General features: G+C 34.6%; 1 protein-coding gene across 1 annotated transcript; it reads right to left on the reverse strand.

The window, feature by feature from the left end:
- Nucleotides 1–19,613: 19,613 nt before the first annotated feature.
- On the reverse strand, nucleotides 19,614–55,974 carry PPP1R3A (protein phosphatase 1 regulatory subunit 3A; the record flags this gene model as incomplete). Its single annotated transcript, XM_079711791.1, has 4 exons — nucleotides 19,614–21,992; nucleotides 23,904–24,028; nucleotides 24,125–24,183; nucleotides 55,187–55,974. 4 exons carry the CDS (start codon nucleotides 55,972–55,974, stop codon nucleotides 19,614–19,616), a joined length of 3,351 nt encoding a protein of 1,116 aa, XP_079567917.1.
- Between the last annotated feature and the right edge of the window lie 16,115 nt (nucleotides 55,975–72,089).

Consider the following 72,089-nt stretch of genomic DNA (forward strand, 5'->3'; position numbering starts at 1 on the left):
GCCCTGCAGTTCTGGAAACTAGAAGTCTGAAATCAAGGTGCCGGCAGGGCCATCCTTCCCCTGAAATCTATAGGGGAGAATCCATCCTTGCCTATTCCAGCTGCTGCTATTTGCCAGCGGGCCTTGGCATTCCTTGGCTTGTAGACATATTACTCCAGTCTCTATCTCTGTTGTCACATGGCCATCTTTTCCCTAGTGTCTCTGTTTCTGTGTTCTCCACTTCTTATAAGGATACCAGTAATATTGTACTAAAGGCCCATTCTATTCCAGAATGAACTCATCTTAGCTACATCTGCAAAGACCCTATTTCCAAATAAGTTCACATTCTGAATTACATATCTTTTTGAAGGACACAGTTTAAGCCATACAATTCTCAATTATTTTCCTCCTAAACCTGATACATTTTGAATCATATATTTAGATGGGAAGTACATTTCAGGCAGGAAAAAAATTGTAGGAGTACTTGAAGTTATGTTTGACTTTCACCACCTCTCTTACCTTCTCAATCTAATTACAGCATTCTTCTCACATTGTTATATTTTTAAAATTGTAGAATATTTGAAGCACAGAGTTTATTAGTTTATGATTTGTTTGATGGAATTTTTTAAATAACCTGAAATTTTTTTAACATTGTATGACAATTATACTTCAATGAAAAAACAAAACAAAAGAAAGCCCACAAACTTAATTCTGTACTGCTTAAAAGAGATAAAGACACAAAGATTGAATATAAAAAGGTATAAGTAGATATAACAGAAAAGATTAGCCAAAAGTAAGCTGGTAGTTATATTAATATCATACAAAGTAGGTTTTTAATTTTTTAAATTTTATTTATATATATTTTTAAATTTTTATTTTATATTGGAATATTAATGAATCAGCGGAGCTTCTATAACCTCTAATTCTATCTGTCATTCAGATTCTCTTTAGATGGGCCTGTAACTCTAGTTATTAACCAAATGCCTACTATGTGCCAGGCTCTGGGCAAGAAGCTTTTCATACAGTTCTCCCTAAAATCCCATTATACTGGCATTATTCTATCCATCTTACATATAATTGAACAAAGTAATTATAGTTACATGAGGCCAACTGCTTCTTATAAAGTGTTAAATGCAGAAAACCCACCCTTTTGAATTCTCCCTGAAGCTAAATAAGTGGCTTCCCTAATTTTTCCTCACTGACTTGAGTGGTTGGTTGGCATTATGTACAGACTGACTCATTACTGTTTTATGCTTGGGCTATGTTTATTATAGAGGGAAAAATTCATCCTTAATTTACGTTTTGGAAGATTTATTTCTCCACTAGTCTTTCAGAAGACTGGTAAAATATTTTTCTGCTTTTTTTAAAGATAAAAAGGGATATAATTTTATTTTACTTGATTGTAGAGCACACACTTAGCATTTAAAACCATTATAATATGACAATGCATTTGTTTACCTGGTATAACCAATATCGAATTCAATTCAAGCTATACAAACCTTTGCTTTTAGAATTAATATGGCAATCTGATATTTTTAAGACAATATCCCTAGATCTGGTCCATTTACAGGAACCTGAATAAATTATTTGTTGTAATGGTAAGATTTAGCTTTTGTCTACTGTATTATCCTCTTTCTTCTCTCCCTATTCCAATCATCTCCATCCATGAATTATTACTACACAGCAGCAAGGGAAGGTTCTGTTAGTCTCTAGCTGAAGCCCATTACACATTAAATGAGATTCAAACTCCCCATCATGGTTCATTAGATACTGCCTCGTCTTAACTCAATTCTTTTGTCCTGCTGTCCAGCACACACCATACTGCCACACCAGCCACCCTGTAGTTAGTTCCTCAACAAGAGCAAGTTGTTTTCCTTCCTGGATCATCCACTTACGCTGTTCCCTCTGCTCTTCCAGGGCTGTTCCTTCTATTTACAGGCCTCAGCTCAAATTGCAACACTTCTTCACGGATGCCCTCCTGGCTTACTCTTTGTATATAGATTCCAGCCGTGTCATTCTCTAACATTTTGCACTGTTTACTTCCTTAAGAACACTTAACACCTTTTACTATTTATTTGTTTACCTGTTATTATCAGTTCCCCCTTTAGACTGTAAGCTCTGTGAATACAGAGAATATGTCTGTTTTTTTTGACCACAATACACCCAGTTTCTAAGTCATTGGCTGGCATATATTAGGTGTTTATTAAATATTTGTGGAAAAAATAAATAGACATATAATACTTCGTTTCCTTGTGAAACCCTGGTGCGTTTTTAATACTATTTATGTTTTTGTCAGTCTGCTTACTACTGTGTGACAGAAGTCAAAGAAATACCAAGATACTGAATGCTCTGCTTTTATTTCTTGTTATGTGGTTAAGTAACAACATTAAGATTTTAGGAGTTTTATAGTTGATTGATAGCTCTTTTAAAAAAAATATTTGACCACACCCCTCCGTCATTATATTCTAAAAGTAACAAAAATCATCATTCTTCTGTGTGTGCATTACATTTTACATGAAGTAATTGGGAACATAAAAGAGAAAAATATACTTAATTGTAAGCTCCAAAGCACATATTTTTAAAAAAAGATAACTCTTTATATTTTCTGAAAATAATACAAGAAATCAGGTGAAAAAAATGTGTAGCTATAAAAATTGTTCATACCTTTCATAGGTTGCTGGGGAATTTTAATGTTGATATAAGTACTACAAATAATGACTCAATTATATATACGAAATAGTTGGATTGGTGTCTACTCTCTTTATTACCATCAGTTAGAGTATCAAACTGCATTTATTTAAACTATGAATGTGATAGATTATTGTTTTAAAAAAATCCCCCATGCTTAATTTTGGCTATTTTTCATACCTCTTCAGGACACAGCCCATAATGACATATTAAGTAAGCATTCCCTACATGTTAAATAAATGAGTGGCCATTGAATGTATGCTATTAAGTTGAGAATTGAAGTATACGTAGTGGCTGTGTGACCTTTCCTAAACCTGACCTTCACCCTGTCCCTGTAGTATTATGCTCAGGAGCAGATACTTTGGGGATGTTTTCCAGCTTTGCAACTTATTGCCACTTAGCCATCTTTTTCTATAATGTGTGAATAATATTATTTATCTCACTGGGAATTCTTCAGACTGCATATGCAATACTTCGTATCATAAGCACCCAGTGAGCTGGTTACTGAAACTAATTATCAGGCATGCCGATAAACCAGATGGCCATTTGTGATCTCTTCCAAAACCTTAATCAAGTAACTCTAAACAGCTTTTTAAAGGCCCTATCCGGACAAGGTTCTCTAGAAACTATAGTGATATGCAAAATGTAAATGAGTTCAATAATAGCTAATAAAATCCAAAAAGGTATGCTTGGTTTATTCCACAGTTTACAAAATCTCCAATGGCAATTAGAAAATAATAATAAGTCTTATGGGGAGTTACTGATAAATGTTATGCTTTGGCATTATCTAGCTACATTCAGATATGCAGTGGTATCTTTTGTCCAATTACAGTGTACTTTTTTTCCTTAATTTTACCTGTAGGGGTCACTGGTGTCACAGGGCAATCTTCCTCTCTGTTTAGGTTTTGATGGGTAATTACCTGCTGACAGGTAATGTGTTAGAGGAATAAGGTAATATATTCTTACAATTTACTATTCAGTAAGGAATTCATTAACATAAAGATTATGACCTAGAATATACCCTTGGGAAACTTTCATGTTGATATGCTTTTATTTGGAAGGTGAGTCACTATGTTTGCTAGTGGAAAATAGTTGACAGAAACTTCATTTTTAACTTAGTTCTTATTGGATATAACTGTGGGGTTCAGTCAAATGACAATGAACCAAGAAAAAATGAGTCATTCATTTAAAATTTATTAAACACATGTATCTTTGAATGTCATAAGAGGTATGATTGTCATAAGAAAAATACATTATGTAAACCTAGTTAATAGAACTAACTTTACACATTTTACTGGATATGTTAGTAAATTCTAAGTAGTAGCCTTCATTTCATTCAGGTAGTTAATATATTAGAGGCCACAAGAGATGCTTTCCATGAATTATTTAGTTGAGATGGTGACAATAAACCTTTGCATTTCACAGTCTAACACAAACTCAATTTTTGTATTCATATAATTCTTATATATATGGTATTTACCTAAGTATCAAATGTTGATTTTTGAATAACAAGTTTCTAGTTGGTGAAAATGGCCCAATTAGACTTATTATTGATTCTGCTTCTTCTCTTTGACCAAATGTTAAGATACCGACGTTAGAGACAAATTGAACTAAGTCCAATTTTCTTCCTTTTCTAGAACAAAAAAGTGATGTCAGCCAGAGACACCTTAAATGTAGAAAGTCTCCACCCAACTCCTGACTGATGAGATATGTCATTCACAGGCAATTCTATATCAGCTGTGTTGGTCAGAGAACAGTACAGGGAATCCATTGCTGCTATGTTTGTCTTCTGTGGGGAAAAATAATAAATGTAGCCAAAAGAATAAAGGATGTTTAGTAATTTTCTACTAAAGTTTAGATTGGAAATACAGTCAGTTCAGAGAATTTTTTATGAACCTGATTTTGTTTTCTTCAAAGCCCAAGTTGGCAATGAGACCATTCTAAATCTATCAGATAATTATGTAACTCTATTATGGTTAGGACTGGGCCTATTAAGTTTTTGCAAAATTAAAATAGGATTTTAAGAGTTAATTTTTTAATTCCTTGGAAATTTCTTCCTAACCTTTCTCTGTTTCACAATGAAAGGCAAACACTATCTTGAAGTTGAAATGCAAGTGAATAATTCTGAAAAAAAAAATAAATGTATTTGTACTAGAACTGCAAATGTTTGACAGAAATTGGAAAGTGGCTCTTGAAGAAACTCTCAGCAGGAAAACCATAATTAGTTTTAAGATTTACTTCTAGCGGCTTCTCAGACCAACAGGACTTTGTTTGCTATAACATCTTAAAGTATCTAGGGGACATTCAGGCTTCAAATATCAGGGGATATTATGTCTTACTCTAGTCCAAAAAGCTATGTGAAAATATGGTCATACTGTAAAAATCATAGAAAAAGTTCCCAAATAGAAGCCATTTAACTTGAGGTTAGTTCTCCTTACTTGGAATAGATAATATATTTAGACTTTTCATAATCTTAAGAGTAATCTTTGTATAATTGTTTCTTACTCTATGGATTTGTATATTTATTTTGAGAAAAAGAAAATATATCCTCTTCCACTCTTTTTTGTAGTATGTCTTCTGGTTTTGGATATGAGATATAAAAATACACACAATGGAAATTAATATCAATTTTTTAGTTTACATAAGCAGTGATGGCAAAATAAATTATCCTTTTAATTTCACATATAAAATTTGTTCTAAAAGCTGGATTTGGTAAATTTTTCACCTCACTGGTAAAGGAACATAAAGCATATATAAAAGTATAAAATATGGTCTTTTTCTCAATGAACTAGCAGTTGAGAAGAAATGAACATAAGGCAAAAGTAATAATACAGTATGTGCTAAATGAATAGAAATATTAAATAAAAATAGGTATTTACTAAGAGAGGGAAGATATTCATATTTGTGACCACCATCATGAACAAAAATTACATTTGAAAATATTTAGGCCCAAAGTCAAGCCACAGAGAGTCCATGACTTCTCAAAGCTGTTGATCATATACTTATCAATTCAGCTCCCTTATTCTGTAAGTGAGGAAACAGAGGACTGAAATAGTAAGTGGCTTGTCCAGCACACACAAAAAATTAATAATAGAGTGTGCTGTTAGAATTATGAAGGTGGAAGAAAACGGTGGCAGCAAACCTGAATTAGTTTTCATGTCTGTAGTGATAGCCCTGCCCTCCTTTCCTCCAATCTGTGCCTTGTTACTAAAATGTGTTCCAAAAATGCCTTTGAACTGTCACTGATTTGTTTAAAGACCTCTTCAAGGCTCCATGAGATATGAACTTAAGGCTGCCTTCCTGCCTTTCCTCTCACTGCTCTTCCCTCTCTTATACAAAGTAAATATAAGCTAACCTATTCTCCAAACACATTCTGAACATTGTGCCTTTGTGTACATGGTCCTTTCACCCTGTAAGCCTTCCCTCTTATCTCTTCAACTGCAAGCATATCCATTCTATGTTCAGTTCAAAAACCACCTCTGGGGTTTTCCTTAATCTCTTCCAGTTGAAATTAATCTCCCCCATATTTAGCCTATTATACCTCTGGGGTATATATCTATTGCTCCCAAAAAACTGAAAGTTCATTGAAGACTGAGACCTCCAATCTAGCATATTTGCATCATCTACAATACATTGAATAACTTACACATAGCCACAGAGAAGTAGCAATGACAGAGCAGTTCATTAGTAATAACAATAAACATATTTAAAATAGTTAACATTTATTAGGCACTTACCCAGTGGTGGTAGGCACTAACCTAAGGGTTATAGATGAAGTCAGAATTTGAAGGCAGGTAGTTGATCCTTGTTTTTAGCAGTGTGGGCTCTGGGGTCAGCTGCTCGGGATTGAATCCTGATTCTACCACTTAACAGCTGAGTGATCTCTCTGTGCCTCAGGGATTTATCTATAAAATGAAAATGTTGATAACATCTAACTCATGGGTTTTTTAATAGATTAAATTAGATAATTCATGTTAAATATTTAGAGTAGTGCCAAGCACATAGCAGTGCTGATTAGGAGTTAACTATATTTATTATAGCTTGTTCTAAGTATTTGTTGAGTTAAATTAATTCAACCCTCTTGGGTAAAACACTTCTTACTTTCTCACCTCCTTTCAAAATCCTATTCTAGATTTAAGAGCCTGCCCGTGAGCTAACTCCTCTGTGAAATCATTCCCAATGCCACCAGGATTATTATTTTCACAGAGTTGTACACTTGTAACCTTATATAGCAGCTGACTATAAAGTTACTTCAGGGGGTTGGGCTTCCCTGGTGGCGCAGTGGTTGAGAGTCCGCCTGCCGATGCAGGGGACACGGGTTCGTGCCCCGGTCCAGGAAGATCCCACATGCCACGGAGCGGCTAGGCCCGTGACCCATGGCCGCTGAGCCTGCACATCCGGAGCCTGTGCTCCGCAATGGGAGAGGCCACAACAGTGAGAGGCCTGCGTACTGCAAAAAAAAAAAAAAGTTACTTCAGGAAATAGTTATGGTCAACTATAGTTGCAATAATGTAAGAAATTGCTATAGAGTTATCAACTTTTTCTCATGATAAAAACATGATTGTCTAAACTCTTGTGTTTTGAATTCAATTTTTCTACTGACTTGCCTAAGTTATTCTAAAAACTGTTCTTGCAGTAGGTAGGATACTCTGAAAAACCTGAGTGGGAATATACAAAACTCTATACTTGGTCACAACTACAGCAGAATTTTAATTTATAAATTGGAAGGAAAAAAAATCTCTCAAGGTACCCAGGTAGCATTAACATATCAAAGATGAAGTGTTTACTCAATACTCTAGTAAAATCCCAATTTAATTCAATCTTTTCCCATTCAGGAATTGTTTTGGTATCTGAGGAACCATACTCAATTTTCTAGGTAATATTAAGGCATGTTTTTGATGAGGTAATCCATAAAAATGTATTTTCCTATAATGAAAAGTAAATATATACCAGGCATTTTCCCTGAATAAGATGAAAGGGATTTTACAATTGTCAGGACTTGATAGCTTATTAGCTCAGCCATACTCCATGATGTGGTTCAGGAGAGTGGCACAAATAATCAGCAGTGAGGTTGCAATGAAGTATTTTGATGTTGCCGGATTTGGTGATGCCTTTTGAAACTGAAACATAAGAGTAATCTAAGTCAATCATTGGCTAATGTGGTTTTTAGCACTGAAATAATTTTTCATCTCTTTTCTCTAGTTATTTAATGAGAATAATCTATATACTATTAGGTATTATTTCATATTTTAGTGAGATCATACTTTAGTTGCACAATAGCAAACACAAATCTGCCTTGACCCAGTCCTAAATCTTGTGAGATTGCATGTGTGTATATATATATATATATATATATGTGTGTATACATATACACATATATATATTTAATGTCTGAGATCATCTTGACTTGTAAAATACTCATAGTGGCAAAGATAGAAAGAAAAAAGAGGAGAGTTGGATGTAAAATGAAAGTGGAAAAGATAAAGCCTAAGAATCCAAAAGCTGAGTTTTCTCTCAGGTTTCTCAATGAAATTGTTTTCTCTTGCACAGGCCACTTTCAGTTTCCCTGCTACAAGTGTGAGGAATATGAGAAAAATAATGTCAGTTACTTCAAATTCATGTACCTGGATTTCATGACAAAAGGGTGTTTGATTCCAACAGTAATTCAGACATATACCTTTCAAGCCCTAGAGAATCCTTGGATCACAATGAAACAAGCATTTTATCAAGTGTCTAAGAGCCCCTAATAATAGGTCATTTCCTTCTCTTTCAAACATAATGATTTTCAAATATAAGCTCTACATGTTTTGAAATCCATAAAAGGACATGTAGTGGTATGATTTATGGATACATCATAAATATTTGAGAAATTAATTTCACATTATCATCTTTGATCTAATTCTAAATTCTTATTAATTTTAGGATACTCTTAGCACCTGTCAAAGAGAATAAGAGACAACACACTCAACCACTATCTCTTACTACTGTTAAAATTGGCATTGATCAATTAAGCCTTCTAAACAGATGCTTTCTTTGGAGTAAACTGGGCTATAAGGTAATCCTAAATATACAGTATTGAAACAGAGACAGCCAGTGCACCTAATGTCTTCATATCCTTTTTAGCTTATACACAGGGCTGAAATTTTCTCCCTCCTAATTCTCACTCCTGCCATTTCCTAGGATATGACACATACAAAATTACAATAGCTAAAAACAACGATTAACAATGTGACTCAAGGCATGTTAATTTTTTTAATTAGTTTTTATTGGAGTATATTTGCTTTACAGTGTTGTGTTAGTTTCTGCTGTACGGAAGGCATGTTCAATTTGAAACCATGGATTGAAGTGGTCGCTCCTTTTCATGAATAAACACAAACTAAAACCTAAAATGTAACTTTAACAATCTCCAGGCCTAAGGAGAATACAGACATATCATATCCTCCCTACTAAGAATAGCACAAAACAACCAGCTGACTTTGCAATTGACAGAATTTGCAGTATTTCTATTTTCCCCATAGTACAGAAGCCCCCACTTCTGGTAATATTATTAGGCTCCACATGTGAGGATCAAGAAGCCAGGTGAAGACAATGACGAACAGAGTTGAGACAGGGAGAAATAAACTCAGAGAAGGAGAGAGACAATGAATTTATAAACAAAAATTCTAAAACACATGAAGGAATCAAATGCCAAATACAGCTAAAACCAAATCAAGAATTGGCACATTCACTTCAAACTAATGGGATATTCCACTACAGATTTTAAATATCTACATTTGAGATACTCAAAGTGATAAATGGAGGAATAACTTTTATTTTTTAAATGGGAAAGAATTACTTTTTTATTGAAGTATACTTGATTTACAATATTGTGTTAGTTTCAGGTGTACAGAATTATTTTTTTAAAGAAGAAAAAAATGGCTATGTATGAAAAAGAACAAATCCTATATATTTAAATAAAAGTCATGGTTATTGAAATGAAAAATAATTCTATATTAGACCAAGTAGAAGAGAGAACTAGTAAATTGGAAAGATAATTCAAGAAATTAGGAATGAAGGACAGAGAACAAGGAGAGAAAAATATAAAATAGAAACTCAATATAACATGGTAAAAATAAGTCCAAATGTATTAGCTTATCGAAATACCATAAATGGCTCAAACTCCTCTATTAAAGGACAGATTATAGGTTGAATTTTTTGAAATATAGCTATAAGTTTCTGGCAAGAGGTATGATAAAGTTATGAGGAAAGCTCTGTTATGTCAATATTAATCATAAGAAAACGAGTGCAGCAATATTAATATCTGATGGCATATAATTTAAGGTGAATATTAATAAGAATATCATGTACAATAATAAAGGATAAATTCACTAAGAAATGGTAACAATAATGAGCTTATTTGCAACTAAGAATTAACAGTCTTAAATATTTAAAGCAACACTGACACAATTACAAGAAGAAATGGATACTTTCATAATATTAGGAGATTTCAAGTAATGGTAGTCAAAGCACACTAAATATTAGCTGGAATACCGTTTTTTCAATTAATTAATTTTTATTGGAGTATAGTTGATTTACAGTGTTGTGTTAGTTTCTGTTGAACAGCAAAGTGAATCTGTTATACATATACGTATATCAACTCTTTTTTAGATTCTATGCCCATTTAGATCGTTACAGAATATTGAGTAGAATTCCCTGTGCTATAAAGTAGGTTCTTATTAGTTATCTATTTTATATATATAGTAGTGTGTATATGTCAATCCCAATCTCCCAATTTATCCTTCCCTCCCTTTTCCCCCTTGGTAACCATAAGTTTGTTTTCTACATCTGACTCTATTTCTGTTTTGTAAATAGGTTAAATGAACGTATTTTTTTAGATTCCACATGTAAGCAATATCATATGATATTTGTCTCTCTCTGTCTAACTTACTTCACTCAGTATGACAATTTCTAGGTTCATCCATGTCACTGCAAATGGCATTATTTCATTCTTTTTATGGCTGAGTAATATTCCATCATATATATGTACCACATCTTCTTTATCCATTCCTCTGTCGATGGACATTTAGTTTGCTTCCATGTCCTGGCTATTGTAAATAATGCTACAATGCACATTGGGGTACATGTATCTTTTCAAATTATGGTTTTCTCTGGATATATGCCCAGGAGTGGGATTGTTGGATTATATGGTAGCTCTATTTTTAGGTTTTTGAGGAAACTCCATACTGTTCTCCATAGTGGCTGTACCAATTTACATTCCCACCAACAGTGCAGGAGGGTTCCCTTTCTCCACACCCTCTCCAGCATTTATTGTTTGTAGATATTTTGATGATGGCCATTCTGACTGATGTGAGGTGATATCTCATTGTAGTTTTGATGTGCATTTCTTTAATAATTAGTGATGTTGAGTAGCTTTTCATGTGCCTGTTGTCCATCTATATGTCCTTTTTGGAGAAATGTCTATTTAGGTCTTCTGCCCATTTTTGGATTGGGTTGTTTGTTTTTTTGATATTGAGCTGCATGAGCTGTTTGTATATTTTGGAGATTAATCCCTTGTCGGTTGCTTCTTTTGAAAATATTTTCTCCCATTCTGTGGGTTGTCTTTTCATTCTGTTTATGGTTTCCTTTGCTGTGCAAAAGCTTTTACTTTTGGTTAGGTCCCATTTGTTTATTTTTGTTTTTATTTCCATTTCTCTAGGAGGTGGGTCAGAAAGGATCTTGCTGTGATTTATGTCAAAGAGTGTTCTTCCTTCATTTTCCTCTAAGAATTTTATAGTGTCCAGTCTTACATTTAGGTGTTTAATCCATTTTGAGTTTATTTTTGTGTATTGTGTTAGGGAGTGTTCTAATTTCATTCTTTTACATGTAGCTGTCTAGTTTTCCCAGCACCACTTATTGAAGAGACTGTCTTTCCTCCATTGTATATTCTTGCCTCCTTTGTTGTAGAGTAGGTGACCACAGGTGCGTGGGATTATCTCTGGACTTAGAATATAGTTTTGAACAACAAACTTATGAAGCATGACCTAATAAATATATAAAGAACTCTGTACCCCCCAAAAGAATGTGTACATAGAATAATAATTACATTGACAATGCAGTAGATCACAAAGGAAGTATTATCACATTTCAAATAATTGGCAGTCAACCACATTCTATGACAATAGTCTAATGTAATTTGTACCAATTATTAAAGATCATAAAAAATTAAACGTCCTATTAAATAACTCGTGTTAAATTACAGTGGGAATTATAGAGGGAAACAGGAAATAAAAGGGAATAAAAATGTTTAAAATGTTATATATATGTATTAACACATATATTTTTGAGTTATAGGTAATTATCTCAAAATCAATTCAATGCAGTTAAAAATATTTGGTTTATTTTATAGTATTATATGAACTTTTTTAAGGGAAAGGATTAAAAATAAATAAGACATACATTTACCTCAAGAAGACAAGAAAAAGAAAATAAAAGCAAGTGAATTAAAAATAATACCAACTAGTTGTATTAATGATAGAATTTGCAAGCTGCATAAAAGAACATAAAAAATCAATACTGTTCTTATACATTATTGGCATAATGACCAAAATATCAAACTAATAACTAGTAGAACTAATGAGAAACTTTGGCAAAATAGTTGAATAAGTGACAAATAAAAATCAAGTGTTACGAAATATCAGTAATTTCCCTAAAGAAAATATAATAGGAGAAAGTGATTCATTCAAAATAGTAACAAAATCCATGAGGTACTTAGGAGTATATCTGATAGTAAATATGCAGTGTATTCATGGAGAATGTTATAAATCATAATTGAAGGAACAAAAAATGAATAAGAAATATACTATTCCCATGGGTGGAAAGACTCAATATTTTTAAATGTCAATTCTCCTCAAATTAATGTACACATTCAGTAAAATTCCATTAAAAATCAAGTTTTTCATGAAACTTGGTAAGCTGATCCTACAATTCATATGGAACAGCAAGGGCCCAAGAGTTACAGAGTTTTAAAGAACAATGTATAGGAACTTGCCTCACCTAATATCAAGATCTACTATAAACCTATAGAAATTTGGGCCATGTAGATCTACAAAAGGAAAAAGAGAAGCAGAAATATATCCATAAATATATGACAATTGGCATGTTAGAGATACACATTACAAATTCCATATTCCCACCTACCCTTCGAGAACCTACAAACATTTCCTTTACAGTGTACTAGCTGATAGCCACTGCTCGCATATATCTCTGGAACTCATTCAGGCAGTGCTCTGCCTTCTGTGGGCAGACAGGGAAGGAATCCCCTCTCCTCACACACCACAAAACAATGGTCTCCTGCCTTTTTGGCAGGTCCAGAGTTTATCCCGGACTCCCTCAGATAGGATTATCTGTGCAAGATATATGGTATACTCATATCTCATAGTATGTAATGTACTTATATATTAGTATAGCACCATGCAGCATGCTAACATATAACTGCAATTTGTAAGATAACTTAGTATATCTGAACTGAAGGAACAACATGGTACAATGTTTAAGAGGATCAGCTCTGGGGGAAGACTGGTGGAGTCTGAATCTAGACTAGCATGTGACCTTGGGAAAACCAGCCTTTGTACATCTATCTGTAAAATGGGAAAGTAATAACACTTCTCTCATGAAGTCATAAAACATAAATGAGTTTTTCACATGAAGAGTTTAAAACAGTGCCCAATTATTGTAAACACTCAAAAGTTGGCTATTGTGTTATTATAACAATAATAATTATTAAAACTACTATTATTATTATTAAAGGTTGAACCTCACATGCATAGGTCAATAAAGATACAGATGTAGCTGTTATACTCAAAGATTCAGGCTGCAACTGTTGTCCTTACTTATTCACATAATGAAAAATCAACATGTTGCACTTAAATATTAATTTAAGCATGGGAGTAAGATCATGTAGGCCAAAGAATTTATATGGGAGAAGACAACTGACTTAAATTGAAGTCTATATGCCTGATCCCAAATATTAAAGACTATGAAATAAATATGAAGGACATTTATAATCTCTTATCTCATTTTCCTTTCCAACTTTCAAAGTGTAGAAATGTATTTAAAATATACCCACTCATATCTGTGAAGGTAGGAAATAAATGATCCTTTCTTTAACCTTTATTCTCTTTCTTAGGCAGGACTGAGAAGTGAGAAACACAGGGAAAGTTTATGTGCATAATAAAAAATGACAATTGAATTTTCCCAAAGATTTATGGATTAACTGGGAAGAGTCACTTAATGTGTAGTAACAAAATATCAATATCATTTGTAGAATGTATGTGCAAAAATGATTTACATGTGTGATATATTCATAAATACCCCACACTAAAAAATTTTATAAGCTGTTCATTAAAAGCTACATAGAATTATTAAAAGTAGGTTATGGGTTATTTAAGTGTTTACAAAGAGAATTTCTAACCTCGTATAGTGATTTTTAAACTCTCTGCTATTATGTTTTATAGAGTGTGTCTTTAGGAAATTTTAAATGTTTCCACTCAGAACCAACTCAACCGATGCATGATACTGATGAATTCTACAATAGACTAGATATGTATCTGGCTTTTCTTTAAGTCTTAAGAGACTAATTGCTAATGGTCTTAAGCTTTTATATGGCATGCTACTACATTTCTAGGCCATATACTGCTTTCGTTTAGACTCTGCCCCCCAAACAGGCGTATCTTTGTGTTATCATTTTAGTTTCATATCTAAATATGATAGAGTGAATCTCTTCAAAGAAAGGATAAACCCTTTATATATTACATTATATATATTCACTATGCATAGTATTAGTAGACTGTTTACTGCCATATTGTCATTTATCAGATCTTGGAATACATGTATGTATGTGTGTGCCTTTGTGTGTATGTGTGCATGTATATGTGTGTGTGTTTCAGTATATATAGATACTCTCATAGGCTAATCAGGCAAATGTTTCCTTTTTAAAAATCCACTTACTATCTTTGCTAGTTGTTCTGTTTGCTTATCCTAAAAGTTGACATGCAGAACAGGTGTGAAATTCAGAGATCAGCCATTTTCAAAGGGCATGGCAGCAGTTAGGAAGATTGAGTTTCTTACACTTCATATCTTGTGATGTTTGTTGGTTTTTAATCTACTAAGCTTCTTTATCTGAAGACATGCCTTGTTCTCTTAATTTTCACATTAGCCAGCAAATTAAGTTATGCGTTATTATTCTTTTAATATATAATCTGTATAGTATTTCCCATGAAATAGAATGAAGGGAATGTTTCCTGTGCTAGGAATAATTAATAAATATAGAAAACTAATTTAATTGTTAAGAAGAATGGAGAGGAAGGATTTTTTTCTTTCTTTCCCACATCCCAGATCCACTGCACCACTCTGTCTTGTAGCTACATTCTCTTTGCCTTTTTCTACATTGTCTTTGGTAGTTTATGAAAACATTCCAGCTTTGCTTTGATTGTTTATTCATTTTAAAATCAGACCTCAAAGTATCCTGTCCACATTTCAGGGACAGCATAGGAAGGAGACATCACTGCAATTCAATTCTATCCACAAGTATTGACTGAGGATTCCTATAAACTAGACCTTGTGAGGTGATTGTAGGGAAGAAGCCACATTCCTGTCTTGAACAAGCAGATGGTCCAGTTAGTATAATCAGTCAAATACCTAGCGCATGCAAGACGGTTAGTGTCATAAGAGACCTGAAAACGAAGAGATCCCACCAACAGAAATATTAGGAGACTTCAAAAGGATGGGGACTAAAACAGTACATAGAAAAATGTACAGAGTGGGGTAGGAAGAGAGGAGGAAAGATAACTGAAAGCGATTTCTAGACAGGGGCATGCACGAGCAGTCACAGAGGAATGGATGAACATGGCACGTTCTAGGGACAGTGTGACTTGCTTGACTGACAGAAGACTTGAAGCAAAGAGCAGTGGGAATTAGGGCTGCGTGGTTCAGATGGGGTGATAAGAAGGACGATGCACTGACTCCAACCAAGACCAGTAACTTAATTAGGCATTGAAATATGCTGCAAAATCAGATCTTTGCATCGTCTCAGACAAATAAAAGTGATTTCTTGGTGATCCACTATTGATTTACCCATGATACTCTTTACTTTATTATTATGAATATAAAGAGCTGAATATATTAGGAAAAGACTTAGGGAATTTTTCCTTAAATTTTCACATACTACTTTGCTTCATATTTGACGAATGAAGGTAGTATGTATGCATCTAACAAATCTAGAAATGACACAAAATAAAAATGCTGAACTTTTTAAAGAGTTGTTTGTTTAATAAGGTTTTAACACACTGTAATAATATTTCTTGTAAAACATGTTCAAACTAGGCTGAAAGTCTAGTGAAAATTTGATTAGCTATTTAAAGAGGTTTCGGTAAAATTATGGAAATGTATTAATGACTGAATCTATTTTTAAAAGATGAAAAGTAACTTATGTTGCCATGAGTTTTATTATGAATTATTTCTGAAAGTAGAAAAAAATAAAGTAGAAAAAAATTAAGCAAATTAATTTAATCCAATAAATAAAAGTAACTTTTTTAGTTGTTCTCTTTATGTAGGAGTACAACTGTGGAGATGCTGGAGGAGCATGGCCTGTCATAGTCCTTTCACACCTTGCTGCAGAATCAGAGTCAGTCCTATTCCTCAGTTCCACGGAATTGGCTAAGACAAGACTTAAATTAACAAACCACGATCTTTATTGCATCATTCAATTTCTGTATTCACTCAGTGAAATTTTTAAAAGTCAGAGATCATGACATCAGAAATCAGTAGATGTACTGGCTCTGGGGATGACAGCTTTCCTGTCTACATCTTTACTAGTTTTCCTGCTAGTTTTTTGTTTTGCTTTGTTTGCTTTTTTGCAAAAATTTATATGCAAAAATTGAGACTAATAAAGAAGACAACAGGTCTAGTGAGATAAAATAATATTCATGGCTGAAAAAAATTATTAAGAAAGTATCATGAATGGTATTTGGGAAAAATACTTATTTCCCCAAATTTGGTCTGGATATTTTTAAGTTTTCCATTTAACCAGAAGACTGGTTTAAGAGGACAAAAGATGATCCTGTTTCTCTCACAAAATGGTGCAGAATATATATATATTCTTTGAAAAAATTCACTATCAAAATATTGGAACTCAGCAGGGAAACACAATTGCATTAAGCCAATGTTCGTGAATATTGAGAGGTGAATGTCATCTCATTGACCTATTTACTCTTACATTGAAAAATCTATTGAGATATTGGTGGCTTATACAGATGTGATTTTTTGAGATAGTTGATTTTACTACCTACACTTGCTTGACTCGCAAATTAATTTTTAGAACTTTGTTTCTAATAGTCAGAAGCCCAGCAAGATAAAAAGGTGATGGTTATTACATCACATTTCTTACCCACTATAGAAGCAGATGTACAATATACTTCTTTTTGTTTATTCTCATGCCACACCCTTTTGGCCCTTAACCAATACTTGAGGGGACACGATGAAGGCAGCTATGCTTATAAAGTTGACCCTTGTCATGATGATTCACAGTCAAATCTTTATTAACCAGGGGCTGCCAGTTCTTCCTGAGATCCACTTTTCTTGTTCAACATAGTGATGTGGCCAAAACAGGTTGCAAAAATCTACCTCTCCACCTGGCAATAGTTTCATAGTTCTTATGACTTTATTTCTAATTCTTCATAAGTAATGTTTGGAAAGTCAGTTAAATCACCAATTATTTCTTCTTTGCCTGCAGAAAAGTACACAATGGAGTATTTTAAATCCTTTGAAACTTCTCTTGTCACATTACAAATATGCATGAGAAGGTATAGTAAGTTAATGTTACCAAAAGTCAAATAAAAGAGATAAAAAAAAGTTACATTCTTTTATGTATAAGGGAACAATTACAGTTTGGGCACCTGTGTTCATAAAGTAATATAGTGTTCTTTGCATTAATAAGATATGGCATATTGACTGAAACTCTTAAAGGTAGAATGCAAAAACCAAGCCATTAGGAACTGAAGAAATGCTAACCCTAACTTCGTTGTAATCTAGACCTGTCAACAAAATTATCAAGATAGCAATTTTAGAGATAATATTCTAGGTAGAGCCTACAGTATCCCACTTGTATTTAATGAAAATATGCTCTCTCAAACAATCAAATATTTGCCCTAAGTTCTACTTCAGGATGTTTGTATTTGTTCAACTAAAAAGTTAAAGTCAAGCATTCAATTTCAATGGGACTTAAGACAAGCATGCAATTAGGGGATTTGGAAATAGTTGTGTACCTAATGAAAATTAAGGAAATCATTTACTACCACATGAAAATCAGTTTAAATGCTTCATTCTCATGTTGTCTTCCCATGCATGCATGTTTCTTAGTAGTGTAGGATAATATATACAAGTGTTAGTCATTGAATTTACCTTTACAGGTTAATAAACAGATTACTTTTTCTCTCTGAAGTTCAATGTTATATTCTCCATAAAAGAAGTTCCTGTTAAAAAGAAATCACCCAAGTGGGCTCCCTCAATATGACTTTCTCCCATATTTCTGGCCAAGTCAAAAACATCAAAATACATATCGATGCCTCCTCCCTGAGGACTAGCCATTCAGGGTATCAAAGGAGGTGCTCTGCCATAGAACAGAGCACAAGGTTTTGCATATATTAGTCATTCAATAAATAGTTGTTGAAATCAATTGTATAAGATTATTTGCATTACCACTATGTGACTAAAATGACTAGTTCCATTATTTCACATACTTAGCCATAGATAATAACAGTAACTGAAGTCACTGCTATACTGGATATTCATTTCTCTCTCAGTAGATCTCCATATCTACCTATTTGTCTCCTTAAAAATTTGAGTTATCATTTAACAACCTGATAACTATATAATAAATATCACCAATGATTAGTTGTTTGTTCTCTAAATGCACCTTGGGGAATAATTTATTGTTTTATAATGAGAAAAGTTAAAAATTTGTTTGAAGACAAAAAATACTACCAAGTAAAATAGTTCATTAGGAAATCTTTTTTAATTATTGTTATCATTTAATGCTTTATGCTTTATAGGTACAAATTCATTCTGAAGCAATGCTTCTGGAACTTTTAATTTAAATTTCCGACTCTGAATAATAGTTGACGTCAAAATTGTTCAGCTGTGTTATACAATCTCCCTTTAAAAGAGAAAAATATTGCTTAAAGACAGGCCATCCCCCAAATTTTGCAGAACTGAAAGATCATCCCTTGATTGTTTCAGTCTTTGTCATATTTGGGTTACGAATGCCCTGACTTTGTAGGTATGCAGGATATAAAACATGTGTATGTGTATTAAGTGTTATTCAAGTACACAATGTGTTTCTTCAGGTTAAATCACATTTCAATATGCATGGGTGTTGTTCTTAAAAATATATAATCAAAGTTGAAAGATTCGATTTATCAAAATGTGCTAATAAATGATACAGTGGTAAATGCAAATTTCATGGTCAGTATTAAAAGACAAAAAAAAAGTCTTCTGCCACTGTCCATGTTTTATCTATTTTTTTAAAAAGTAGAGGGAAAAATACACTCTGGAAAAAAAAAATGAAGCTTTACTGCAAAAGAAATGAATGCAAGAAATGGCACTTTAAGTAGTGAAGAGACATGAAGCATTGAAACTTCATAGCCTGCTAAGGAGCAACAGCTGTACCTAATTTCAACTTGACGTGCTTCAGATCTCATATTCATATAGGTATTTAATGATCCAAACATAATGGTCCTATATAGAATAATTACTTATATGAAGGAGCAAACTTCATACGCATTCCTTTCTAAATGATCCTTCAAGAGAAAAACTGTGCTGGCTCTTTGAACAACGAATAGTCTCTTTCACCAATCCAAATGTTTGGGGCTAAATAGCTTATCTTTTAAGAGAGAATAATAATAGTGCTGAGGTTACTTCTTTTTGACAGACTCTTTTTGTCTTCCCCCTTCCCAGCACAGCCAGTACAATGAAAAAATGTAGAATGCCAAGCCGGTCATTAAGTCATACTGATAGATGGTTACAAGAAATATCAGAAACAAAAGGAAATAAGGTATTTTAGAGTTGGTGTATTTCGAAAGCAGAGATTCCCTTTGAGCTTGACTTTCCTGGGCAGGGAGATTGTCAGAAGCAGGGCTCTCAGATTCCTTGTCTCCTGAAGAGCACAGTGATTGTCCAGAGTTTATTAATCCTTCTTTTTCATTCCTTGCCTCTTCCATGTTATCAGAAGCTTCACTGATTAAAATTGTTGGCCCTAGAGATTTCTCCACACTGCATTCTCCTTGTTGGACAATCTGGCCTGTACATCTTTCCCTCGTACTATCTGATGTCACTATTCTTGAACTTTTGGAAACTTCTTCAGGTGTAGACGCAGGAGGATGGTGATTCTCAGCACCCTGGATTTCACATGTTGGATTACAATTATATTTTGATTTAGAAGAAATAGATTGGAGAGTCATGGTAGTAACTGCATTCTCTATAGCAGTGGCCTGTTCATGAGATGGCAGTGAAGTTTTAACTTGGTGATTAGAAATGTGAGAGCCATTCTGAGAAGCTCTATTAGTGTCTGAGTTTAAAGCAGAATGAATAACGGCATCTGTATTCGTTTTCTTTGATAATTCTTGGATCTGCCCGTGATCTCTATTTTCTGGAAATATTTTTTTATCTGTTGGTAACATTCCCAAATGTAAATCTAGTTTTGAGGCTGCTTTTTCATAGCCTGTAATGACCTGTGAGGATTCTTCTACAGATGTTGTATTTCCAATGACACATTTCTTCCTGTCATGTGTCTTACCAGGATTGTAAATAGATATGGTTTCTTCCTTCTCCATTTCATCTACATGTACATTACAAATACCTAAACATGATTCCTTTTCAAAATCATTGTCATAGATTACACCTACTGTATCTCGTTGACAAAGGGTATCATGTGAATCATCATTTCTCCCTTCATGTGGATCAAACGCTGTTTCCTTTACCTCGATGGGCCTGTCACTTCGTGCTGTCTCTTGAGGTAGCTTAGCAATTATTGCTTTTTCTCTAGCAGACATGCTTTCTAGAGGACTTTCTGATGTTGTCTTAATTATATAAGCTGTACCTGCTTCTGCTTTCTCAGTAATACCATGATCAGCTAGAGAAGACAGTTCACAGCTCGCTGTTTCTTGGCAGGTAAACAATTCTTCTGTAGGATTAGCTTTCAAACTCCTTGTATTATCTCTTTTTTCCCACATGTCTCCACAATCTGCTTGTTCTTTGGTCTGCTCTGTTATATTTGTCTTACTCTCTCTTGCTCTTCCCAGACTTTCCAGAACATTCCAACTTTCTTTATGCTGGGTGTTCTTATTTTGATCTTCGGGATTAATCCAAGCTGATTTTTCTTCTTCAACTTGGAAAAGATACTCATTCCTCAAAACATTTCTATTTCTTGGTAAACAAGCTTGACCAGGCATCCCTCCTAAAATAGTGCCTTCACTAGTCGAGAGATCGAGGTCTGAGGTTGTTAACACAGCTTCCTCCCAGCTTTGATTTGTCCTTGGCGAATGAAATGTATCTGCTCTGATTGACTGGTCATGAATTGGGGTATCCTTACTCGGCAGAGCAGTTAGGTCTCTGTTACTGGCTCCCATCCCTTCCACACTTATTTCAGAGTGGCTCATCTTCCTTTCTTGGTCATGTAAGATTGACTGAAAATTTTTGCTGTGTTCTTCATTAACACCTAAACATATTCCTTGCCCCTCCTCATTCTTACCATTGCCATAAGCTTTCTTGGAAGATCCTTTTTCTACAGACTCTTCTGAATGGAAATCCAAACGGAAATCACCTCTTAAACATTCCCAATCTTTTACTTCAGTTTGTTTAGCTTCTCCTTCAAGGTTTTGATTAAGGTTGTTTGCCATTAGTTGATCTGCAGAGGGACAAGATATTTGCACTCTGCCTCTCCCTTGGGCTGGATTAGCATTATTATCCAGTACTTCTTTGCTACCAATATGTACTTGCACTATTTCATCACTACTAGTATTTCCCAGTGATGGCTTGATTTCTCCCATATCTGAAGTAATTTCTTCTGAAGGTTGATAACTACACTTATTTCCTGAGGAATATTTTTCATTGTGGTAAAACTCTCCCTTTAAGGATCTTTCTGCTGATGAACTTGAAGACAAAGGCCTTTTAAACAAGTCAGTGTATACTTCATCATGGATTTGCTTCTTCTGTAACCCTTCAGCTTTATTTGGAAAATTGACTGTATTCTTTTCATCTCTGGAAGCAGTACTTCTTATTAAATGTTGATTTATCTTAAGGGATAAAAACACAAAAAATAATGATCAAATGATTTTAAATATACAAAGCAAATTAGATAGGTTTCATTAACTTTACTAGTAATTATCTGGTATATTTCCTTGATTCATTTCATTTGTGGATTTTGCACAAATTGTGGAAGCTGGATGTTTTGGGGGTATCCATGTAGGCTATGACTTGGGAATGAGATTAATCAGAAAAGGGGCCAAAATTAATCACTCTCTTTCCTAGCTTCCAAATATCACATTGTATTATTCAACTATTCTTGCTTGTCATTGCACTTTCTCCTCACTTAGGATATACACATTGATAGCTCCATGCTAATCAATTAGAGAGCAGCTTCCTAGATGCCCCTTTCTGCATTTACACTTGCTGTAGGTGCCCCTATTACAGTTTCTCTTATTAATATGTTTTCTGCAAAGCCTCTGCAAACTATTAATAGCAAAACGTCACTCAAAGAAAAGTGAGGGAGTTAATGTCTCTGCAAATTCTGTTTTAATGACCCTCTGCCAACTGGTGCTCAAATGTATTTGAGCTCTTCAGTGATGCCAACTGTCAGGATTTAACAGTGAGATGCCTGTGTTTTTTTTTTTTTTCTCATAACTGACATTTGCATGATCTCAATAATTATATGCAAATCTTACGTTTTCCCCTTCTTCTCACATAAGGCTCATGTTACTTGTCAACTGCACAGCTGTCTTGTAAGCCAATGCCTGTGGGTTCCACAGATTTGGTTGTATTTCCATCTATTATAGAGCTTCATTGTTTTATGCATTAACATCAGCATGGAGCAAATTAGCATCTAAATTACAGCTCCCTATTCATTTATTGGATGTACAATCTCAGTAACTTCTAAACAAACTTTTATATTTGAGCCTGCTGATTGTAATGAGGTATATTGGTGAAGTATGTGATTTTTCAGGGCCCTTTCATTATATTCTGTGGTTTGAAAAAGATGGCGATGTTAACTTTCAGCAGGTGAGAATTCTCACAATGGGTGACAACTTTGTAGTTTCTTAAAGTTGGAGCAAAGTAAATTGCATACTTTAGTGATGCAACTTCCATATCACTATAGAAAGGGTGGAATGTGTGGGGAAAGCGGTGAGCTCCATTTCTTTTCTGTTTCAGCACTGACACTTGAAGAGGCAAATGTCATTTTAATCTTAGATGATTATGAATCCATGTAGCCTAATGATATGAGCTCCAACCAAATACAGTAAAGGATAAATTGCATTATGTGACTCATTTACTCCTATTTCTTCCTTTGTGATACAAATGCTATCTAAACTATCCCCCTAAAAATCCCAAATAGATTGAATGTTCACCAAGTGTGAAATTTATGATAACAAATTTAATACTAAATTGTACCATTCTGAATTTGTTTCCTGTTTGAAAAATATGGCACAGGCTATTTTATCCTCATTTGGTAATTTAATACTTTCCAATGATATAGAACTTAGAGATTCTCACAGATGTAAGTAAAAAAAAAAAAATGCTGCTAAATGCAAGAATCAGACTTGTAGAGCTGGGCAGAACCCTAACAATCATCTAGTCCAGCCCTCTCATTTTACAGACGAGATTATGATAAGTGTACACTTGTCACAAAGATTAGAAATGCACATTAGGATAGTACTACCTCTTCTGTAATTCCTACAAACTATTACTCAGAGCCACTGGTAAATAGGTAAGAAATGAATGTCATTAATTTACCATTGCAGAGACCAGAAGCAACATACTGAAATCAAAGTGCCGTGTTGATCAAGCTAGAGATGCAAGGACAGAATAGGCTGCACTTTCACATTTGCAAATTATTTATTAGTTGAAGCTATTGAAAGGCAGGCATTGCAGCATCTTTGAAGCATAAATGGATTCATCTTCTCTAATACCGAGGCAAACAGAACACTTACCATCAAATCTAATTCTTTTTCATTATGTTCATCATGTTCCGTGTTTACATCTTTTACATTCTGATTACTGGTTTCCAAGTTTTCCTTGTCCTCATGAGAATAAACAATTGTTGGGATATAGGTATCTGAAAAGTTAAGATAATTGCACCTATGTAAGATTGTTATAATTGAAGGCTTTAACAAAATAAATATATTCTGTTTAAAAATTAAAGAAATATTACCTGTAATCTTTGAATTCTCAGAGTTATTCTCATCTGATGTTACCAATGATTCTTCTTTACTGTTAAGTTTAAAACAAAATGTTATACTTTTTTCTGGGACTATATTTCTAAGTATTTTTATAGAGGAGGAAATTCAAAGCAATTACAAGCCAAACAAATATTATATAACCTTTCACATTTTCTTGCATTACTTTGTATATTTTTAAATTAACTTGATCTCTTAGAATGATGCAATGATATATATTAGTTGTAGAAAAATGTAAAAATTATTTACACAATTCCATAATTCTAAATAAAATTATTTTACTCATATTAAAACACATAACCAAAGGAAAAATATATGTAAGTGTAGATTATTCCATCATTCATGAATTTAATCTTTGCAAGTGAAAACATTTTTCTCTTCTTTTAAATGATGAAGTTTTATGAACTGACAGTCCATTTGTGGTCATTGAAATTACTTTCTAACGTTCCAATTATTTTTTTGTGTTCCATTTTACTCAAAATTCTTCCAGTTGAACTGACATATTATTAACTCTCTCTCTCTAGAAAAGGAGAAAAAAAACAAACTTACTAGAAACTGAAAGGCAGCTAAATTTATACCCAGTTTAAAGACTTCATGTGTGTCTTGCCAAAGGCCAATTTTACAACCAAGGCTTTAGATCATTCATATGGAAGCATACATTTTCTTTCTTTAAAATAATTCAGGTTATACTAGCTTTTCTCTCATATTCTGCATGCTTATTGAGAAAGATAAATACTTTTTTCTTTCAAATGTAATCTGTTTGTAGGCGTATTTGTGGAATTATAAGAATTTAGATTTGTCCATGACACTCAGCAAGAAAAGAGTTAGTGAAGAGTTCACTTTGTGTATAGTTATGTCACAAGTCAGTCTATCAGAAATGATTGGCCCAGTCTCCACATTTTCTTGCACTGTCTTAGCTGAGTTTCTCCTAGTGACTTTTCTCAATGACTTTTTTCTGCAATAAAAGAAATACAGAGAGTTCACAATGGCTGATAAATTTGTGTAATAGAGCCTAATTTTCGTTGCGTGGACAATGTTGATTCAAATCCCCAGAAGGCTAATCTTGTTTCAACAAATCACAAGAAAATTGCAAATTCTTCCATCTTGACGAAGTAAGAAGTAATTCAGCTTTGTATACATTTTATGATGCTTAATTTTAGCTTTACCTAAACTATTTGGTACCTTGAAGTGGGCCCAGAAATGAAAATAATGTTTTTACCTAAGTATAATTTTATTAGAAAAATATTGTGTTTCCAATAAGTGATACTGCTTTAATTTATAAATCTATATTGTTTATGAGACCTATAATTATGCAATTTTTGTGGAATCCAACTGCAAGCTGACACATTTTTCTTTCATAGAGTACATAGAAAATCTGTGTACTCTTAAAAATATATAAACCATTAAACAGCATTTAATTATCCCTTCTTTATCTTTAGTCCCATAGCAATGCTGAAAATCTCATTTGTAGAGGGAAAGATCATAACCATTTAAAGCTTTTTGGTTTTGCCTAAGCAAAATGCTGTTAATCATTTTTTCTTATTAAATTCTCTAAAATGCTTTAATTTTTAAAATGATTGCATCAAAAGGAAAGAAACCTGCTTTTAGCTCACTTTGGGGACAAATAATTAGGTATCAAATGATGTATTATTATATTGACTTCTTACAAAAACATATAAATACAGAAATATAGGAAGGAAGTCTTAGATTCAGGGGTAAATACAAGAAAGAGAACCTGAAATAGATGAAATTTAAATGTTATATCAAATATCTATTAAAAAACGAATAGAGGGCTTCCCTGGTGGCGCAATGGTTGGAGGTCCGCCTGCCGATGCGGGGGACGCGGGTTCGTGCCCCGGTCTGGGAGGGTCCCGCGTGCCGCGGGGCGGCTGGACCCGTGGGCCGTGGCCGCTGGGCCTGTGCATCCGGAGCCTGTGCTCCACGGTGGGAGAGGCCACAATGGTGAGAGGCCCGCGTACCACAAAAAAAAAAAAAAAAAACGAATAGAAAATGTGTAAGACTTCTACAGGGAAAAGAATAAAATTGTATCAATAAATATTAAAGACCTAGAAATTATTGAGAGATATACCATGTTCATACATAGGAAGAAGATTGTGAAGATATTATCTCCCAATTTGATCTACAGATCCAATTCAATTCTAGTCAAAATTTCAAAACAGGTTTTCACAAAATTTGAAAATATGATTCTAAAGAGAAGAATAAAGGACTGAAAATAGCTAGACTACTGAGAAATAGCAGGATAGAGGAACCTGCTCTACCTAGTTTCAATAGTTCTTATGAGGATATAGTTATTAAGACAGTTACATTGGTACAGAGACAGGCAAGTATTGAGAGCTTAGTAACAGATCCCTACTTATATAGAACTTTGGTATATGACAAATATAGCATGTCACCAAGCAGGGAAATAAGGGACTTTTCAGTAAATGGAGATGGGGAAAGTGGCTACCCTCATGGAAAAAAGATGAAATAGGCAAAACATATATTCGATAATCAATTCCACATGGATTAAGATCTTAAACGTCAAAAACCTTGAAATTCTTAGTAGAATATGTAAATATCTTTCAGACCTCAGAGTAGAAAATGTTTTCTTAAATAAGAAAAAAAAAAGTGACTGTAAAAAAAGATTGTCAGTTTAGCTCTATTAAAATTAAAAATTTTTGTTCATTGAAAGACATCTTTATAATAGAAAAATATAAATAAACTTGGAGAAGATGCTTATGTTATACAAAATCAACACAAAATAAATATCAAGAATATATAAAGAACTTTTACAAATCAATAAGAAAGCACAAATATTTCAATAGAATCAGGGGAGAGGAGCAGACATTTCACAGAAGAGAAAATACATATGGCCCATAAGCACATAAAGGATGGTCAGCATTATTAGAAAACAGAGAATTGCAAATCAAGACCACAAGGAGATGCTATTTTATACTTATTTAATTGGTAAAAATTGCTGTCAGCTGCATAAATTGAACCAATCCAAATACCTGTCAACAGAAGAGTAGATACAAAACTTGGAATACCACAAAAGAAATATTATAAAGCACTCAAAATTAATAAACTACAGAAACATACAACAATATGGATAAATCTTAGCAACATAATATTGAATGAACAGTGCTAAAACATTACATCAGAGGAGGTTCTTTTTTATTGAGCTGAAACCTAAAATAATTTAAATATATTTATCAAGGAATACATATAATATAATACATAGAATATAACAAGGAAGGTTGATTTTCAAGATTATGGTTACATCAAGTGGGGTGAGTCAGAGGAAAGGAATGAGTAAAGGAAATGGTGAGAAGTCGATTGTTTTGAGTGGTAGTTTTGCAGGTGTTTATTATTTAAAATATCTAAATGGTTAAATTCTAGTTTTAGATAATTTATTAAGACAAATGGGTTGCTGTCTGGCCAAAATTACAGGATGTTTATAGATAAAATCCCACTCCAAAATCCAAAGTGTCTGTTATATGACCAATTACATTTAAAGGGTTTAATTAAAACCACTTCAGAAAATTTGAGGAGAAAGGCAAAGAACTTGATGGTTGATGAAGATAGGACCTACAACTATATACAATTGTGGTATAAGTGAAATATGTTAGTGAATATTTCTAGTCTCCCCTTTATATTCCCTGACTCCTTTTGGAGCAGGGGAGTTTCTTATTGATCTGTATTCCCAGTGGCTAATACATTACCTGACACATAATAGTGGCATAATAAATGCTGCTGAATAAATGCACAGTGTCCTTTCTACTCTTCCCTTCTGTCCACCTCCTGTCAAAATTATCATAACATTATTCTTCTTTTCTTTCCTCATTAAAATTTATTTTCATAAAAGATTCTAATAAAACGTGCATATTTTTGTGTGTCTTATAATGTTTACCTCCCACTCCAAAGCTAAAAACAATGCTTTTAATTATGGGTTTAAATAGCTAAACAAAAATTTTAAAATCTTCTAATATAAATTTAGAAATTAAAAAGTCAAAAAGGTATGTAGTTTGTGGAGGGATAGTTCATTTCTAGTGCACCTTAAATCATATAATATAGTCACTAGTATTATTTAATCATAAGAGGGTTCATTCATTCTTCTAATAGATATTTTGAATATCCACTATATGCCATAAGTTCTAATAAACACTGGGAAATCAAAGATGAATAATATATATGTAGCCTCTTACCTCAAGGAAGCTATAATGTAACGATGGAAATAAACACATCAACAGGCAATTATTATAATGTGATAAATATTATAATAAATAATGGAATATGATATTCTCTAGAGAAAAAATAACAGAAATGAGGAGAGCACTCAGTTGGAAGAATCAGGGAATTTTTCACAAAGGAAGTAACATTCTAATTAGGTTTTAGGGGAAATAGGAGTTCCTCAAATAGAGAAAAATGGTAAGGTCATTTCAGGCAGAGAGAATAAGAAGTGGTCAAAGAAGTACAGGTAAGAAAGCACAAAAAGAAGAGAACCATCCAGGAACAATGAGATGTTCAGAGGGTTTGGACTGTGTTTTGAGGAAAGAATGCCAAGGAATAGAACTGGGGTTGGTTTGAGCCAGATTTAAACGGCTTAGCATGCCAGGAAATGCGGGACTGAATTCTTTCTGTACTTTTAAACCGGTGCTCCGGTTGCGGGGGAGGGGAGTGCAGGAGTTAAATGGGAGAGAGACACCATCAGATTTACATTTAGGGACCAATCTCTGGAAGTACATTTAAGCATCTATCGTAGGAGAGCCTGGATGGGATGAGCCATAGTGAAGCAGGAAGACAAGTCAGGAGGCTCCTTCAATATTTCAGGCACAAATAATGACTCTGTTAAAGGTGATGGCAATGAGGAAAGAGAAAAGGAATCAAATTTGAGTTAAACTTTTGATGTAGCATCAATGCGATTTGTTGATCAATTCCCTGAAGGTAGATTTTAAAAATGCCTTCTTTCTGCCTGACCTTGGCTGTGTTCATGAGATTTAGAAATCAAGTATTGCCCTTTCCAAGACCTAACCAAGAGAGAGTTAAGTCTGGTGGTTAACCGGGGCTCCTTCACTGTTAAGTCGGTAAGGTCTTGAATTAGTCTGCTGGCTGGTTTCTGATGTCTTGCACACTGGGTAATCTGCTTCTCAGGTGCCCATGTAGACACCTTTCAGCCTTTTTCTCTAATCTCTGGTACGTGTGCCTGGACAGTGCATCAACAAATTATACCTAGTTTCCTGGCTTTTATTCTAGTCAATTCGTAGCGAAAAAGAGCAGAAAGACCTGGATTCAAATCACAGTCTTTCCTGTTATTTACCTTACTAAGTCACTTACTAGCCATGCGACCTCCAACAAGATACTTAACCTCTCTGTATCTCATTTTTCTCCAAAATATTGCCTAGTCCTTACACAGGGCAATTATTTATCATAATTCTCAATATGCGGAAGTGTTTAATAAATGTATTATCACTACTGTTATTACCATTATTATTAGTGACATGTAGTAAATACCGCGCTGATCATTAGTTCTATACTGCCACAGTACCCGATTCCCGTGCTTCTCCTTTTACTTGGAATTATGTATATATTTTTAAAGTTTACTCCATTCTCTCATATCTTTAATTCACAAGTTACTTATTTTTCCACAAGTTACTTTCAAGAGTAAAATATGTAGCCCATGATGACATACTAGCTTAGTCTTTCTAAAGTATACTCTTATTATCAGAGGACCACCCTCCAAAGAAAGATCACTAGATCATCAGTGAAAGTAACTTTTTATTTAAAATACAAATACAGTGTGCATGTGAATGCTAATTCACACTTTCTGCTATTACCCAATTGATTTATTCACTGTCAGAATTTAGGCACCCTGTTAATATTCCTGCAGTTTCTGGGTATGTGGCACTTACGCTTTTGGAGTTATGGTTAATTTTAACACTGTCAAAATGTAGTAGTTTTAGTATAAGTAATAATATCATTTTTCCTGGGTTTCTGTATTGCTATTGTGCTAAAAGCCCATATGTCTCTTAAAATATGAGTAAAACCTGTTCCACCCAGTCTAAGTCTGAAGTGATGGAATTACCCAACCAGTCAGGATAAATGTGAGGATTAGGTTGTAGGTAGTAGAAATGTAACTCTGTTCCAAGAGGAATCAAAAAGTTGGCATAAAAAAAGGATCATTTCCAAAATGAGTCATGAATATTGTTGCATTTGTGTCTCTTTAACACTCTGCTTGAAAGTACTCAGCACTTCCTAAAGAAAACCAACTTGGAATTCTTAGGCATCACCTCTCACTCTGATAAACAGCTAAAAAGTCAATATTGAACTCTTCAAGAAGACGTTAAGTGTGCCTTCTTTGTTCGAAGCTTGTGCTCTCATTTGATTTCCTCTACCCACTCTCCCTAAATGAATGGAGAGATTTTAAGTTAGAAATATTATGTACCTCACTTGAATTTTTTTTAAAGACACTTAAGAAGAATATATCAGGATTGGCATTGCTAAGTGGATACTTACAGAACTACTGAAAAGGTTTTCCTGGAATAAATAATTACATATTGTGTACTGTTTATTTTCATAATTTTATGATGATATTTCTCTAAAAATGGACTTTCTAGTATTCTGACATTTATAGCCATGAATTGGAGGAGGGAGGAAAGCAGAAACTTGTACTTAATGAGAGGTAAAGTTCATAATACATTAACCAACTACTAGGGCTTAGTATCTATTCCTTTGGTGTTACAGTACTGATAGTCTTCTTTTGATCAGGAATAAAACCAGAACAGAAGAGAAATATTTGATCAAAAGAGAGACAATTAGAGCAATAAATGTCTAATTGTGAACAGAAGTGTCTAAGGAAAAAGTTTAAAGGCATAATGCAAGAAGGAATTTAGGATGAAAAGATGAATTAAAATTCAGTTCCTTGACGATAATTCCACAGAGGAAAACAAAATGAAGACAGTTCATTAATAACAGGGATTGAAAGAAGCAAGAAATAATCTCAAAGAAAAAACATCAAAAATTTTAAATGGCTTCTATTTCCTTTAGATGCTGAATCTGGAGACTAATAATATGGTAAAGAACATGGTTTTTGTGGGATTCCTCATCTTCAAAGTGAAAGCTCTGGATTAGATTAGGGATATCAAATAGAATACTCTCATGCTGGCCTCTTTCTCTCGCACCCATGGCAAGCACTGATAACAGATCAAGGGACTTCCTAGCTGAGACCAGATTGAGCCCCGTGATCCTTCTCTATACAACCAGGCAGCCACTACCCCTTTATTTCTCAACCCCTTTATTGCTCAAAATGGAAACAATTTGCCTTTCTCAATTTTGACATTAAATAACATGCTTTCCAGTTTTAGGAGTTCCATATTTATGTAACTAATAGTATTCCATAAATATAATTTTGAAATGTAATTTGGAAATTTCTTAAATTTGTTTTCAAAAGATATAAATGCTAGTAGGATCAATAGAAATAACCATTAACTTTGCAATACAAAGATAAATTCTCAATTAAATCTTATGGTCAGCATTTCAAATTTAATACCTACAGAAATCCTACCCACACAGTTTGTGAGCTAGACTTACATTATTTATAATGCAGATTATACAATGATTTATTCCCAAATTATTTTACTATGTCCAGGTAAAACTTTTCAAATAGTGGAACATTATCAGTATCTACAAATGATTTGGATAAATGAATATATTGGATAATACATATGATATAAGCTAATTTATTACTTCTAAAATGTAAGCATAAACCACGGCAAACCACAAGCCCCTTGAGTAAAGTCTAGTGAACTGCTCAAGTATTCAAGTAACTAAGAACATATCACCACATTAGTGACCAGATGGTTTTATTGAGTCACTTTCCTATTTTCCACAAACCTGAATTACTATGTTCCTAAAAATCTTCTCTGTTTCTTTTACTAAATTAGAACATTGCCTGTTGCCTCAGTGCTTGATCTTGAAAATATATTGAAAATGATGGCATGATGCCTTCTTGATGCAGGAAATTTCAATAGCAGAGAAAGAAGCAACTAAAAAGCATTGCCTTGTTGAAGAATTCTTTGGTAAGTTTCTTTTCCAAAGTTGCTTCATTTCCTAACTCTTTGTCTTCTACCAAGGATTGCTGTTTTCAAATCTGCTTTGTCATGTCAAAGCAGTGGGTGCTATTTTTTCTTGCTCACCCACCCCACAGAAATCAGGGAGAAAAAATTATTTGGATTTAATTCTGTGATTGAATCTGGGCATCATGTGCAATTTTGTAGAGATGGGATCTCCTTAGAGTGTCTTGTAAAGGAGTACTAAATTGCGAGAATCTAGTGCTTAATTAAGTCAAACCTTGGAGGTTCACGTATGAACAACAACAAAAATTGTAGGTTGCTTTGGGAGAGATGTAATTACAAGCAGAATCCATGAATTTTCAGTGGAAGAAGAGTTATAGGTAAACCTGGCCCAAGGGACTTCTCTGCCACAATCTGCCAATTATGTTCTACCAAGAGAGAAATGTAAATGTTTTTAAGTGAGGGATACTGAAAAAACTAAAGAATATACATCAGACAGATATCAGAAAAAAATTCTTGAACTTTATTGGTCTAAAGTCCTTATTTTACCGGAGTTCTTAATGGAAGTAATTGTTATCCGTGGAGCATGTGGGTGACAAAAAAATTAGTCATTGTCCAGCTGAGACTCTTACTACTTCAGAATTCTGACATTCTGATTCTCCACAATTCCCCTACAAAGTGATTTCTAAGAACTTTATACAGCATCCATCTTTTGAAAATTATCAGAGTATTGTTAATATCTATTTTTTCCTAAGGATACTAATTTTCAGGCATTATTTCCTTCATAAAGATATTGATTTGTTTGTGTTTGTGTAAAAAGTCATTATCACAAAATCATGACTATGAGCTAACTAACTGCAATTAAGGAAATCCTGATTAAACATGTTTTCTCTGTGAAATCTACATATAAGTATCACCTAAGATATTTGGTCTGTTAAATACTGAGATTTGACATCCAAGCTCTACAGAATTTGTATTAAATATTGTTTTGAAAACTGTTTTTTAAAAGGTAATTTAAAATGTAAATTGATATTCCCAGTGTATGTGTGGAAAGGTTGTATTTGGAAGGGCTAGGAGCGGGAAGGAAAACAAAGGAGCACGAGACTTCCAGACTGAAATCAAATCATTCGGAAGTGACACTTCTCAAAAGGATCTGTTGCCCAGCTGAGGGTGGCAGCCACTCCCCTGAGCATCTGTGCCCTCTACTGTTCCCCAAGATAGTAAAGTTTACATGGGGTTGTTCGTTTTGTTTTTTCTTTAATGGGGAACAAAGTGCCAAACTTCTCCAACTCTTTCCCCAGCTTTTCTCCTATTCCTGGCTCTTGACAGAGAATTTCAAGCATGTATCAATACTCTTCCCTTTATCTGGAGAGTAAATCAGGTGAAATGATGTATAATTCAGTAAAATATTGGTAAAGCAGTTCTTCAGTATTTCATATAGGAGATGGTAGGTTTTATGTTCATAAGAAAAATCACCAAGTATCTTAAATATAATAATTAGGGCCAACAAAAGTCAGGGCATGCCAAATCAAGTTAGAAATGTTAAAGTACTGCCTTCCTGTTATTGCTTTTAATTAGATGTTAAATTTAAAAGTTATGAAATCATTTTTTTAAAATCCTAGGACCTTTTATTTATGGCTATGCAATTAATAAACGTCTTGTATTTTCTCTAAATTTAAAATTCTGTTATATTTAAATTTTTTTTTATATTATCAGCTACTGCTTTTTAGTTTTAATAAGTGTTTAGTAACCTCTATCATATGAAATCCATTGGAATTCATTTCCATTTTCAAGAAATTCAGCTTCACAAACATTTTTAAACTACCTACTCTACTTATGCTAATCACAGCATAAATTGATATATCAGGGAAAAGAGAAATATGGTAAATTGGGTTAGATGGTTTGTGTTAAATTCCAAATAAGAACCAAATTATCAAACTGGATTTGTATTTAAATGCATTTGAAAAGTTTTCTAGGCAGACTCAGGAAGTCTTAAAGCATTATTTCTAAATGTAATGCTTTTGTGAACTTACGTCACACATTAAAATCATCTTAATGCACCTTTTTGTCAAATCTTCACAATAGGATTACAAAAGGAAGGGAGGAGAGGATACATTTAAAAAGCAAATGAAAAAGAACTCAATGGAAGCCTATTAGGCTACCTGTTGATGAGCCTGTAAGAGAATTATTAATATGCGGATCATTGACATGATAGGCCATAATGACTCCTCCAGGGACACTCATTCTATTGTGTCAGAGACTAGTTAGGGATTCATTAACGTGAAGACTCGTGACTTCTTAATATGCAAAATATTAATGCAATGCACTGAGGCATACTCACAAATGTCCACATCTTGTGTTACAGGTTTTCTTTGCCAGCCCTTCACCCACACCTTTTGTGAATTAGTATTTTCTTTCTGTCCTCTTGCGGATTTCTTCACAAAAGATTCTGCACTCCTGTGGAATCTACCACTTCATATTCAAAGACCTCCTCCCCTTCAGCCCACATTTCTTTGATTTAAGGCAGGTTTATATATACAAACCACTTGAACATTTTGACTAAATCAGTCAAAATTCAGCACAAAATCTGATTTGATATTTTTCTGCAATGCCAAATTGCATTTTGGCTAAAGGCAGAACAATGTGAACGAATCACTTGTTTTTAAAAAATGAGATTCTGAAACATGAATAGTGTAACCAGCAGTTGAATAACTTGCTCTGAAGGTGGGTAGGGAAAGAGTAGTGGAATAGAAAAAAGAAAAAGAGAGCAGAGAAAGGCCATGAAAGAGGACACGAGAAAGAAAAGTGCAATTAAGCTAAGAAGAGTAAGTGTTCGTACCAATGTAAATGAGGAAATGGATTTAAACTGCTCAGTGTCTGGCATACAGCAAGCAATTAATAAACATTAGCTATTATTATTACATCGACACTTTGCAAAAAGATAAAATTAATATCCACATTCCCTGTTGAAACAATAAGAAAAATGTTATGGAGTGAAAGTTGTTCAGTCCTTGAATTAACATACTCTGAAGAAGGGGATCAAACTTATAGTCCTTATTCCTGCAACAGAATTATCTACAGAATTCATGGAAAGGTACTCAAGTATCTTTCAAAGCTTATACACATACCACGTATGGGAAATATAATTTTTCTTCTGGGACTATGTAGGTAACCTATATTCATTTTCTTGCCATTTTATTCTAGCCTCATCTAAAATATAATACAATCTTTTACTACTATTTCTCTACTAAATTTCAGGAGAAACAGACCCTTATTTCTAAACTTATAAACCCTAAATTCTACAGTCCATCTATAGAAATCTATATCTGTTTATCATAAAATATTAGTATCCCCATACAAAATTAGTAAAATAATTTTTTAAGTTAACAGCTTTACTGATGTATCATTTACACACCACAAAATCCACCCATTTTAAGTGTTCAATTCAGTGCATTTAGTATATTTAATATATTTACAGAGTTGTGCAATTATCACGAAATCTAATTTTAGAACATTTCCAGCACCCCCAAAAGAATAAGCCTGTTAGAGTCACTCTTTACTCCCATCCCCAGTCCTAGGCAACCACTAATCTTCTTTCTGTTTTGAGATATTTGCCTATTCTAGATATTTCATATTAGGAGAATCATACAATATGCGTTCTTTGTGTCTGGCCTCTTTCATGGAGGAAAATGTTTCTGAGGTTCATCTGTGTTGTAGGATGTATCAATATTTCATTTTTATTGATGAATAGTATTCCATTGTATAGATACACTCACTTTACGCATTTACCAGTTGATGGGTATTTGAGTTGTTTCCACCTTTTGGCTCTTGTGGACAGTGCTTCTATGAACATTTACATACCAGTGTTTGCATGGACATATGTTTTCATTTCCCCTGGCTAGATACCTAGAAGTGAAATTGCTGGGTTTATGATAATTCTATAATTTGTTTCTTCACATCCTCACCAACTTGTTATTATCTGTCTTATTGATTGTTGTCATTATAGTGGGCGTGAAGTGACATCTCATTGTGGTTTTGATTAGCATTTTCATAGTGACTAGTGATATTGAATACTTTTTCATGTGCTTATTGGTCATTAATATATCTTCTCTGGAGAAATATCTATTTAAATCCTTTGCTCATTTTAAAATTAGGCTGTCTTTTTATTATTCAGTTGTAAGAGTTCTTCTGGATAAGTCACTTATTAGATATATTTGTAAATGTCTTCTCCCATTTTCACTGTCTTGAGTGTGTCTTTGAGTGCAAGAGTTCTTAATCTGGATGATGCCCAAGTAATAGAATTTTTAAATTAGCTTTAAGGTCTTTGCTAACTTGCAGAGACCCTTCATAGAATCTATTTAAAATTCTTTAAATAAGAGGCAATATTATTTTTAACATAAATAATCTTTATTAGGGTAGTTATCACATGCAACCAACTACATTTCATATTCTTGCTCATGTTAATTTCAATACTAAAATGCTAGAAAATGTCCACCAGTTATTGGTCCTAGCCAAGTTCTAGACTGGAGTAGATGTAAGCAGATTCAGGGATGATGCAAATGAACCTGTAGAGTCAAGAAAAGAAGTCCAACTGATTTAAGAAGCTTACAGTACAAACACCACCTTACTCCTCTGGTTGGTGCCTTTCACTGGAAGAGATGGAATAGGCAGGAGGAGCTCATCACTGCCAAGATGGCTCTCCCAGTTGAAGGCTTTTGGATCCCTGATTAAGTAAAGCAAAATTCATTGCCAGCAAGCCTAAGAAGATGAAGTGTGAAGGTCTCACTAAGACAGACTATGGTTAGAGATTAATAGAAGAGCAATATGGTGCTTGGGAAGGACAAGTTGAGAACCAGTATGAACTAAAAGGCAAGGAGCAGGTGACTGAAGAAGTTGGGCCACAGGCTGGGATTGCTGAAGGAGTCAAATGCAAGGGCTGAATCCTGAAGGGATGCAGTTATGTTGCCAAAGATGGGGATCTCTGCCACACTTTTAACAAGGCAGCACAAAACTTTACAGTCAACATTCTGAAGAATACAGCTATCAAGTGGCTTTAAAAGGATTCAGTCCTTCTACTGGACATCATGCTAAGTCAGAATAATGTTGGACAAAATTTAATGTGTATTCAATCAGCAAGTAGTTAATTTGTGCTTGGCATCATGCTAGACGTTAAACTACTAGCACAAGCTGAGATTGAACCAACTCTGACTTCATAGAGCTTACAGTCTAAAGAATGATAAATGAAAACTGGCAGTATAAAATCACAGCTGTACATTTCACGATTGGGGAAGCATGGAGTGCTATAGAAGAAAATACAGTCGACTCTTGAAAAACACAGGTTTGAACTGCGTGGGTCCACTTATATGCAGATTTTTTTTCAATAGTAAATACTACAGTACTACGTGGCCTGAAGTTGGTTAAATCTGACGATGCAGAACCATGGATACAGAGGAACTGAGTATATGGAGGACCAACTATAAGTTATACTCAGATTTTCAACTACAAAGAGGGTCAGCACCCCTGATATCCCCGTTGTAATAAGATCCATAACAGGGTCCATACAGGGTCCATACAGGGTCAACTGTAATAAGATCCATAAGTCAAACTCAGGGAAGTCAGTAGCAACTGTATATACATGGGCTTGTAAAGAGAGCAGACTGAAGGAAGATCATATCCTTTAATATGATTACAAATCATATTTAAAAGTTTGATTTTTCTGAACTGTAAAATATATGCTTTTCAAAAAGAAAAGTAAATACTTTCTGAAAGTTTACTTCATTCTAAATGGAAATTAACTTTACCATGCTATTTAAAATGTCTTTTTCGCCTTCCCCAAGTCATCACAAATGATGGGGCAAAATTTCTTTAATAGATGCCTTGTTTAAAAAGCTTATCTTCTGTATCGTAATTCCCAGAGTACTTAATGTTGCTATTAATGCTTAAAAATCCCTCAGGCCATATTTGCAAAAGCATTATTTTATTTGCTAATTTTTCTTCGTTTAATAGCATTATTCTTTTGGTGGATACTGAGACTAATTGATTTTCAAATTAAAAAAAAAGTTACAACTCAGAACACATGTGTTTAGTCTTTTGTTTATATCATTCTCAACCCTGGTGCATATCAGAATCAGCTGGGGAGCTTTTTAAAAATACCAGTGCCTGCAACCTGCCCCCAACCAATGAAATTGGGGTCTTATAGGAGGATCTAGGTGTGGGTGCCTTATTTTTCCCCTTCCTATGCACACCCAAGTTTAAGAAACACTGGTTTACACTACTATTCTATCCTGGCTTTTACTATATCAAAGTATGGTTAGTGGGAAAATAAATCCTTCAGTGAAAATACTCTGCTCTTAAGATTTTCTATGGGGTGGGAGGAGAGGGTATACATAATCAAGCAGGTTAGCAAAAATGTAAATTTTATAGGGATTTTACTTCTGCTACTGTTAGGTCTATTAAACAATTAATTTTTTTTTTTTTTTTTTTTTGCGGTACACATGCCTCTCACTGTTGTGGCCTCTCGCGTTGCGGAACACAGGCTCCGGACGCGCAGGCTCAGCGGCCATGGCTCACGGGCCCAGCCGGTCCGCGGCATGTGGGATCTGGGGCACGAACCCATGTCCCCTGCATCGGCAGGCAGACTCTCAACCACTGCGCCACCAGGGAAGCCAACAATTAATTTTTATTCATCATGGAGATTACCAATCCATACATCAGTGAATTTAAATTTACTGATTTTTTTAACTGAAAGGAAATCTAGATGCTGTTTAGGGTAAGAGACATTAATCTTTTCTACCCTAACACTGATCATGTTTGTTAAGATTTAGACCTAGGATGGTAAAATGTTTTCCAGTTGTACTGTGGCAAATTGCCCAAACAATTATTGTAAATGCAAGCACTGTAAAGTGTATTGCCAAGGACACTAGTTGGTTAGATCCCATAAAAGAGACAATTAGTCTTGAGATGAAAATGGTAGAGATGAGGTGACAGTTATTAAAAAAGCAGGACATGCAATGTAGTGGCTTAAATGTAAGTTGTGGATAATGCTGATAGTTTAATGTGTTTGGAGTTTATAATATGTAAAATAATGTTTCATATAAAAAGATCAAAACTGCTTATATTCCGGTCTTCTTTTTTCCTCATTTGCTACATAAGTAAAGGCACTTGCAAGATTACACTTGCTATCTTTCCAAATCATCATTTTACAATGGTTTGCTTGATTTATTATACGTATACAGTGTTAATTTATGAAAAATATTTTCTTCTTACAGGTATCAATTTACCTAAACTTATCCAGTATCTACAGTACTTATAGTCTATTGTCAGGATAATCGAAAAATTTTGAAATAAAATAATAATAGATAGATTTTTTCAGTGCTTTTTAAGATAACTCAAATGTGGAATTTCTTCTTTGATTAGATTACCTGTAACACAACTGCACCTTCACCAAGACAAAATTGCAACTCAGTTCTTCAGTTGCAAAGATGAATCTAAAAGACTGGATATAGGGATTTGGGCAGCCAGAGAAAGCAGAAAGGGACCCTAAAAGACTTTAGAGTCAAAGACAAACTGCTGATGACATATTTTCATCTGTACCTTTGCTACCCTGCCCCTTTCTCTCAGAGACCCTGTGGGTAGTGATGGGTCCTGTGGGAAATAAGCCCAAGAATGTATAGGCGACCTAAAGAGCATGAGAACCTAATGTAAACAGAAGGGGAGATCCATCACTTGAACTTGCTTAGAATATTTGCACTGGTTGCTTTGCTCTGCATGGAACTCTCTTCCCCCAGATTTCTTCATGACTGACTTTCTTCAAGTCTCTGAACAATTGTCATCTTCTCAATGAAGTAGTCTTTATTCCTTATTTTTCTTATGCTGCTCTGTTTTTTATATTCTCAATTGCTTATGTCATCTTCTAAAATAGCTTACTTATTCTTTATGTTTATTACTTATTAGTTTTCCTTCCATTAGAATGTAAGCTACATGAGGACAGGGATTGTCATTTCTTTCATGATGTATCTCTAGTACTGAGAACAGTACCTGACACATACTATGTGTTCAACAAAGATTTGTTGAATGTATGAAGATCCTGTATTCATTTCTTCTAGTCATCGATCTTTTTTATTCTCTCTTTTAATACACAAGCTGAAAAGCATAGTTAGAACTTTGATACTAGTATTTTGATTATTTTTTTTTCATGTGAACCAAGATTCATACCCTCTTAATCTTGAGGTCATTGGTACTATAGAAAAAAATATACTAGTGTAATTTTCATGTATCCATCCAAGAGGATAAAGACTGAGATGCCTGGACTAATCTTTTTCACTAAATTAAAACGTAAACCTTAGATTTTGAAGGAAGAATTTGGGTGAAAAACAATTATAGAAATAAATTTCCCCTAAGTGTCACCAGAGTAGTAAAATAAATCACCCATGAATGAAATAGTATAGAAATACCTAAAAATTAGTGCCATAATTTATATATGTGTTTTTCTACGTTAAAGATGACCTATAGCAGAATTCAGTTAATATTGATAATGAGAAAAGGATAAAACCTATGTTTTAAACATTCTAACATACAGAAACAGTAAGTAAAGAACAGTTATGAACATAGAAAATCAATATCCATTCTTATGGACAGTGACCTAGTTCATACTTTTCACTCTGTTCTGCATACGCTTTCTGGATTGATATAACTAAAATAATACTTTATCCTTGAGCACAGGAACTAAAGTTCAAAATCCTTGGTCTAGCAAGACTGTGCAATTCTTTTTCAACCTTTTTCTTCAAGTTTGACTCTCACAATTCTTTCCATTCCAGGCAGTCAAATTGACTAACAAAACCTCCGACTTATCTTTTTTGCTGCCGTGTCCACAAGTATTTTTTATTCTATGTAAACAGTCTCCTAACTCTTCTCCACCTACCCAAGTTTTACCATTTCCTGATCAAGTTCAATTCCTCTGTGATGCTGTTTCTGATCAGGTCCGCCTGCAGTAAATCATTTCTCTAAAGCCTGTTGCTCTGCATCTCCTATGCTCTCCTCTAAGTCTGTGTCATTTCTTTTGTGTTGATAACTGACTTCTCATGTGCATAAATATTATCCATTTATCAAATTAATGCTTGAAAATAGAAGCTAACTAGAAGAATCCTACATAAATTAAGGACTCTGTAATTTCTTTATGGTTAGTTGGCTGATTGGGGCACTGTGGTTCAAAGCCACAGGGAATTAGAGACCTTAAATCACAAAAAGAGCTTTTCCTCTTATATATTTCCTGATCTTGATCAAATAAATCCCTTTTGCCTAAATTTCTTCTCATGTAAATGGGACTGGCCTGTTGACTACAATGTATAAAAGTGATCTAGTAGGAGATAATTTTATATCACTTAAGAAATAATGATAGAGACATTTAAAGTATGTATTAAGTTTATATAATTAGAAATTTCTAAACCAAAGAACAAGCTAACTTGTTAAAGTAGTAAAATATCATAAATTTAAAGTTGTCGATGGACTACAATCCATGCACAAGATGAGAGTCCCACCTGGTTTTGTAGACAAGTTCTAATAAATGTTACAGATGCTCAGATAAAAATTAAAAGAATGAAAGCAAACTGGTCCAAAATTACCATAAGTGGTCAAGGAATTCCCCAGGAATTGAAGAATAACACAGAAAAAGAAGACTCTTATAATCACACCAACATAATTTTGAGGGTTTTCAAAAAAATTAATTGCCTCAGAATTTACAATTAGTCACAGACAGGAGTATTCTGTTGTACTAATAAGAATACCCCTCCAGGATGCTCAGTCAATAGCTAAGCTTTCCCCAGAAATTGTTTAACTCAGTCTCACAAATGCCATTTTCAGTAGGAACCCATCCATATTTGTATACTAAAAGTTAATTGGACAACAACAAATGTAAATGATAAAACTTTAATTTTCAGCAAGTTTCATTAAAACACTTCTTCTGAGAAAGTGAAACATAACTATTTACAAATGCTATGCCTTACCTACCTCAATAATACATTTATACTTTGGGTGGAAACTTCAGGTTTTATACAATAAAACTTTTTAGGATATTAGGAAAATTATAGTAAAACTCTTAATGAGAACTATGAGATGATAGTTGAGGGTAGTGATGTAAGAGTTAATTGATGTGTCATTATAGACGGGGTATATTATTATTTTGCCATATAAAATATGTAATTATTTATGCTAATTTCCTAAAAACACATATTTGTTTCCCAATTCTTATATCATAAAAAGAAAAATAATATAATTTTAAAATTTAAAGCATTATAATATAATAACAGTACTATTTCCATCTGAGTTTGTTAATATTTTCACAAAACATTTTAATTGTAGTTTATATTCTGCAAAAATCACCAATTAGCTACAAACTAGAAAGTTACCATTGCTTATGGTTTTCAAAGGTAAAAGCTTTTGCCTATAAGAATCAATGTAACTGGACTCCTCTTATATAGTTTTAAAACATTTATATACAAGAATATGGGAAGTCTTCATATTATTCCTATAAATATTTTTTAAATCTAAAATTATATCAAAGTAATTTTTAAAAATATTACTCAATAGGGACTTCCCTGCAGTGGCTAGGACTCTACGCTCCCAATGCAGGGGGCCCAGGTTCAATCCCTGGTCAGGGAACTAGATCCCACATGCCACAACTAAGACCCAGCACAGCTAAATAAATAAATTTTTTTTTAAAAAGTACTCAACAGAATGTAGCAGATTCATCATACTACCTTTTTGTAGGTTTTAAGGTTAAACATTTACATGCACTGCATTATTTCTCTTTGTTTTTGTTTTTATGGTTTCATATAAGCAAAGACCAAGAATCTGCAATCTCAAGACAGAGAGGACGTGGTTTAGGTGTTTAGGTTTAGGTACAGGGGAGGAATCTGGTAGAGGCAAAAGGCCCAGTCAAAGGAAGTCATTAAGGTAAAGAAAAGCAGACAGAACAACAGCCAGACCCAGAATCCACAGGTGTCAGAATCAGTGAGTGCCACAAGCAGCAGCAGCAGAACTAACATGAGTACTGGCCCTGGTCCTGGCCCTGGCAAAGAGAAAGAATGAATGACTCAGTTCTGATCAGTGGACATTCAATATCTGCCTTTGGTCTTTTATTTTTCAGCCTGTTGGATTTTTCTCTTGTCCCACTGGTCTGGATTGTGATATGAAGGAAGCCAAAAGCTGACCAATGAGTATTTCTTTTATTTGGGATGTTAAGATTACTTGACATTACAGAATAGTAACATTGTACTGACTCAATGAATCAGCTCTTTAGAAGACAGGAAAGAAGGAAAGACTAAATAAAGTGTCCTATAGTAAACTATATTAACTTATTTCTCAATTTGATCTTTCTTTGATACCCTGGTAACTGAAAGTAAATTTAGACTACTACAAGATGTTAATATGGTTAATATGTTCAATTCTATATTTAATTTTGAGTCAATTTAGACAACAAATACGTGGTTATTGAAGAAATAAATTTCCCTCTTAGCTGTTGTTTTTATAATGTGTAAGTATGGTTTTTGTATACTCTGTTCTTTATTTTTTAAATAATGTGTTTTTTTAAATAAATTTATTTATTTAATTTATTTATTTTTGGCTGCGTTGGGTCTTCCTTGCTACGTGCGGGCTTCCTCTAGTTGCAGCGAGCAGGGGCTACTCTTCGTTGCGGTGCATGGACTTCTCATTGTGGTGGCTTCTCTTGTTGCAGGACATGGGCTCTAGGCACGCGGGCTTCAGTAGTTGTGGCATGCGGGCTCAGTCGTTGTGGCTCGAGGGCTCTAGTACGCAGGCTCAGTAGTTGTGGTGCAAGGGCTCAGTTGCTCTGTGGCATGTGGGATCTTCCTGGACCAGGGCTCGAACCCATGTCCCCTGCATTGGCAGGTGGATTCTTAACCACTGCGGCAGCAGGGAAGCCCCAGAAACAATGTTTATTTTTATTTTATTTAATTTATTTTTTTTTAGCACCACATTTTTTATTTTTATTTTTTTTATTAGTTTCTGCTTTATAACAAAGTGAATCAGTCATACATATACATCTGTTCCCACATCCCTTCCCTCATGCATCTCCCTCCCTCCCACCCACCCCATCCCACCCCTCCAGGCGGTCACAAAGCACCGAGCTGATCTCCCTGTGCTCTGCGGCTGCTTCCCACTATCTACAACAATGTTTATTTTTATTCAAATGAACAATCATTACTTATGTGGCAATGGAACTGAATGTGAGTGTAGAATTAATAGGAGTTGGCAAAAGAGAAATCAGTTCTTATGTTGACGTTTCTTATTTGCATGACTGGAATGATGACTATGACTTTAAACAAAGTATAGGATAGAGGAAGAAGGATTAGGATTGAAAGGGAAATGTAGCTTTGGTTTGGGACGTAAGGGAATTAATTTGCCACATGGATATCCAGATGGAGATGACCAGTAGGACCCTGATTTTTAAAGATTATGAAAACAATAAAAGCACTTATCATTAAAATTATAAAAAGCATAATTCATTCTTTAAGTATTCAGAATGGATACTTCAGGATTTTACCAGGCTCTACAGTTATCAGGTTTAATCAATATTTTTTCAGAGCTTTTCCACACAAAACCCTTTGTTAGTCACAGTGGGGAATAATGCTTAAACTAATATACCACTGCTGACCTCAAGGATCTTGCAATCCATTTGAGAAGATGGCACACACATAAAAGTTTTTAAAAGCGCAGGAAAAGGCCACCGTTTGAAAGGCCACCATTGGAAGAATTCTGGCTAAACAGATATAGAGGGACATATGACAAAAGTCCTCTTCTTCCAAATAAAAATATCTGATAAACAGTAAGTTTCACTGAATGTTAATTTCTTTGCCTATTAATTGCATCAGATGCAAACATGGCAAACAGCAACCCTTTCATTTAAGGAAAGTTGTTTTATTTTGCATCGTAGGAGTAGCTACTCCATGGGAAAATATTGCTGGAAACGCTGGTAATTTTAAAGCAGTATAGTAAAGATATGAAAGGGCAAAAGCAAGTTCCATAACATGGATAAATCGACAGTAGGAGTAGCCCTGGTGAACTACACGAGTTTTATGAGATTTGTAAACAAATGCCTTGAATGTCCATGTAACTGCCATTGTCTAAAGCTTAACTTGGTTTGCCAAAGGTAACTTTGAATGAGGTATTATTAATACAAACAATATAAAATACTAGAAAATTATGAACTATCTTTGTGAAAAGTGAAAAGCTCATATATACATATACATATGCGTGTGTGCTTTCCACACAAAAAAGCAATGCATCAAGGATAACTTGAATGGAGGTGGGCGATATTACTTACACTGCTCCCTATGTTCAGTTTACTAAATAAATTATCAGCTGGATTGACTGTACCAGTCCTCTGTACATATTCATTGCTTCGAACAATGCCTTTTAGTTAAAATTGTACACACACATAGACACACACACACAGAATCAATAATTTTAACATATATTCAAATGACTTCTGCTTGTGAACACAGTATTAACCTTTCTACAAAAAGGTACACTTACAACAGTTTGAATTTCAGCTGGTCAGTGTTACATTTGGTTTTTACAAATCTATTCAAAATTTCTTTTCAATGTACTTACAAAATTATATTATTGAATGAAATTGTATTAAAAATGAGATTTCTAGAAAAGGGTGTAGCCATTATTCAAAATTATTCATTATTTGTCTAAGAGAGTTTCAACAATTCTAATGCAGCTATCTTTTTAGGTAGGATTGAGAAATAAATGACATGATCTTCTGAAGTACTTCTAATTTTGTGATTTAGTAAAATAAAGCCTCTTTCCATTCTCTGACTCCCACAGGAGTCCAATACTCAGGACTCAGAGCTAAAGAGGGCAGGATTGGGAAAGCTTCTTAGCTAGCCTATTAACCTATCCAGCTGCCCTGATACCTTGGTTCCGGCAGTGCACAGTCCTTGTAACAGTGCTATCATTCACTGGCTGGTGATGATTTTTTTCTTCTCTGACTTTTGCATTGAAATACTACAAACTAGTTTATTAGTTTGATCACTAGGAACTCAGGGGGGAAATCTAATGTTGTTGAGCTTATTTGACATGGAAAATAGAAATTAAATACTTTAATTTTAAAGTATAAGTATAGGAACTCCAACATTTAATTCACTTGAGAATCAGAGTAAATAAATGACAAGATTAAAGGTATAGAACAACATGAATGGCTACATGAAAAACATAGAATTTCCTGATCGAATACTTTACTAAAGAACACAGTCTTCCCAGGAGATGTTTAAAAAGAGAATATTATAAGCATCTGGCTTGGGTAGTTTTCAGAATAATTCTGCCTGAAAGCAAAGGATAGAATTAGATGGTCTCTCCTACAATATAATTCAAGGAAGGCTGTTCAGAAATCAAGTGCTGTATTAGCATTGGAAAAAAACGATTATAACTTTATTTACACTAAGCACAGTAGTCTTATACACTTACTCAAGATTATATGTGAAGATCATATTTTCTTCTGCTTGTACCTGAATGTGATTTTAAAATTCGGTGAGATTTTTCCATTGGCAAATACTCAAGAGATTTAAGTTGTAACAATATATTATTATAAAATTATTTATAAACATTAATCCTCAGGAGGAGATATTAGTAAAATGTGAAAATACTCAGCTTTATATCATATGTGGCTTATGAAGCTGAAAGTTACCTGAGCAGTTCTATGTAATTTGTAATTGTGTGAATACATCCACAGTAATTTTTAAGAATGAAAATCAGCTTAGGGTTTTTATCACAGCTTTAGAGTCAATAGGTTAGCTTTGTATCATGGTTTAATTCTGTAAAACAAGCAGAGTACCATCAGTGCTAAATGGGTATAAAATCTGTTTCACATAATTAGGAAAAGCATTTACAATTTGGCATCCTTTACAGATTTGAATTTGAGGGATATTTTGATCTTTTTTACTACTGCAAACTTCAAAAGGGGTGAATGAAATTCAAATCTACAACCACACCCAGGACAATCATTGTCTTATGTTGTTAGAATCCCATTTATAGTTGTGAATTGAATAACACTGATGTACAACACAGTGAGACCATTTTCAGAATAACTAGAGGGGGAGGGAACAGTAAAATTTCCTAAAATGGGTTTGTTTAATGTACAATTGGTCTCTGTCACTAAACAATGCTTTATAACAATCCAATTTGGCAATCTATTTCTATTTGTCATAAAATCTTTAAACAGCAGGATAGTATGACTGAGGTTTCAAAACCAGTTATTATTTATATAATAGATAATAACACTACCATGCCAGTTACCCAAGTAAAGCTATTAGGGAAGCAGAATAAAAACCAGAAAAGAGGGCTTCCCGGGTGGCGCAGTGGTTGAGAGTCCGCCTGCCGCTGCAGGGGACACGGGTTCGTGCCCCGATCCGGGAAGATCCCACATGCCGCGGAGCGGCTGGGCCTGTGAGCCATGGCCGCTGAGCCTGCGCGTCTGGAGCCTGCGCGTCTGGAGCCTGTGCTCCGCAACGGGAGAGGCCACAGCAGTGGGAGGCCCGCGTACAGCAAAAAAAAAAAAACAAAAAAAAAAACAGAAAAGATTTGAGAGTTATGCCCTGAGGAGCTTTTTCTTTTTATATAGTGGTGGGGTACAGAAAATGCTTCAAAAGCAGAGAAATGACCAAAATCCAATGGAGTATAATAGATCTTCTTAGAGGAAAAAATTATATAAAATTCAGTTTCATTAACTGAGTTATTTGTAATGAGGTAGATGGACCTAGCTAGAGTCTGTCACACAGAGTGAAGTAAGTCAGAAAGCTAACACACATATATGGAATCTAAAAAAACAGTACTGATGAACCTAGGGGTGGGGCAGGAATAAAGACACAGACATAGAGAACGGACTTGAGGACACAGAAGGGGAAGGGGAAGCTGAGACGAAGTAAGAGTGTAGCATTGACATATATGCACTACCAAATGTAAAATGGATGGCTAGTGGGAAGTTGCTGCATAGCACAGGGAGATCAGCTCGGTGCTTTGTGACGACCTAGAGGGGTGGGATATGGAGGGTGGGAGGGAGGCTCAAGAGGGAGGGGATATGGGGATATATGTATACTTATAGCTGATTCACTTTGTTATACAGCAGCAACTAACACAACATTGTACAGCAATTATACTCCAATAAAGATATAATAAAAAAATTCAGTTTCTATTCATATGTATACAGGGATGATAAGGTGAAACTGTGTATAGCCAACTCAGTTTTTTAGTCCAAAAGAACGATCTTAAGAAGAGCTACCTTAAGAAAAAACATGTTGTACTTCATTTAAAAAATACCTAAAAAATCCAGTCGATGTTCCAAAATTTTTTTGTAACCCAGAAGTTGCTGGAATTTAGGAATCATTTTTCCCCATAGTAGCAATGCCATAAAATATTAGCTTCCCTGGTTAGTGCCCAAAAGCTTATTGAACCCATAATTTTGAAACTATGTATTTGTACTAACCTGGATCCAGGCAGCAGGAATGATACTGAGGGGAAAAATCATCTCTCCGTTAATCTTGGGCATAGGACTAGCCATGTACAAGATTTTAAAATATGGATTTTATCACCAGTGCCATTTTGAGTATCTATAAAGTGTCAGCAACTGGGATGGATATTTATATATGTTAGCTAATGTATTTGTCATAGCAACTCTTCCAAGTGGAGATTATTATCCCTATTTTATACCTGAATAAAATGGATACAAAGCATAATTTATCCAAGTTCATACAGCTACTAATTAGTTAGAATGAAAGCCCAAATCTGCCCTACTTTAAAGCCCATGATGTTTCCAATATGCCATGTTTTTGGAATCCTCCTTCCCTCCCAAATACACACACACACTCCAGACCCCCAGGGTCCTCCTGCTTCTGTGGATCCCCTACCAAAACTCTGTATTGAAATCTGCCTTGTACCCCATAGTGCTCCCTGCTCTAAAATTATCAATTTCCACTGTCTCAATCCAAACTCAAAGCCCATTTGTGCAGCTGACCTTAATTGGCTGTAAGATAGAGATAGTCCCTGCCAGCCTAGAGGTCTGCATTTAAGGAAAGGAATTTTTATGTGTGTGTGTATTATATAAATGTGTGCTTACACATATAAACACACACACACACACACACACACACACACTTACATATGTATGATCTTTTAAGTCTGACAATGCAGTGGACAATCAGGCCCACTTCAGGTGACTGCCCCTGAGGTTACTTCTCTTATACTATTCCTGTTGGGGTGCTGGGGTAAAACCTTGGAACAAGGACAATAGTCACAGTGAGCAGAATTGGAAGAAGGTGAAAAACTTAAGTGTCCCACTTCACAATCATCTTTTGCCTGGAGCCTTATTGGCTCAGAGTTCTTGGTCCCTGCTCCATTTTTACAGGCTGCAGATGGGCTTCAGGTGGGAAGTTAGGCTCGTAGAGATCCCAGAGGATCCATGTGAGGCCTGGCATCCATAGTGATTCCCTTCAGCTAGGGCTTGAGAGAAACCCTGAGTGATGAGACCCTCTTCTTCCTCTTCTCTCAGAAAAGATTCAAAACTACTCTAGGGGAAGTCTAGGCTTATAGGGGTATGGATTTCCCACAAGACCAGGAAGCCACAAAGCCCTGGTAGATCTCCAAGGAAACTCTAAACTAGTTGGTTCCTTGCTGTCAACCAGCTGGCAGCTTCCAAACAGTCCTCCTGATGGGTCCTGTGCAGCTGAGTTCTGGGTTTCCATATGGCCCTGCCAGAGGTCCCTCCCTTAAACAGACCTGGCTTCCACAATTAGCGTGCACTCAAAACAGGTTAGTTATGGAATACATTAAGTCCTAAAGGCCTCATGGGGCTACTGACACTTCTTTGCACTACTTCCAGGACCCCAGGTTATACTGTAAGTGAAAATTAAGCAAGTCTCACAATCCTAAAGCTCTGACTGGAACATGCAATATGACCATATCTTAGGCACCATTTTCCAATGCTTTTCTTGGCTTCATTTTAATGATTTTCCCACCCTGAAAGATAAACTCTCTCTAATCTTAAAGTCATGCTTTAGAAAGTATCTCTCTCTTTCCCATTCTTGAATGTACCTGGTTCTGTTCCTCAGGGACAAAAATTGAAGACTGATCAATTTTTTTCCTTTGGCATTGAAATCTTTTGGGAATTTATTTGCATTCACTTGGCCAAGTTATAAATACCATCCAACACCTATATCATGCCATTTCATTACTTAAAATAATAAATTGGTTTCACTTAACAAAATACAAAACCATATGAAGTCAGTCTGTGTACCCAATGGTTAGGAACATTTAGCAGCTGTTGGGAGGAAAAAAGAGATGCTGAAAAGGTCAGTCCGCTGTCCAGAACACAAGATCAGTTATAGATCACAGATCCGAGAAAACCTGAAATGTAATGTAAGTAGTTCTTTTTCATCCACGGCTTCCCTGGTATACCCAAAGAATCTGAGCTTTGTTTTGGTGTTCTTTCCCCCCCACCCCAACTGCTCTCAGCCCCTGTGAGGCCTGTTCCCTTGGGGCCTCTGGTCTTCATGGGGTCATGTTTCCAGCCATATGCCTAACAACACAGTACCTGACACACAGGCCCTTAATAAACACCTGTGGAATGAATTTTGAAACCTGAACAAGGAAGACTATGATGTCAGGAGAAAAAACACAAGTCCAAGAACCAAGAAATTAGTTAGCTGAACACAATTTGATAATAATGACGGCAATTATATTTGGGTTTTAATGACTACTTTATATGTGCCCAACACTTTACTAGAAGTTTTTAAAATATAATCTCATTTTATTTTAGCTTAATCATCACAAGATTAGGCAGGCACTATTACCCCTATTTACAGATGAATAAACTGAGGCTTTGAGACGTAAAGTAATATGTCCATGGCCACATAGTTAAATGTATATTAACTGGGATTAATATGTGTGTCTGTTCAATGCCATAATCAATGCCTTTTTTAACCCTTTTGATCTGGTCCTCCATTTTTTCATCTATTAAACATGGAAATTTTAATAGTCATTAAGATCTCTTCCAACTTTAAGATGTTCTAGATATCAGGTGACTAAATCTCAAGAAAATTTAGAATTCAATGAGTTTCCCTTAAAATTAAAATCCTGCATAAGACAGGGCTTCCCTGGTGGTGCAGTGGTTGAGAGTCCGCCTGCTGATGTAGGGGACACGGGTTCGTGCCCCGGTCCGGGAGGATCCCACATGCCGTGGAGCGGCTGGGCCCGTGAGCCATGGCCGCTGAGCCTGCGCGTCCGGAGCCTGCGCTCCGCAACGGGAGAGGCCACAACAGTGAGAGGCCCGCGTACCGCAAAAAAAAAAAAAAAAAAAAAAAAAAAAAAATCCTGCAAAAGACAAAGAAATGGCTCTCTAAAGCTAAAAATTTAGAACTCGTGAAAGGAAAGAGAAAAGGAACTTTTGGTCAGTTTGGGCTTTTCTAGGGTTTTTCAGATCCACCTAAAGCTAGAGTTAGCCTTGTCTTTTTACAGGAGTTATTATTTACTGATAACTTACTATGTTCCAGACACTATGCCAAAACTTTATATGTATTATTTTATGGAAATCTCTAACAATGTCTATGAGATAGTACTATTGTTATTCGCAATTAACAGAAGGGTTACCAAGTTTAACTTGTATAAGGTCACACAGCTAGCGTGTGGTGCAGCTTGGACTCAAACCCAGATATGTTTAACTCTGAAGCCCCAAATTTTAACTTTGAAGTTATACTACTTATGCATGCTATTTTTAGTTTATTTATCTATGTACATTTAATATTATTTATATCAATGTCGTTTAATTCTTTTGGTCATTTATTTTGAAATAATGCCCCTGAGATGTAGATCAGAAATCTGCTTAGTTTGTTTGCTAACACATACACCAGTGCCACATATGTGGTGACACTTACCAAGTATTTCATGATGCATGCCTTTCAGTGCAATTAAATACCTTTGGGTCACTCTCAGTCATATGCCTATGAGTTACAAACTCTGTTTCCCTCTCCCTCTAGATATTTCTTTCTGTCCAAAGTGGATAGATTAATAAGAATCAAAGAAAACAGACAACCACATCGATGTGGAGGTTTGCAAACTCTGACCTGAAAAAAATCTCCATAGAGAAAACATAATAGAAATCCTACCTCACTCAATGTGTTCCCACAGTTCATTCTGTACTTATTAGAAGGGATTATTGACACTTCTAGAAGATACAATCTCTGAGACCCTGATAGCAAGTTACCTTTAGTATCAAGAGGAATTCAAGTTAGTTGTTACTCTCTACATTAAGACAGACTTATTCTCAGTTTAACTCAGACTTTTGTTACACACTATTATTAATCTACTTGCATGTATGAAGTAAAAATTCACATACATTTCTCTTCTGCATTTACCTTCTCAAAGAATTGACCTCCAAATTAAGTTACATAGGAAGTGTGGAAATGCTCAAAACAGACCCATTTAGATTCTGTAACTTGAAGGGAGGAAGATATTTTAGAAGCTATAACTTTTTTGATCAAATAAGTATTAGTCCATTTTTGCTTTAGCCAAGTACACATTTTGTAAAAGAACACTAATAAGGTGTGCTGTTTTTCCCTAACCAAATTCTTCACAATGAAATCCAACTGCAATATTCATTTAGAAATTTGATAATGCTCTCTTGTGTGAGTTTTAGGAATATTTGAAACCCCATTGCATATTAATTATATCATGGAAAAGCTGTATAAATATTCTATTATGGCACATGCTGTTCTAAGGATCTGTCAGGATTTCCTTTATACACTCCATTTTGAGTGGTATATAAATCAGATGTAAAAATTCATGTTGGACTGAAATTCAGCACAAAAGGCCTCCTCCAGAGGCAAATGCTTGTTTTCAAAATGTGGTTTGAATTATGTTGGTCATTTTTAAGTTATAGAAGTGCAGAAAATGGATTTGTGGTTTTGAAGGAGAGAGATTTTTTCCATTTTTATAACTCATTAGGAAACTTTACAGGCCTTTAGACCATTTTGTGGTTTAGCTCTTCTCAAGTTTTTCCCCAAAGCAATATTAAAACTTGAATGGTGTCCGCTATGAATCCAATGGTTACTGTTCTGAATACAAATGTGGGTATTGATATATATCCAGTTATACATATCTTAGACTAGGAGAAGTTTCAATAATATCATGACTGGGATAGATTAGGCCTAACAGTTATCCTTTTTTGTTCTTGCTATCAAGTCAAGTTTGCTCTATCAAAGGAATCCTCTATCTTTACCATAGTTCAGCATGTAATGCTTGTAATTTTAAAGCTGCGTTTCTTAACTTGCAGAAAAATCCAGTTAAACGCTGCTTCTTTTATGAGGTCTTTGACAAAAAGGCTATGCCTTTTTTAAGTTTCACTTTTCTCTAATATATAGGGCAACTTGCAGCATGTATATTAGATATTCACAGATGATGATCTTATTTGTAAAGTATTTAATATGTGTATGTTTATGTATATAAATAGTTTATTAAATAGTGTTGAACTTATTTTATCTATATAGCTAACATGTTGCTGAGTAATTTCATAAACTAATAAACTATTACTTTAGCACATAGAGATTATGATTATATTATCTTTCTATAGCATCAGTTAAAACCTGAGAAACTTTTGTTTGGACTAAGAAATGTAGCACATCTCACAAAGTCAGATAAACCAATCTTTCAAATGACTTTAAAGGATAATGAAAACAGAATATTTTATATGATTGAATTGCTTCACCTACATTATATTTAGTTCATTAATGCATTAGAATAACACATTTAGTAGTTATTATTTATTGCTGTATAAGAGATCAAGGCATTAAAGCGTAAGAGCTTAGAAACTTCCCAATGTAATTCTTTATGTTTTTATTTAATTGGGTGTCTTGATTCTTAATACAGTTCCCTTTTCATCATCTTACACTATTTCTGGTGCAGTTACTAGAATCCTTGGGTCCAGTGACAGTTATGGTGGACCATCTAGAGGATAATCAAACATTTGCCTATGGCTGGTAGAGCATGTGGATTTCTCCCTTGGGACACTCGGAGGAACAGGAGACATCCATCTCCTATTGGATGTTTTATCGACTCGCCTACTGTCATGGAAATTAGCCAACTCTACAAGAGATAGAATTGAAGACTCAGTTTTCTTTATTTTTTACATTAACAGGAGAGCAAGGTTACTAATGAGGGGTCATATCCCAAATCTCTAATCTATAAAGCTAATATCCTTATTTCTATTTGGGTCATTTTTTTATTCTGCTCCATTTACTTTTACTAAATTATACTACTTTGTGTTCTATAATGTTACATTTGGTTATAATTATAAATTTTTATGTGTAATTCATGCATCACTCATATACTTCTGTCTTTCTCTTAGCTTATCATTAAAGTCATAGCTCTTCCGATTTAACTTAATATATATCACTCCAAACATCCCTGTATGACTCAATCAGTCGTTAAAAAGTTCGTTACAGCTTTGGGGGGAAGTCTATTAATTTCTGAGCACTAGATACATATTGAAATACAGTTTTATGTTAATCAGAAATGTTTTGAAGTACAGCAAAAGTATTTAAAAACCACTGAAAATAAATATACATTAAATGACAAAATAAATAGTTTTATATGTTAGGAATCTAGATTCTGTGGTTTGAATTTAAGCAATTTATAACTCGCTAGGTTGGCAATATACACATTGCAGTCCCCTGCCATCTGTTACATTATACCCATATTTTCCTTACATTTGGAGGATAGATAGCACAGTGCTTTTATTTGAATAGCACTGACCTTATTAAAGCCTAGCACCATTGTTTTATACATAACTAAAATATATTTTTAAACAGAATGGCTATTTCTTACAACCAGTGAAATAAAGAATGACCTTAAATAACCTTAAGATTATTAAAAAGTAAGGAATGTAAGATATATCCTCACCTTGATTTTACCTTTAAGCAGCCTTTTATTTGTCTGTTAGAAACTTCTTCCTGTAGTTTTCCAGGCTCCAGCTCTTGTTCTTTCTTTTGACAAACCAGTATATAATTTGTGCCATTATTATTTGACCAAAATGTACCAACAGAAGTTTCATAACGTATACAAAACTCAACTTTACTGCCATCTTTTTGATAAGGAGGAACCAATAAAATCTTAAAGGAGAATTGGTCAGTTTCACCATCACATGAATTTGGGACATATTCTGCTAATATGTCATAATACGTCTGCCAGTCATCTAAGGACATTCTCACATATACTAACTTCTCAAAAGAAATATTCAAAACTCGAATAGTGCCCTTCATACTTGTAGATCCAGGAAGATACTCAGTTGATTCTAGTATTGCTTTCTGTACTTGAAGTTGTTGCATAAGGTCTTCTTTTGAAGAAGGCAAGTCAAATAGTGGAGATAAAACATATTCTTCTGTGTGGAAAATGTCCTTCATTAAGTCAAAATCAGTTGAACCACTCGGAAGTTCCCAGGAATCAAATTCTTTAACAGACACAAGATTGAACCCAAAGTTGTCAGCAAATGAAACTCTTCTTGCACCTGAAGGTGGAGTGTCCGTGTAAATGTCTTCAGATGAATCAGAACCTCGTCTGCTAGGTTGAGGGGAGAAACCAGGTCTGAAGGTAGCTTTAACTTCTTCATCTTCAGAAAGAGAATCAGATAAATTAGGAACTTCTAAAAAGTTATCTTTGCTAATCTGACTAGGTTCTTCAGAAGGCTCCATTGGGCTCTCTGATATCAAATAAGAGAGAACTGTACAACTAGTAGAGGCTGATACTTGAGACACTGAGGCTTAAAATAAGTATAAGGTTACAGTTGACATTGCAGAAAGGAGTCAGCTCTATAAATAGGTCCGATGCCGTGTAAACTATGCTCGCTTGCCTCCAAAGGCCTTTAATATGATAGCATCCATGTTACTCTCACCAGCATGTTTCAGGTTTAACTCTCAGTTTTTAAAGTTGCATATGTTTATGAGTTCCAAAGAGACATCTTAAATCATTTTCTGCTGTGTTCAACAATCTGAAACTTTAGAATAAAAATATTATTTTAACCAGTTGATATTAAAAATGAAAACTTGAACCATTTACTTTTTTTTTTTTTTTTTTTTTTTTGCTGTACGTGGGCCTCTCACCACTGCGGCCTCTCCCGCTGCAGAGCACAGGCTCCGGACGTGCAGGCCCAGCGGCCATGGCTCACGGGCCCAGCCACTCCGCAGCACGTGGGACCCTCCCAGACCGGGGCACGAACCCGTGCCCCCTGCATCTGCAAGCGGATCCCCAACCACTGCGCCAACAGGGAAGCCCCTTGAACCATTTACTTTAAAAGACAGTAAAATTAGTTATCACAATACTAAATATGTAGTTTGAGCTAAATCCATCCATTGGAGGAGGCAAGGGAAGACAGGAGAGAATGAGGACATTTATAGAACTGGAAAGATCCAGTGTATAATAATAATGATAGCTACCATTTATCATGGACTTATATATAATATGAACTCTAAAGGGTTAAATAGAGGTGCCGGGAGTTCTGAGGAAAGAAACATGATTTAGATGGAAAAGGTATCATTTGAAATAAACCATGAAGGGTAGGTAGAATATATACATCCAGGGTTGGAATGAGGTGGATTTTCCAGGTGGAAGAAATAGCCTAACCCAAGGCCTAGAACAAATAATTAGTCAAATCTGTTATTTTAAACATTATTGTTTCTTTCAGTTAAGCCATGGAAAAATACAAACAAGTAATGTTTAATTAACTTGAAAATATAAGTGGGCAATGGTAAACCTGGCCCAGGAGTAAAATATTTATGTAGAATAAAATGTTCATCTTTGACAAATTGCCATTTTATGCCCACAGAGCAGAAGTTAATACCATGACATGTTGGGGTTCTATGTGAGTTTTAAAGTGTGAGCAGCCTGTTTACACTCTCATATTTTTTTGTATTAATGTAAAACCCACTTTGGAATTGGCAGTTGGGAAAAACCTTAAAAAATTTAAACATACATATGCTTTGACCCAGAAAATGCTCCAGCTATGAATTTGCCCTATCAGTAGGGATAAGTATGCAAAAATAAATGTAGATATATATTCATAATAGGATTGGATTATTTTTAAAATTCTAGAAACTATCTAAATATCCATCAATAGGGAAATGGACAAATAATGTTACCCCCATTCAGTAGAATGTTTTATAGTCATTACAAAGGATAAAGTACCTACCACTTTATGTGTTGATATGGAAAGGCAACCAAAATAAATGGCTAAGTGAAGAAAGGAAAGTGTGCACAAATATGTGCATAGAAAATTTCTGGAAAGACACAAAAGAAACTATTAGCAGTGGTTATCTCTAACCACAGAGGTTGAAGGTTCTAAGGGAAAAGGACTCATTCATTTCAGTTTATGGTCTCTGTACTGTTTGAAATATTTGCCATGAGAAAGGTTTTCTTTCAATATATCTTCAACTCAAATTAATAAGTGCGAGGTGATTTTTTTTAAAGAGAACTCAATAGCATAATTTCTTTAAAATTACAGCTTTATAAATACATTATAACTTACTGAATAATTTGAATTGCATACAGTAGTGGATCAAGAAATTATTTTTGAAATTAAAAATAAATAGTGTCTGGGATAAGGGAATAAAATTATTTAGGCTTTACCACATAGCTAGAATGGGTGATGACCACATGGATTGTTCAAGAATGGAAAATGGCCGTGGAAATGACTATCCCTTGCAAATGTAATGACCATGAGCCATGAGTAGCCATATTCCAAGGTACCTAAAATATGTCATTAGCTAGTCAAGGAAATTCATAACAAAGTACTCCATAGAATTTGTAAATAATCCATACAGTCATATAAACAATAGGATAATGAAAATTTGCAGATAGAATAATGAAAATTTGCAGATATAATAATGTACTAAAGTAGTACATCCAGGGATTATAAGCAGAGACATGGAGATGAAGACTCCTGGGTTTGTACACTGGCTGTGACACTTACTAGCTGGGTGACCTTCAGAACGTTGCTCAAATTTTCTTACCCTAAGTTTCCCTGATTGCTAAAATGCAATGTTAACAATTAAATAAGATGCCTGCTAAAATGTTTAGCACAAAACTTATAGTAATAGAAGAATCATTATTTTTATTTTTATGTATGTTTGTGAAAGGTTGATTTTAAGATACACTGGTAGATCAGATGGATAGATAGATAGACGGACAGACATAGAGAATCTACCTATACAATATTAAGTAATGGTTTATAATTTGCATCATTTTTGTCTTTTTTTAAAGGCTATAGTATATAACATTTAGCTTTACAAGACATAAAATAGCTCTACATTAGAAAATGGTCCTGTATTTGAGCTTAACTTTCCTGTTCTTAATTTCTCTTCCCAGAGAGCAATACTCCCTTGATTTGTAATAATCACTGCCTATATTTTGGAGTGTATAACCTTTGTGTAATTGTACACGGTTGACGTGTTCCCCCTTAGTCACCACTTAGCTAAAGCAGAGTGATTTCATCTTTTCAGTCTCTTCTCACATGTCAGTCCTTTGGCACTTGTTATCGTTTTGTTACTCCTCTGTGAACTCCTTCCAGCTTGCCTATATTATTCTGTTAATGAGCTGCCCCCAGATGAATGCAGTAGCACAGATCGAGTGTCTCTGGGGCATGTAAAGAAACTCTGCCAATTTCAGCCTTGTGACTTGGTGTTTGTATCAGTTAAAATTCACATCTCCTTGCTTTTTTTCCATATCATAGATCAAACCAACGTCTCATTTTCTCATACTCACTACTACCTCAGTTTTAACGTGACTTTTACCACACTCTTCCTCAATACCTTAGGTATACCGGTTTTATCAGAGTTATGACTTTTTAAAATTTTTATTTATTTGTTCATTTACCAAACGGCAGCTCAAGTTTCCACACACTCCACTTCCTTTGTATTAATCAAACATTCTCAACGTTACCTTTAACATAAAAGGCTCTTTCAATCAGGATCCCTGTAAATAGGAAGTAGATGTCATGCTCAAAATAAGATAATTCCAGGAGGGCTTATTTACAAGGGTCTATTTATAACGTGTAAATGCAGAAAAGCCACAAGGGTTAGTGCAGTAAACTGGGGCCAATCGCATCAGAGCTGTTACATTTCTCAAGGGAAGAGGAAAGGGGACAATCATCAAAACTTGAAAGCACAGAGTGCCATAAACTATATACCGGCCTGAAGGGGATCAGTGATCTTTGGTCAAGGGACACAGCCAGCTGAAGATGACCTTGCCAGGAGTGATCCATGGGCAAAAATACACTGAATTCACTCTTCTTTCCTACACTATCCTGCCTGGGCTACCCATTGGCCAGAGGCTATGGGTTCTATTACAGTTCATTCAGGTCAGTCCCAGAGCCGAGAGCAGGGTGGAAAAGGGTGAAAAAAGTGGTGAGTGGGTTTGGAAGAGAAAACAAAAGATATTGGAGATTAAGATTTTGTATTTACTTATCTTTATGTGCTTATGCGCTATATTTAAGCACATGTATGTGTTGCTCTTTCTTCATACATATTCCATCTCAATGCCAACTGAGTTTCTATTACCTGATCTTTTATTATCCTAGCAAAAATGTTCAAATATCTAAGATCTTTAAGCTCTGATCCGGTGGAAGCCACATAAGAAATATTGAGCTTATCCATGGATGACTAAGAAAGAAATGATCTTTTTGAGATTAATTATAACGTTGCATTTGTTTCCCTTGTAAGCATGTCTTTGTCTGCAACCTAAACTCAAGAAAATCTTTTCAAAAGAGAACCTGGAACAGTGATTCTTAACAAGAGATACATAGTAAAAATCACTGAGTGATATGTTCAGACTGCACAGGCTCAGGTGCACTATCAGGTCTACTGAATGTGAGCTTCCAGGTTAATGATGCCCCACAAATGATTCTGGTATACAGACTGGTTACAAGGCATGATCCCCATAGGGTCCAGGACTTAGGTTCCAGTTAGAAAGAGATGTAGCTATCATACCTCAAGTACCACATGCTTTTTTTATACAGAGGCTATAAAATACTTTTACCAAAAAAATGACATAAAAATTTAGTTGAGTTTCAGAGTATCAGAACTTTAAGGCATTTAGCAATCATCTAGTCTAGTCCCTTCATTTTCACATAAGGAAACTGAAATCCAGAGCAATGAAGGACCCCATCATTTGATAACAGAGCTGGGACTTGAACTCAGCTCTCTCTTGCTTTCAGTCCTGTATTCTCCATATTATACCATCCATACACCAATTCGTAATTAACAAATTAATCATTCTTTGAAAAATAGTCATTAAAATTTGTTTTGTTTTAGATCTAGTTTATTTTTTAATCAATTAACTTTTGTGAACTTTCTTTTTTCCATTTGTTGAAATATCTCCAGAGGTGTCCAGATAGTTTTTATTTGTGGCAGAGTCTCTCAACCTTTTTTAACCTATGCTCCTTTGGTAAATATAATATCTTACACTGTTTTCTCTTGCTTCCTCAGAGACTTTGCTATACTCCTATTTGGGAATTACTGGTCTCAATTATAAAAATGAATTATATGATCTCTTTAGAACTAATATTGATATTTATTATTTTAAAGGACTGTTAAATGGTCCTACTTCAAACATAGCTTGAGACGCAGACTTGTTTATCAGATCCCAATCACTGGAAAAAAATTCCTTTGAAAATGTTCACATCTACCAATAAAGCATACCCAGATAAGTCAGCAGAAAATGAAAACTTTGCCATATGAAGGTAAATGTTTAAAGGGATGTGTCATTTATTCCGTGGAGAGATGAATAATTCAGTATAGGTAATTGATCATGTTATAACAGAAGGGTTTGCCACCAAAGGCATCATCTAGATTCTTTAGCTTAATTTAAAAAAGAAAAACTAGTAATATACTCAAGCACCAAGTGCTTATTTTATATGTATTATATAATATGCTTTAATCTCCTTTGATCAAAATAAAGCCATGTAAGTATAGAGTAGTTATAGAAATCTAGAGTTTTAAGGACAGTTAGCAAGCAAGCATCAGGGCTACTCCCTTCATTTTACATATAAGAAAATTGAAATCTAAGTGGTCAACTGGATTCTTATCTTGGGTTGTGGGTGATTTCAGCATTAACCTTAGGAGGAAATCATATTGTAAACTTCTGAAAGACAGATACCATCTGATAATATCTTAGTAAATTGTTGATTGACCCATAAAAAGCATGCTCATAGTGTATGTGTTTTGATATTAAAAAGTACAGCTAAGCACACTGCACTAGGAGTAAGTAGGCCTGAATTCTGGAGTCACGTTTATCACTAGGAAATTGTATAACATTGGAAATTATTTACCTGCTTTGTATAAATACCCAGATATTTATTTAAGATCTCCTCAAAACTTGGGAATCTGCAAACCCTTGAGCCTTTTATTTTGCAAGTTGCCATTTGTATGTGAAGCAAGCATACACTGACTTCCTTCTCTGTGCCACATACTGTGCTAGAACCTAAGGCTACAAAGTTAAATATAAAATATGCAATCTTTTCTCAATAGCCTAGCATCCAGTGGAGAGATAGGCAACAATAGATACCCTTCACCATAATATAGCTCACTTTCTTGCCCTAACATCCTTAGTCATTGATTGGAAAATTTGGGGAACTTGGTTTACAATATTCTTCTCTTTATTGTGTTAGAAGTATATTGTGTTAGAATTGGACTCTTGTCTCGTAAACAGGTTTTTAAATTCTTTTATCTGCAGCCAGGACCGATCTATCCCTTTTTTAAAAGAAGTTCAGACTCCACATCCTACAAAATACTGATTCTTGTGACTGCTATTTACTTTGTTAATTTTATTGACTATTTTTTCAGAGACTCTAGTGTTAGAATGTTAACCAAAACTGCTCTGCTCAATTTTCACCCCACATTTTTCCTGTAGGTGAGGGAATCAGCTAAGAAATACTTAGGGGTCCACCTGAGAGCACAATATCCCTTGGTATGATATAGATAGCCCTACCTGGAATTGCTGCTTTACACAATTAAGAAAAGCAAATTCAAGGGTTTTTTTTCCCCTAATTATATTAATGTGAATTATCAAAAAATTATTTTAAATATTAACCTAATACTTAAAGTTATAAATTCTAGTAGTTAAATTTTAGATAATGTTTATCTAGATTCACTCTGACACATTTGTCATATTTTTCAGACACAAATGTTTATTTCATTAAACATATTTAATGGTGGAAGTTTAATAAAGTGGTTAAGAGTAAGTTTTGGAGTCAAACAAACCTGGTTCAAATGCCTGCTGTTTTTCTTATAAGCTTTTTGCTTTGGGGCAGGATGTTTAACTACTCTGTGCCTCATTTTTCATTCTATGAATGGAGCACAATAATGCTTAAGTCATTGGGTTGTTGTAAAGATTAAACTAGAACTTGTGTATAAGCAGTTGTCAACAGTGACAAGTCTATATAAACAATAAAAGTTGTATATATCATTATTGTTATTCTTGCTGATGCTAATATTGCAATATTGTTGATCATATTAACATACCTCCATTCTTGAGAGATAATACAACTGTGGGATTTGAGAACACAGTGTATGGAGGTGCACTGCATATGTTCAAATCTTGCTTCTATTTATTAGCTGAGTGACTTTAGGTAATTATTTACCTTTCTGTGCTTTTATTTCTTCATCTGTGCAATAAGTAATACTAATAGTTCCTACCTCCAAGAGTTGTTACAAGGATCAAATAGTTAATGAATGGAAAGCTTATGAAGCAATAAAAAATATACAATTATGGTGGTTAAACTTTACAAGGAAAAAGATCACTTGAAATCTCATCATCTAAATTATGTGACATGATATAAGTGTTAGCTAACGCTACGGTGGTAATCACATTGCAAAATATAAATTTATCAAATCAACATGTTGTATACCTTAAACTTGAACAATGTTAATGTCAATTATATCTCACTAAATTTTTAAAAATCCAATCATCTAGTATAGTCATTGTGTATTTTTCTTACATTTTTCTTCATGACAGTTTCATGAGAAAAATTATCCATTTTGTGTACCACTGTATTTCCATATATCCCATATTATGTAAAATGGATGAGTGGGTGTATGCATGGATGGATAGAAAGATAGATGGGTAGCTGGATGGATGGGTGGATGAGTGGTAGGCAGAATGAATGACTTCAACATAAGCCATCGTCTTCCTGGAATTCAAGTATACCTTTTATTACTATTTCTGTACTTCTGCAATATAGTAAAAATCAATGTTTATAATGTAAGATCCTGAAGTAACTTCTAAATTATTAAAAATAATTATTCATATGTGGCAATTCTCCATCTGCCAAAATAATTTCTTAAGCAGAGTACTCTATTCTTTGTGCAGGCTGGATACTTCCCATAGTAAACAGAATGTAAATACCAATGCATGCGGTTGGTGACGTTTTATTATGTGCACATCCAGATAAAAGCAGAAGAAAGAATTCCGTTAGTTGTTTCAGATTCATTTTCTACTACAGTATTTTAGAGGTATATATTTTCTTTCCACTGAGTCACCATAGGTTCAAACCACTAGAAGACTTTTGCCTTCTTCTCCACTTCATACTCGTCCTTCCTTGTAGTCATTGAATTCAATAAATTGTTTAAGATATAATGAAACAACATAGGGCATGGAGGGAAATTAAGAGTTTCTGGGATTTTACTATGGGAGCCTACAGAAGTAAGCATGTAGGTAACTACATTTTTTTCCAATCTACTTACAGGGTAGTATTGTAATATATGTGACTTACTTTTTTATGTCTTATGTCATTTGAGTTGGTTAATATAGGCAAAAATTCAGCATTAACTGTGGATTTCTCTCAAAATTTCGAAGACAGGTAAATGCTTTATTCAATGCTTGGCACAATTTTGGGTGATGATAAATACTTAATGCTTCCACAACAACTTAAAGAATCTCAAACTGAATTTACCATGCAGGGTAGGATGCCTAATAGTGTTTAATATTATAACAAAGCCAGCAACATTGTCAGTGTTTGTGTCAACTATACATTATTTTAGTTAACCAGGCCAGGGCCTGTGATATATGTGTACAGGATAGTGCCAGATATGTGGGTAGAAAACAAAGGGTCTGAAAAGTCTCTAAAATTATATTTTATATTTATTCATGTCTACATTTTACTGTGTTGACCATACATAATTTTTATTCCAGGTCCTGAACCAAAAAATTTAAAAATTATTGATATCTGCAAACAATTATTTGACAACCAGGAGGAGTTGGTCCTATGAATTAAAAGTAGAATATGTGCCAGTCTCTGCCTTTCATGCACCTAAAGTTCAGCCCAAACTGAATCAGTATCCATTATAAAAATCTCTTTGCTATGTAGTATGAAAAATACACGATGGTGTTTATATCAATACCTACACACATTATGCATATCTAATCTGACTATTTAGGTGAGCAATAAATATAACTTGCTTAATTTTTCATAAGGCAGTCCTGGTACAGTGAATAGATATAGTTAGCATCATTCTAAATTTTCCCATAGCAAAACATCTTTGACCAATAGAGCAGTCAACTGTCACTAGATTATTTTAGGTTTTTGTTAAGAATATAAAAAAATCTAGGCATAATCTAATGTATTGCTTAACTCAGTAGTTTAATAATATATATATTTTAAATTATGTAACTAAAAGTTGTCAAACATATAAGGAAGTGAGAAATATATTTTCTTTTAAGTGGAATCAGCTTGATAGTTTAAATGATTTGCTCACTGATGAACAGTGTTTGGCAAATTGTTTGGTATGACCCACTTGGGAGGTTGTGTTTGTTCATTGTAAGGTTGACATTATTTTGTCTTAGAGTTGAAAAGCTCCTTGGAAATCATTTTATCCAAAGTCTACCCTTTAAAGACTCCCTTTTAAGATTATTTAATAGGAATGCTTCTATATTTACCTTGTATAAATCCAGTGATAACAAACTCGCTGCTTCATGAGGCATCACATTCTACTTTAAAAAATTAATAAAAGTTCTATTACTTTGTGCTACAGTTTAATGTATATTAGGTTTTGTGTTTTATTTTTATTTTTGTCTCAGAAGCAGGATTTGGTATCTTCATAAGAACTTACTGCCTTAACCAAAGTCTTCATAAAAATTTGTGTCAACTGAAGCAGAACTTTTAAAAGTACTACATTTATTCTAAAACTTCACAAATCATTAGTGTGCAGCCCACTGAATTTTTCCTAAAGTGATCTTAGCCATTTAGCCAACTAGTTTGAAAAATAGATTACCAGCTCCAGCAAGAAATCCATCTCATATTTACTCCCAATAGCTGCCTCTAAAGGTAACCACTATCTTGACTTCCAGTCACCACTGATGAGTTTTTCTTGTTTTTAAGCTTAATTTTTCTGGAACCAAACTCTTTGGCCTAGTGTCTTTTGCTTAATATTATATGTTTGAGATTCATCCATTGTCTCTGTTATATACTCTTGTATTTTATGAATAGATCATAACTTATTATTCATTCTACTGTTGAAAGACATGGGTTTGTTAATAGATGAACCACTAAAGACAGTTATCCTGTAAACATTCTTGTATACGTCATTTGGTGCACAGGTGTATGCATCCCTGTTAGGTATATACCCAGGAGTGCATTTGCTGGATCTTAAGGTATGTGTACATTTACCTTTCATAGCTACTACCAAGCAATTTATCAAAGCAGTGGGACAAGTATACATTCCCAACAGCAATGTATGAGGGTTTGAGTTACTTGAAGTCCTTGCAAGCCCTTGGTATTGTCAACAGTTTTCTTTGTCACCCTGGTAGTTATAAAATGGTATCTTACTGTTGTTCCCTGATGTCTAATGAAGTAAAGCATCTTTTCATTTTTTGAATATTTGGATGTCTTCTTTTGTGAAGTGACTGTTCAAGTCAGATAAATAGATTGATTGATCGATAGATATTAATTTTTTTGTCATAAATACATGTGTGTATGTCTATATGTGTATTATTTCTCCCGTTATGTGACCTGTCTTTTCACTCTTAATGGTGTCTTCTTTTTTTTTTTTCTTTTTTTGCGGTACGCGGGCCTCTCACTGTTGTGGCCTCTCCCGTTGCGGAGCACAGGGTCCGGACGCACAGGCTCAGCGGCCACGGCTCACGGGCCCAGCCGCTCCACGGCATGTGGGAACTTCCCGGACAGGGGCACGAACCTGTGGCTCCTGCATCGGCAGGCGGACTCTCAACCACTGTGCCACCAGGGAAGCCCTAATGGTGTCTTTTGATACATTAAATTTATTTTAAGTAGAATGCATTTGCCAGCCCTTGAGGCGAATTCTTTATGATTTACCTTTGACATTTAAATCTACAGTCCATCTGGAATTGATTTATGGATACAATATGAGGTAGGAGAATCAAGATTTATTTTTGTTGCATAAAAATATCCAGTGTGTGCAGCATAACTTACTGAAAAGATTGTTCTTTCTCCCTACACCATGGTGTCACTTTTGTAATAAAATTAGTGACCATATGTGTGAGAGTCTGTTTCTATACTTTCTAATCTAGAAAATTGTTCTAGGGACTTCCCTGGTGGTCCAGTGGTAAGGAATCCACCTTCCAATGCAGGGGACGAGGGTTCCATCCCTGGTCAGAGAACTAAGATCCCATATGCCGTGGGCAACTAAGCCCATGCACCACAACTACTAAGCTCGCGTGCCTCAACTAGAGTCCGTGTGTCACAAACTACAGAGCCCACTGCCTCTGGACCCCGCGCGCTACAGCTACAGAGCCCATGTGCCCTGGAGCCTGTGCACCACAACTAGAAAGAGAAAACCCACACGCCACAACTAGAGAGAAGCCCGCACGCCGCAGAGAAGAGCCCGTATACCTCAACGAAGATCCTGAGTGCCTCAGCTAAGACCTGATGCAGCCAAAAATAAATTAAATAAATAATAAATAAATCTTTAAAAAAAAGAAAACTGTTCTATCTTACTATTTTTGTGCTGATATCACATTTTAATTATTGTAGCTTCATAATGTCTTCATATTCTCTAAAGTGAATCCAAGCTTGTTCTTTTTCAAAATTTTCTTGACCCTTTGTACTCCATTTAAACCTTAGAATCAGTTTGTTAATTTCTACAAAAAATTCTGCTAGGATTTTATTTGGAATGCGTTGAGCCTTTAGGTTACTTGAAGAGAATTTGAAGAGAAATGACACTTTTACAATACTGAGTTTTCCAAACTGTAAACATTGTATGGCCTATGTTTTTAGCTCTTTTAAAATTTCTCTTAATAATACTTTATAGCCTCCCTGGTGGCGCAGTGGTTGAGAGTCCGCCTGCCGATGCAGGGGATACGGGTTCGTGCCCCGGTCTGGGAGGATCCCATATGCCGCGGAGCGGCTGGGCCCGTGAGCCATGGCTGCTGAGCCTGCGCGTCCGGAGCCTGTGCTCCGCAACGGGAGAGGCCACAGCAGTGAGAGGCCCGCATACCACAAAAAAAAAAAAATAATAATAATACTTTATAGTTTTCAGTGAGGAGTCCTTTCACATGTATCATTAGATTCATTTCTTGGTATTTAATTTGCTGTGCTAGTGTATATACTGTCATTCTAAACATTTAATTTTCTACTTTTCCATTTCTATTTTCTGTTTTCCCTTTTGTTGGTATATAGAAATGCAATTGACTTTGGTAAGCTGACCTTGTAGCTAGTGACTTCACTAAATTCATTTATTAATTGTAGTAGTTTATTTAGTTTATTTTGTGTTTTATGTGTACAATGTCACATCATCTGTGAATACTGGAAGTTTATTTCTTAGTTCCTTATATTTTTATCTGTTGCTTTACTTTCTGGATTTATTGCACTAGGAAAAAAGAAAAATCTAGTACAATGTTCAACAGTAGTGGCTGTAACTAGCATCCTTGTGTAAGTCTCATCTATATTATAAAGATTACAATATTTCACCATCAAGTATGAAAGTTAACCTTGGTTAAACTAGATATCCACATGCAGAAGAATTAAGTTGGACCCCACCTCCTGATAAACAAAAATTAATTCAAAAAGACTTACATTTTAAGAGCTTAGACTAGAAAACTTTTACACAAAAGCATAGGCATAAATATTTATGAGCTTGGATCAGACAATAGTTTCTTAGACATGATACCAAAAGCACAAATGATAAAAGAAAAAAATAAATTGGACTTCATCAAAATTAAAGACTTTTGTGTCCAAAAGACAGTATCAAGAAAATTCAAAGACTACCTACAGAATGAGAGAAAAATATTTACATATAATATATGATAAAGATCTCATATGCAAAATATATAAAGAGCCCTTACAACTCAACAATAAAAAGACAAATAACCCCATTCAAAAATGGGCAAAGGATTTGAATAGGCATTTATCCAAAGAAGATTTATGAATGGCCAATAAGCACATGAAAATATGCTTAACCTCCTTAGTAATTAAGGAAATATGGATCAAAACCACGATGTGATTCCACTCCATACCCACAAGCATGGCTATAATCAGAAAGCAGACAATAACAAGTGTTGTTGAGGATTTGGAGAAATACGAAGTCTCATGCATTTCTAGTGGGAATGTAAAATGCTATAGGCATTTTGGAAAACAGCTTGGCAGTTTCTCACATGGTTAAATATGAGTTGCCATATGAACCAGCAATTTCACTCCTAGGTATATGCCCAAGAGAAATGAAAACATCTATGTACACAAAAACTCATAAATGATAGCCCAAAAGTGAAAAAAAAAAACAACCCAAACGTTCATCAGCAGATGAATGGATAAACAAACTGCGGTGTATCAATGAAATGTGGTATAAACAATGAAACTGTGGTGTATACAATAAAATGCCATTTGGCAATAGAAAATAATGAAGTTCATGTTACAACATGGATGAACCTTGAAAACGTCATGCTAAGTGAAAGAAGCCAGACAGAAAAGGCCACATATTGCATAATTCCATTTATACGAAATGTCCAGAATAGGCAAATCCGTTGAGAGAGAAAGTAGATTAGTGGTTGTTGGAGGCTGAGGGTAAGGGGAATGGGAAGTAACCGTTCATGGGCACTGGGTTTCTTTTTGCAATGATGAAAATATTATACTGATGTTGCACATATCTGTGAAAATACTAAAAACTCGCTAAACTGTATACTTTAAAGAGTGAATTTTAAGATATGTGAATTATGTCTCAATTTTTAAAGATAAAATTCTCTGGTGAAATTCTCCATCTTGCCCTGTTTTCTCGCACTATTTTCACAGCGATTTTAAAATCCATGTCTGATAACCATTTTTCTTTCTTTCTCATTGGTCTTGGCAGGATAATTAGTCTGCCACAAGATATATGGCATCGTAACAGAAAGGGAAATTAATTTTTCTGTCTTTTAAATATACCAATTCTCCCTCAATGTGTATTAGTGTAATTGATTTTATGAACCTAAATGTAAGATAATATTATTCTTGTCAGCTTCTTTCATCTGCTGTAGCATCCAGCTTTCGTATTAGTTATAGCATTCAGCTTTGTTACAACAAGCATTCCTAGGTAGGATATAATTTTCTAACATCTATATTCTCTATAGATTTATAGGTGCAGTATTTCCAAATTTCCTCACCCATACAAGTACAAACTTCCAGTAAACTAGTAATGATGATCTATGAGATTGTTCTGATAAAAAGAAAAAACTTAAAAGCTATTTCCATGTTTTTTAGATGGTCTCCAGCAAGAAAGTCTTTGAAAAAAATTAAATAGAATATATTTCTAGAGCAATAAAGAACTTTAGCTAAAACCCTTCTTTTTTAGAGATGTAGATATTAAAGGGCAGGTATACGGCATATCTTGACCCCATCACAGCTAGTTAGTAAAAGGATGGCATTAGTCCCAGAGCTAGTACTTTTTATCTGCTCACCGCTTTACATTAAATTCAATTCAGCTGAAATCCACTGGGGAGAGAGCAAATATTATGAAAAGAGCATTAGAGTCTGGAAAGTTCTGTTCAAACTATGGTTCATATATTACCAGTCATGTGAACTTGGGCAAGTATTTAACTTTTCTAAAGATTCTCATTTTCTTTACATATGTGAAACAAAGATGATAACTATGCTGTTATGAATGTTAAATGAGGTGATTTTTTTTAAAGGTCAAGCACAGTGCCTAGCACATAGCAGGTGTTCAGTTAGCAATAACGTACAGGAAGTTAAAAATAAGGTAGTTTATTTGCCTTAAACTCGTGTAAAAATATTACATTTTTTAAAGCACAATATTCATTAGATATTATCACTGTTATAACATTTTATTGTTTCTGTGTAGCTTTCGTTTAAAGACAGCAACTTGTAGTGCTTAGTTTGCACTTGAACAACCATAGAAGAAGAGTCCTAATTATTGTATCTTGTTTCATTGAAGATGTTAAGTCCCAATCTTCCTATCTCCACCCCCAAATCCCATCAGCCCATCTGAAAAACACCCACCTATACTCCCAAACCACACCAAAATAGCCTAACAGAACACAAGAACTTCCTACAGGCCTAAAGTGTAAAGAGGTGGAGATAGGAAGGCTCTAATACTACCCTTTTTATGCTTCTGGAATTTAAACTTATTTCAATTTGATAATTCCCTCAGAAAGGATAAATATAAATTCTTTCTCATCCCCAGCTCCCACAGAAAGAGAATGTGATTCCTCGTCATGTTCTCTCATTAAAACAAAATTTCACTATCATAAAACAATTAGTTGATCTCCAAGGTCCTTTTTAATTTTCTGATTCTGACTCTGTGCCCCATGAAATTTATTGCAATGTGCTTAAACTTGTATATTGAATTTTGCCAATTTGTTCATTGTGTGTGTACATGTATGTGCTGGGACAGGCACTATTGATTGACCCCCAGAACTTCCATTTTATAAGATTCACTTCAGTAAATATTTATTGATACTCTAACCTCGTGAAAGGATGAATAAGAACATGCCCTTGCCTTCAAGGGCACCACAATTTATCACAGAAAATATAACTTAAATAACTTCTCCATTGTGAATTAGACAAATATTTTTGTATGCAATGATTAGAGTTCATGCTTTTACTTCCTTAAAAGTTGATCAGCCTGTGACTTTCTTTTAATTTTTAAAATGTTAGTGCATAGCTTTCCACATGTTATTTAGGTAAGTTGCCTACATCAAATATGCATCAGGTTGATGCACACTGGATTGCTGTGGTGAATGGTGTTTTATTCTTATTAGGAAATCTGCATATCCAAGAAACAGACCATGAAGATAGTATCATAGTTGTTACTAGGTTCAGATCAGACAACATTATGAGCTCTTTTCCATTACTTGCATAGTAGTATAGGATTTGCTCAAAATTTCAGTTCATCTCCATCATTTTCACATATGATGAAGTGAAAGCTAGCTATTGAAGGGCTGGAAAAGCATTTGTATGATATCATGTCTCCCACGGCTCCAAGTACACAGCCTTACTAGAAGATGTTTGTGTACTAGAACATGTTTAAACTGGAAGGGATTCTAGAGAGCATTTTGATCCTCTGCTTCATTTTATTGTGAAAAGAAGCAGGACTATAGGAGAGAAGGGAATTTCCCCCCTCCTATTATGAGTGCACTGGCAGCATAGGTAAAGCAATCACTTCGTCAGCTGGCTCACAATTCAATGGTCTTTCCCTCAAACTCATTAAGCAGATCTTGTTTAATAATTAAGAGGACTGCTTGAAATGTGTCCCTGTGCCTTTCCTGTCCAGATCAGTAGCAGCTGAACCCTTCTTTTCTAGATATTTTTATTGTATCCATACTTAAGACAGGGATGGTCTATAAAATGCAACTCTGA

The sequence above is a fragment of the Hyperoodon ampullatus genome, assembly GCF_949752795.1.
Source record: "Hyperoodon ampullatus genome assembly, chromosome: 9".
NCBI classification, from domain to species: domain Eukaryota; kingdom Metazoa; phylum Chordata; class Mammalia; order Artiodactyla; family Ziphiidae; genus Hyperoodon; species Hyperoodon ampullatus.